This window comes from Patella vulgata, chromosome 1 (assembly GCF_932274485.2).
Source record: "Patella vulgata chromosome 1, xgPatVulg1.2, whole genome shotgun sequence".
Classification (NCBI taxonomy): Eukaryota; Metazoa; Mollusca; class Gastropoda; family Patellidae; genus Patella; species Patella vulgata.
In genome coordinates, this window is record NC_065879.2 from 84,851,788 (window position 1) to 84,923,876 (window position 72,089).

At 36.7% G+C, this 72,089-nt stretch overlaps 2 protein-coding genes across 2 annotated transcripts; one reads left to right on the plus strand and one right to left on the minus strand.

Annotated features, from left to right (window-relative positions):
- Positions 1 to 5,282: 5,282 nt before the first annotated feature.
- On the minus strand, positions 5,283 to 34,936 carry LOC126821080 (zinc finger protein 704). Its single transcript, XM_050549393.1, has 7 exons — positions 34,292 to 34,936; positions 27,680 to 27,825; positions 25,877 to 26,139; positions 10,962 to 11,062; positions 9,486 to 9,666; positions 7,958 to 8,125; positions 5,283 to 7,388 (listed from the first exon to the last, which is right to left on the minus strand). Exons 1-7 carry the CDS (start codon positions 34,783 to 34,785, stop codon positions 7,158 to 7,160), a joined length of 1,584 nt encoding a protein of 527 aa, XP_050405350.1. The 5' UTR covers positions 34,786 to 34,936; the 3' UTR covers positions 5,283 to 7,157.
- Positions 34,937 to 35,552: 616 nt separating this feature from the next.
- LOC126821154 (protein cereblon) lies at positions 35,553 to 44,611 on the plus strand. The gene is made up of 5 exons (XM_050549506.2): positions 35,553 to 35,725; positions 38,564 to 38,710; positions 39,778 to 39,913; positions 42,674 to 42,762; positions 44,463 to 44,611. The coding sequence occupies exons 1-5, from the start codon at positions 35,602 to 35,604 to the stop codon at positions 44,504 to 44,506; spliced, it is 540 nt and encodes a 179-aa protein (XP_050405463.1). The 5' UTR covers positions 35,553 to 35,601; the 3' UTR covers positions 44,507 to 44,611.
- The last annotated feature ends 27,478 nt before the right edge of the window (positions 44,612 to 72,089 follow it).

The following is a 72,089-nucleotide window of genomic DNA, read 5'->3' on the forward strand; positions in this document are numbered from 1 at the left end:
AAAAAAAAAACAAAACATTAATCAAAATGCAATGTAGGTAATGCTCAGAATATACAATGTATATCAAATCTTACGAAGAGATCGTAAATTACAATAAGCAAAGAAAAAAAGACAGGAATACAGAGTTAAGAAAAGAAGCCTAGTTAATGCTGAGAACTTGTATTAAATCTTAGAAAGAGATCGGAAAATACAATAAGGAAAGGAAAGAAAAGGGGACAGGAATAAGGAGTGATGGAAAGAAAGATTTGAAAGAAATGAAAGAAGAGGGTAAAGCAGGAGATTATATTTCATAATTAATCATATTGAGAATTAGCATTGATTATATATCTTTAAGGTGGCTGGATGTCAACATTACATCTCTCTGCTAAACAGGCTCTTAGAACTCAACTCGCTGATAACCATGCTCTTAGAACTCAACTCGTTGATAAACGAGCTCGTCCAACTCAACTAGCTGATAAACATGCTCTAAGAACTCATCTCATTTATAAACATGCTCTTCCAACTCAACTCACTGTTAAACAAGCTCTTCCAACTCAACTAGCTGATAAACATGCTCTTCCAACTCAACTCGTTGATAAACATGCTCTTCCAACTTAACTAGCTGATAAACATGCTCTTAGAACTCAACTCGCTGATAAACGAGCCCGTCCAACTTAACTAGCTGATAAACAGGCTCTTAGAACTCAACTTGTTGATAAACGAGCTCATCCAACTCAACTCGCTGATAAACATGCTCTTTGAACTCAACTCGTTGATAAACATGCTCTTCCAACTCAACTCGCTGATAAACGAGCTCTTCCAACTCAACTCGCTGATAAACATGCTCTTAGAACTCAACTCACTGATAACCATGCTCTTAGAACTCAACTCATTGATAAACGAGCTCTTCCAACTCAACTCGCTGATAAAAGAGCTCTTCCAACTCAACTCACTGATAAACATGTTTTTCCTACTCAACTCAAATTCTCTGATAACAAATGTCAACAAACATCCTCTTACAAATCAACTCAATAACTGTTTAAAGGGTGTGTGGCTCTATTCTTTGTGACCCCAAAATAGATGAAAACCTAAAACATTCTACTGATGTCGTCTTAAAGGGCGTACAGCTTTATTCTTTAGAACATTAATATAGACGATAATGTGTATGAAAGCACATATTAATGTAATATGAATTATTATTATGTTGTTTCTAAATCGGGCAGTACTTCCGATTGGTCTTGTAGGATATGTTTTTATTTCTTCATTACAAATGGCACCCGGGACCATAGAATACACGACAAATGTACTGATTATTAGGATCTAATATTTTCATGGCAAGATAATCAATATTGATTGAAATTGACCAATATTGAATTCTAATCCATGTATTTTAATTTCTAATATTATGGATAATATTGAATTAGAGGTTAAGCTCCTTTAAAACTGGCATCATGTTAAAGGTTATAGTGTGTCAGATCATAACCATTTGTTACATTGAGTTGTAAGGATGATAAACTGCCACCTTTAAACTTATTAAAATAATATATTTTATACATATCACAATACATAGATAGACATTAAAAATAACAATATAATATAGTCATTTGTAAAAGTTTAAAACCACCAAGCATTGGTTTTTGGCAGGGGGGGTGGGGGTGTCATACATTGTATTGCGTCAGTTAAGATCAAGCAACAGAAGTGATTGCATCAGACGAACAAGGTATTATGTATACGCTCATTCTACACAATGTACACTGACAACAATCTACTCTGCTTTGAGAATAGATCTCTGCTCTAAATGGCTGCCATATCCAACAATTATTATACTGTTTTGTAATGCGGTCCTACTCCGATTCACATCCGTTATACTAATTAAACCTTTTCAATTTTTTAAAGGAAAGCAGAATATATACTTCTCAAAATTCTCAAATTATACTTAAGAGTTTTTGACTAAAATCGCTGATATAGGACTTAAAATGTCGGTTATCTAGCTTAGTGTCTGTTCTCAAGCGGAGCTAATTGTAGACAAACAGCATACGTTTAGTATGAAGTGCGATTTCAGGCCCATAGTGTGTTTCACTTGCTAATTGTTTTTCCGTGAGCAAGACGATTTTTTCAAAATTTAAGCAATCAAAAAAATGAGCAAAAAACTTAGTCCCACAAAAAGAGCTCAAATTGTTACACTGGCTGATCAAGTCTGACGAAATAGGGGAAAAACCCCAATAAAAAACCTTGTTGGTGATATTAAACTTTCGCAAATGACTAAGTTAACATAATAAGATTTGAACATATATCACAAACTAATTATGACTATGTAATTAAAAATATATAGGTAAAATTACCATAGGCCAAACCAATCTAATATTTAGTTCTTTGAGGTCTTATTTAATTAATAACCCACTGGTTCTTGTCTATGAGGTTTTGTTAAAAACTTTTGAACAGCACAACAAAGTACTTTGGGTTTTTAAATTCATCTCCCCCCAACATACCCCATCCCACCCTCCTCCGAATAAAATGCAAAATTTTAACAGGTGCTCCCAAAGAACGGGAAATCAAATTGGTGGCCTTATATAACATTTTATATATATACATATGTACAATGATGTTATACCCTTCTCTATCCATTCTCAAAACATCCAACGTCACTCAAGTACTCTGAGTTCAATAACAACAAAATCATTTGTTTTTGGTAATTTGTTTGACAATCTATCAACTAGTCAAACTGATCTGCAGTTAATATTTGCTTACAGTTTGTCAATTCCTATGTCTTAGTTAAAGACATGTTTATCCAGACACTTGTTGATTGCTAGTCAAGATCAAGATGCATGTCTCCAACTCCACATGATAACCGGATGTTGGTATTCCCTTGAAAACATATCACAGTGGTTCAGATAGTTGCTTGGGAATAGTTTAAAGGCCTTTCACACAGAAATAAGCATTTAAAGTAATTCGGATCTGTCAAAAAGTTCTCGGAACTTTATCCACAATAAATGATTTTGTTGGCATTATCCCAGAGGTTGAATGTTTTTTTGATGATATTATATATCAACTACTTCAAACCTCTTGACTTTATCTTAGAACCATATCCACAATCACAACAAACTTCTTACCCCTTAACGAGCTAGGATTCATCCATCAAAAATTCAATCATTGCAATTATTCATCTTTTGACAGAAAGAATATTTCTAGCCCTTTCCTTAAAAGCTAACTTTAAATCAACGAAAGCAATCTTTTCATGTATTATTCTCCTCGATAAATTTCCGTCACATATTAAATAGCTTTGAATTAAGTGTAAAATTTTTTTAATAAATAAACCGTCTTCATTAGCCCGGTTGTCTTCATTAGCCCGGTTCGGAGCAGAACAGTAGGACGTTAAACCCCATTTCATTTCATTTCATTTCTTAATAAATAAACAAATGGATTGACGGCAAACTGAGCACAAATAATTTTATACCTAGATCAAAAATCCAGTTACTTTGATAGTTTTCTTCAAATAGCAATTTTATCATAAAGTCTGTCATTGAGTCGACTGGTGTGGTTTCGAATCCCCGGTTGTACGTGACAAGTCGTAGGGTCGCCTGTCCAACCTCGTGAGTTTTCTCCGGGTCCTCCGGTTTCCTCCCACTGCTAAAGATTCCCTATGCGCAAGCGAATTAGTGAAATAAAATTAAACCATATGTTAGTCCCGAAATGACCTAGTTTGTGTCGAGTGGAGTGGTCGTTAATCTCTCTCTCTCTCTCTCTCTCTCTCAAATAGCAATTTATCCCAATGCAGTTTTTTTTGGATTTCAGTTTTCATTTTAATTCAGAAGAAACATTCCTGGAATCAAAGTAAAACCTAATTGACCTTTCTATATATATAGACAGAGAAATGAGGTTTAACATCCACTCGACACAAACTAGGTCATTTCGGGACTAACATATGGTTCAATTTTATTTCAACAGCGGGATTAAACAGGAGGACCCAGAGAAAACCCACGAGGTTGGACAGGCGACTCTACTACTTGTCACGTACAACCGGGGAATCGAAACCACGCCAGTTGACTAAATGACAGACCTTATGATGCAGCTGCACATACTGACCATTCGGACATCCAACATACCCCCACCCCCCCTTCTTTCTATAGACACTTAATTCAAAGCTAACTCCAATTATCAGAGATCTCCATATTATATTTCGGAATATTTCTTGATCTATTCAGATCAAAAAATGCATTGAAATGGCTAAATAAGTATTATTGTTAATTGGTTATTTTTCTTCATTTCTTTAATATGAGCAAATTACGTTTTCTTTATTTACAAATTTACATGTGCACCCCTTTAATTCATAGCACTTTTTTCAAAAATTAATCTTAAGTTAATATTTCTACATTTTCATTGACAGTTAACTTAAAGATACATTATGTATGATTTAGATAAAGAGCTGGGGCCTGTTTCACGAAATTTTAACTAAGATAAAATCCAGATTTTAGTAATTTGATTGGATAATAGATTGATTTAAGTGCTTAGCCAATCAAAATTGAAGTATCTACTAAAATTTGGATTTTATCTTTAGTTAAAATTTCGTGAAACAGGGCCCTGGTCATTCTTGCTATAATGTACAGGTCACAATTCTATGGAATACAATTACTGCTTATTACTGGGCGACGTTTCGATTAGACTTCTCTAGTCATTAGTAATAATGACTAGAGAAGCCTAGTCGAAACTTCACCCAATGAAATTCTCTATATAAATATTATAAGGTCTGTCGTTTCAATTTCAGTATCTTTGTAAGGGAATTGAACCAATTTAGGACTAGGACCTATATTCCTATGATTCTTTGATAATGACTAGAGAGAGAGAGAGAAATGGGTTTAACGTCCACTCGACACAAACTAGGTCATTTCGGGACTAACACATGGTTCAATTTTATTCCAATAATTCGTTTGCGCGTTTGGGTCTTTAGCCGTGGGAGGAAACCGGAGGACCCTGAGAAAACCCACAAGGTTGGACAGGCGACCCTACTCCTTGTCACGTACAACCGGGGAATCGAAACCCCGCCAGTTGACTCAATGACAGACTGTATGATACAGCGCGCGGGTGCTAACCATTCGGCCATCCAACACCCCAATGACTCGAGAAGCCTAGTGGAAACGTTGATCAGTAATAAACAATAATTGTATTCCAGTTCAATTACTAAATGCCACTGAAACAATTTTGCTATAATAGTTCAAAAATAGATACCGGTAATGAAAAATGAATATATACCAGTATTAAAAATTCCATTCAAATTACTTTATTCTAGACAAAGTTATGAGTGCAGTTGTTTAAATCCATTTAAATCTCTGCCATCTGATAGTCTAGAGAATTGATTATGAGCTTGTCATGTGACTAAATGTCTAAATAATAATTTATATAACATTTGAAGCCATAAAAAAGACCTGTAGTAGGCTGATTTAGCTCTTACATAATGCATCTTTAAAATTAAAAGGGTGTATTTTCACAAACTATCTGTTATTGCCTTTTAAAACTGCCATTTGTCTTAAGAATAATGATGAAGGTGGTTTTATACAAATGATGGATTTGGATCATTAGCATCAGGACTTAAAATATCAATGATCTATCAATTTAAAGTGACAATTGCATTTTTTTATACATTTAAAATATGTTAAAATAAAACTTTAAAATACATGGAATCTATACAGTCCTACCTTATTAAAGAATGATCCTGTTAATTTTCCAGGGAAAAATCATACAATTTCCATGTAGGCCTACTGTGTGCGACTAGAAAATATTTCAAATTTTTATGTGAATGCTTTGTAAATGCTTGAATGATTCCTATGATTGTAAAGTAGAAATTTGACAATCTATTAAGTAATAAATATATAAATAATTATGTTTGGAGTTAGAAAACATGAAATTACCGCTTTAAGCTCTGGCTGGAATTAGGCTACGAATACGATACAAAAAAAAAAAAATATGCCTGATTAATTTTTAACACCTGAGATGGTTTTTGTCCTAATTAAAAGGACTAAGGCATTTAGTACAATCTGTTGTCTCTCAAAGATGGCATGTTTTTTTTAAAGGATGTTTTTTCTTATTTCAAACTCAAATCAACACTATGCAAACAGCTTAACCCTTCATGTATATTGAAAGGGAAGTTACTCTTAAATTTACCCATTCTGCTTTGCTTCCAAATTGGGTTTGCTTTATAAAACACTGTTTAACATTACTGTTAATAAAGATTTAATTAGGTTTAATTTCTCGAGCGGTCTGCTCCTAAGCCAAGCCTCCTAGGTGGAACTGTGTAATTCACCATATCCCTCTAGAGGGTAATTTGATTCCTGCAACACCTCTAGGAAGAAATGGTTTCCTGTCTTGACACAACACGCTGTGAGCTCAACCGAGAGCCAGTTCTTTCTTAACCAGCATAATTCTTTGTTTATCATATAAAATGTAATATAACATTTTAAAATAATACTAACTTAACATGTAAACCATATAAATCTAAGCAAACATAACTTGAGTATGACATAGGCCTATACACAAGCACAACTGGCGAATTCAAAGGCCTTTACTCCAGCACAACTGGAAAATGACATAGGCCTATACTCAAATACAACTGGAGCATGACGAAGACTCAAGCACAACTGAGCATAGCTCTATACTCCAGTACAAAGGGTGCATGACAAAGGCCTATGCTCAAGCACAACTTGAGGATAACATAGACCTATACTTAAGCACAACTTGAGCACAAAATAGGCCTATACTCAAATCACATCAAAATCTGTTTGTGTTGTTCAGATAAAAATAGTTCAAGGAAAATTCAGCTAACAGCTATGACATTAGGAGTGGATAACACAAGATGAATAAGATGTATCATATTGTACTAATGGACAGTTACCTTTTAAAAGGATAGTTTTTCAACACAGCTTAACCCTATATTAAAAGGGAGATAACTCTTAACGTGCCCTTAATAGAAAGACCTTCACATTTGGATCACAAAATTAATCTTAGAAATATACTGGCATATTATTCAAGTCAGGTCTAGGCCATAATAATGTTTTTGATGTTTAACATAAATGTAAAAAGTGATTAAATAAAATCAACTTTGAAGTCAGGTCTAGGTCTTAATAATGTCTTTTATGTTTTACTGAGATGCAAGAATTAATTAAATAAAATCTTCCTTATGATGTTATTCAATCTTGGAAACGACTGCAGGCTTTCTTCCATTTACATTGGGTACACCATTGATCCCTGTTTTCCATTCCGTAAATTTTCCGGCATTTTCTCACCTCGCTGCGAGGTTTGCGATGCATGGCGTTTGATTTTGGTGAGGAGGAGAAGAGATGAGATTTTGGTGATTGAGCTTGATGTTGTTGCAGACGCGCTTGAGGAGAAAGTCGATTACTGCGGATCGGGGAGGATATCTGAAAAAAAGAATTAAATATATAATGTACCAGTATATTTAGTCTCTGTTTTCCAGAACTACATTGTCTATGCTCTCTCAACAACTATTGTATATTTAGCCTCTGTTTTCCAGAATTATATTTTCTATGCTCTCTCAACAACTATTGTATCTGGCTACATCCCATCCTTGGTATCTGCCCTTAGATGCACTACATCCATCAATTGACTAAGACCACTATACCAGTACCAAGAATTGGGCATGACATAGGGTACTGGTGCACATGTGTACCAGTACCAAGAATTGGGCATGAGATGAGGTTTAACGTCCACTCGACACAAACTAGATTATTTTGGGACTAACATATGGTTCAATTTTATTTCAATAATTCACTTGCGCGTAGGGGTCTTCGGGACGAAACCGAAGGACACTGAGAAATCCCAAGAGGTTGGACAGTTGACCCTACTCCTTGTCACGTACAACTGGGGAATCGAAACCACGCCAGTTGACTCAATGACAGACCTTATGATACAACAGTCATTCCGCCATCCCCCCTCCCTCTCCTCACAATGCAGTATAAAATATACTTACCGAGAGAGCATTAGGTGATGAATTTTGTGAGTTCTGCCATGATAGAGATCTCTTGACGTTACCATCAATAACTTTAATTGGAATAGGTGTACTAGACATACCGGGATTCATGTGAAATCCAGGGGAGGGAACTGAAGAAGCCTGGCTACCACTATTATGGCGATGTTCCTGAAAAAAAGTTTGCGGGGATTAAGTATAATAATAATAATAATAATAATGTTCAATCCACTACAATCTGAATAAAACACAGATCTTCTTTCGTTTCATTTTTTATAGTTCAAAATTTCGATTTACTTGTCTTTACTACACTAGGATCTGAAAGAGTTGTTATATTACCAGGGTTCTGGTTGACGTGAGTGATTAGCCAATGAAATGGTCTTTTACAGAGAGTTCATGGCGTTTAATGCACGGAACTCTGGATAAATCACTAGAAACATCAACGCTGATTAATTAATCAATGTCTAACGTCATAGGGTCAAAAGCCGCTTGTATGACACCTTGACACAATCTACCAGTACAGCAGGTCAAATCTTCATGTAGTATAAAAAACGAAACGAAATATAGATCTGTATTTTAATCAGATTAAATCCACTAGGGAATTCTCTTGGCACCAGAAAATGTTCCCACTTTGGATTGTTAACGGCAGTGACTAAACAACCAAGTTTCCACTGACACATAATCGCAATGTCAGATATTTCCGGATTTGCATTCTTAAAGATACATGATGTAAGATTTAGATAAAGAGCTGACCGTTCTTGCTATAATAGCTCAAAAATAGATAATGAACAAGCGGTTCACATTTCACGAAATTGGAACTCAACCGTCATAATGGTTTAACGGTGATATATTCCGTATTTTTTAAATTGATTAAAAATTGTGACCCCTAGAGGGACCACTAGCTAAAAACGTGATTTTTAATACAATTGGGGGCCATAATCCAGGAGGTTACGGTCCAATACATGTCAATATCGAAAGGCGCTAAGATATTTGGGAGATAAACCTATATTTCAAGTTTCAGATAAAAATTGTGACCTGTAGACTGTCCACAAACAAATTGTGGACGGACGGACAGGGGCGACAACAATATACGTCCACATAAAAATGTGGGCGTATAAAAATGAATATATTGAAAATTTCAATAAAATGCCTTTATTCTCAGCCAAGTTATCATTGTTTGTAGTTTTTGCAAAAATATGTGCATTACCGTAGGTGTTTATTACGGTCTGAATATATAGAGAAGAATTTGGGGTTATTCTTCCAGGGTAGATTTTTTTCCATAAGAAAACATGATATAAGGTTTTTCTTACTGAAATTCTGGATAATCTCATTTTACCTACATGTAAACATAGACGGTTTATAAGCAAGATAAAGTCCTCAACTTTGGTTATGCTAGGGAAGAAAGACTTCAGAAAAAACCCTCAGGTTTTCTTTTTATCAGGTTATTTTCTTCAGTCTTTCTTTACCCAGCATAACCTCAGTCTGGTGCTTTATCCTATACATAATGTACCTTAAAATAAATTAATTTTACCTTTCTTTGGTAATCATGATCAAATACACCGAGGGATTTGGGATCAATTAATTGTAAGTTACTGGGAGGGGATGATGTCGTCATATACGAGAATTTCTCTGTCACATTATCAATATTAACTTCAACTTCCGTAAAATAAAATTCTTCTTCATTATCAGATAATTCGCTGTCACTGTCTCTCCTATAAAATATACAGATAATGATGAAATGGGGTTTAAGATTTTATAAAAGACAATAGATCAGTCATTTTATAAAAGACAATAGATCAGTCATTTTATAAAAGACAATAGATCAGTCATTTTATAAAAGACAATAGATTAGTCATTTTATAAAACACAATACATGTAGATCAGTCATTTTCTAAAACACAATACATGTAGATCAGTCATTTTATAAAACACAATTCATGTAGATCAGTCATTTTATAAAACTCAATACATGTAGATCAGTCATTTTATAAAACACAATACATGTAGATCAGTCATTTTATAAAACACAAAACATGTAGATCAGTCATTTTATAAAACACAATACATGTAGATCAGTCATTTTATAAAACACAATAGATCAGTCATTTTATAAAATACATTTTGTAAAATATGTAATTACATGTTACACAGTCTGTAATACAAAATTTTGAAGATGATGTGTTTGGCTTTCAGCTAAAATAAATATCAGACTGCAGTTATTTATTTATTTAGAATTTTGTAGTCAAATAATAAAGAAATACATTCAAATAAAGAATTGAAATGAAATTAAATGAAATGGGGTTTAACGTCCCACTGTACCGCTCCGACTGGGTTGATGAAGACGGGCATACGCCATACAGTGTGCTATGAGGGAATTTTTGTCCAGACAGCAGACTGTCCTACTATTGTTTCGTGTTACAACTGTCAAGGACTCTATTGTGTGCATGCCATTGTGTACACAGGACCTTGCTTTTTTGTCCCATCTAAATGACTAGACAGCTGTCCTTGTCAGGCCCTCCGTCCTGCACAACTGACAAGGGGAAACCACAGCGGAAAATCCTGATGAACTTTCTAGACCATTGTGTACACAGGACCTTGGCACTTCAGAGGAATAATCAATCTTTTGACTTTCTAACTTTTTTTTCAAAGATGACAATTTATAAAAGTGTACATACCCAAGATAATTTATAAAAGTGTACATACCCAAGATAGTTTATAAAAGTGTACGTACCATAATTTGTAAAAGTGTACGTACCCAAGATAATTTATAAAAGTGTATATACCCAAGATAATTTATAAAAGTGCACATACCCAAGATAATTTATAAAAGTGTAGACACCCAAGATAATTTATAAAAGTGCACATACCCAAGATAATTTATAAAAGTGTACATACTCAAAATAGTTTATAAAAGTGCACACACCCAAGATAATTTGTAAAAGTGTACATACCCAAGATAGTTTTTAAAAGTGTACGTACCCAAGATAATTTATAAAAGTGTACATACCCAAGATGAGCTGTACGAACATGTCTCTCTATCTCATTTACAGTGTTATAAATAGTTTTACATTTTGGCCATGTACACTGATATCGTATCTCTGTGTGAACCTGAAAAATACAAATCAAATATTTTTATTAACTATTGATTGCCGTTTAATATATAAGGGGGGGGGGGTATTCTGAGAAAGGGGGGGGGGGATGGCCGATTGGTTAGCACGTGTGTCTTGTATCATAAGGTCTGTCATTGAGTCAACTGCCGTGGTTTCGATTCCCCGGTTGTACATGACAAGGACTGAAATAGTAGAGTCTCCTGTCCAACCATGTAGGTTTTCTCCAGGTTCTCCGGATTCCCCCCACGACTAAAGACCCCTATGTGCAAGCGATTTATTGAAATAAAATTGAACCATATGTTAGTCCCGAAGTGATTTAGTTTGTGTTGAGTGGACGTTAAACCCCACTGACTCAATGACAGACCTTATGATACAGCCACACCAGCCCCCCCATTTTCTGGAAATAAGACAAAAATGGTTCTAAAATCACATAGTAATGTAATTTGAATGTTCGTAAAGTGGTTTAAATTTATTTTTTGGAACAAATATTGTAATTTCTAACCATTTATGTTTGGTGAACAGTTCAAATTGAGCGGCAGTCGTTTACGCCTGCTAAGTGCATTCTATACGTTTTTTAAATTATTATTTTGTTGTTTGTTATTCAGCCATTACTAATTACCTCCACATTGTATTGTAAGATATGTTTTTATTTGTTCATTACAAAATGGCACCCCTAAACCATAGGGTACACGACTCATGTACTGATTATTGTGTCTTAAATATTGGATATTAGGATCCTGTAGTTTCACGGCAAGATAACAACATCAATATTGATTGAAATTGATCAATATTGAATTCTAATTCATGTTTTTAATTTCAAATATCATGGAAAATATTGAGCTAAGACTTAGCTTCTTTGATGTGTTATTAAAGATAAGATTATGTAAGAGCTAAATTTCCCAATTACATAATGCATCTTCTTTATTATCCATTCAGTTTTGTCTTCATTGTTTAGATGAATTATAGAAACAAACTTATGAGGCATGTGTGTGTGTGTGTGGGGGGGGGGGGGAGGGGGTCCCCCGACCTAATGTGTACTGGTTCCCCCCGACCCCTAATGTGTACTGGTAGTTTTTTTAAGGATATTTGAAGGATGTATGATAGATATTTGAAGGATATTGAAATATATTTTGTGTTATTAATAGTTTTTAAAGAAGCTATATTGAAGGATATTTCACATATATTTTGAACGATATTTTAAGTATATTTTAAAGGATATTTGAAGTATATTTTGTGTTATTGAAAGATTTTCTTAAAAATTAAAAGCACACTTGAAGAAGTAAATTTTTCATGTATATTTTGAGGGCTATTTTGAGGTATATTTTGAGGGCTATTTGAAGGCTATTTTGGAAGATATTTGAAGGATATTTCAGGTGTGTTTTGTGTTTGAAGAATATTTGAAGGATATTTGAAATTCATTTTGTGTTATCAATAGTTTTTTTTTATTAAATTAAAAGGAAATTTGAAGTGTATTTTAAAGTATATTTTGAGGGCTATTGGAGGATATTTTAAGGATATTTTGAAGAGTATTTGAAATATATTTTGTGTTATCGATAGATTTTTTTTTAAATTAAAAGAGAATATGAATTAGATTTCAACGTATATTTTGAGGGCTATTTGAAGTATATTTTGAGGGCTATTTGAAGTATATTTTGAAGAATGTTTGAAGGATATTTTGAAGGATATTTTCAGGAATATTTGAAGGATATTGAGGCTATTTTAAGTATATTTTGTGTTAATCATAGTTACATGTATATTGATTTGCCCCCTGTTGTTATACAGCATCTGGTGTCACTATCAACTGAAGGTATTAACATTGTGATAAATTAAAACTTGTTATTATTGATTTAAATAATCACCTGTTACCAGTAACTCTTATATTTCAAATATTTATCTTACATGTCTATTGAGGGGAGTTGATGGTGGCCAGAGAATAAGGGGATCCTTCATTCTCAGTCCAGCATGTCCAGAATTGGCAGAATTTCAATCGAATGATGCGGAATTCAGTCCTGTCGCAGTTCTGTCAGTCCCGACCACAGTAGTGGTGTGAGTAGAATCGTGTCGTAATTAAACACAACAAATATGTTTCAGCTGTTATGGATGTTTGAGATGTTTTCTTATTCAGTTGACACATGCGTTTTAGCTCGAAATACCCCTTTTCACTCGATTGTCAGAATTTTGGGGATTGAGAGAATTCAATTCCGGAATGTTTAATCGAGTACCCCCTAAGTAATTACACAAAGATAGCCATTGATCTTACATGTCTATCAAGGAAAGTATCATAAGGTCTGTCATTGAGTCAATGGGGTTTAACGTCCACTCAACACAAACTAGGTTATTTTGGAACTAACATATGGTTCAATTTTATTTCAATAATTCACATGCACATAGGGGTCTTTAGCTGTGAGAGGAAATAATTGGAGAATCTGGAGAATACCCACAAGGTTGGACAGGCGACCATACTCCTTGTTACATACAAGCAGGGAATCGAAAAACCATGCCACTTGACTCAATGACAGACCTTTCGATTTAAGATAACGAGAATGCACATAATGATGATGATAATAAGCTAACTGTTGAGTTAAAGCTTGCATATATTGTATATACATATGTCACAGATTAATTTCATATGCATGTATCACATGTCCTGGTGTATATATTATATATAATAAATTGATGGACTATATATATATATGTACAGGCACAATAAACGATAGGTCACTCCATGTCAATATATGCTGATAAGGCTATATTTAATTAGCTTTGTCATTTCATTAAAGATACATTATGGAAGATTAGATAAAGAGCTGGCAGTTCTCACTATAATAGTTAAAAACTTGAAAATGTAAAGGGAATATGCTGATATTGCTCCACTCTGAACCGAGATATTAGCGATTGAATTTTAGACCTAGCCTTGATCATCATTACTAAAGTCAGTACGATAAAAAACATAGTCACAATTATCTATTTTTGGATTTAATCATCAATGAGCGATGTGCTGCAGATCAGATTCAAACCCAGTGAAAATCCGACACATAAGATGGCATCGAGAGTTGATTAAGGTCTTTTAATGTTAATAAATGTTAATAATTGTCTAATTAATAGTTTATAATAACAATTCAAGCCTAATGAAAGATCTGCAATAGGCAGATTTAGCTCTTGCATAATGTATGTTTAATTTGATTCTTGATAAAATAAATATTCAAGATGTTCGATCCCTGCATTGGCTGAGAAAGTTCATTAGGATTTTCCGGTGTGGTTCCTCCTTGTCAGTGGTGCTGGACTGATGGCCTGGCAAGGGACAACAAATAGTTGTTTGGATGGGACAAAAAAGCATAGTCTAGTGTACACATGTAAATGATCCCTTGGCAGTAGGCTGTAGTTCCGCTGTCGTGGCAAAATGTCCCTCATAGCCCAGTCAGAGCAGAACAGTAGGACGTTAAACCGCATTTCATTTCATTTCATTTAGCTACTCAAATGACAAGCTATCAGATTGTTAAATGACTTTTGACATAGCTCGGTAATAAATATTGTTTATTATTTTTATTTTTAGTTATTTGTGAAAGCCAAGTGCATATTAATATACATATCAATTCTATTTTTGTCACCAAATCTAAGTATAGTAACTGGTTTTATGTACAGCCTAAGGCTACAAACTTGTCAAATCTGAACTATTTAGAAATGAATAAAATTGTTATGAATATAGGGCCTAAAGCCAGTTTTATTCACAGACAATATGACCGGATACTTTAAGTCCAACATTTGGAATTTTATGATGCTAACAATATCTGGGGACCAAGAAAGTGCACTAGTGGCAGATTTAACCAAAGTGAAAGGGAGAAATGGGGTTTAATGTCCACTTAACAAAAATTATGTCATTTTGGGACTAACATGTGCTTCAAATTTATTTCAATAATTTGCTCATACATGAAAGAGAATTATTGAAATATAATTGAACCATATGTTAGTGAAAAAATGGATGGGGGGGGGGATGGCCGAATGGTTAGCGCTGTTTCATAAGGTCTGTCATTGAGTCAACTAGTTATATGTGACAAGGAGAAGGAAAAACTCAATTATTCTGACTGACTGCTGTAAATAATTCATTTTCTAATCTCTCCTGGGTCTAAATTATCCCAACAGAACAGTAGGAGGTTAAAACCCATCTCATTTCTTTACTCTCTCTCTCTCTCCCTTATATATATATATATATATATATTAACTTATATATTACATAGTGTTTGTGGGTTTTCTTCGGGTCCTCCAGTTTCTTCCCATTGCAAAAGACCCCTATGAGCAAGCGAATTATTGAAATAAAATTAAACCATATGGTCATCCTGAAATGACCTAGTTTGTGTCAGGTGGATGTTAAACTCTCTCTCTCTCTCTCTCTTAACTTATATATTGCATAGTGTTTGTCTCCCCTCTCTCTCTCTCTCTCTCTCTCTCTTTCTCTCTATTAACTTATATATTGCATAGTGTTTGTCTTCCCCTCTCTCTCTCTCTCTCTCTCTATTGTATATATATTAACTTATATATTACATAGTATTTATACACCTATTACTAATATATCATTGTTTATATAGGTTAATATAACCTACCTATCAAAGCTGCAGTGAATTTGTAATATATATATTTTTTTACCATTATATAAGTAAGTAAAATATATCCAAATTCATAAACCAGTCAATCCTTATTATTGTTAGGTTTATTTTTACATAATATAGGCCAAACCAATTTGATTTTCTGTTCTTCGTGGTCTTGATGAAAATGAAATGAAATGGGGTTTAACGTCCTACTGTTCTGCTCCGACTGGGCTAATGAAGACGGGCATACGCCATACAGTGTGCTATGAAAGAAATTTTGCTCGGACAGCGGCACTACGGCCTACTCTTATATCGAATTCCAACTGTCAAGGGATCTTTTACGTGCACGCCAATGTGTACACGGGACCTCAGGTTTTCGTCCCATCCGAATGACTAGACAGCTGTACTTGTCAGGCCCTCCGTCCTGCATCACTGACAAGGGGGAACCACGCCGGAAAATCTGGATGAACTTTCTTGGCCAATACAGGGATCGAACACCCAACCTCCAGGCTACCAAGCCAGCGTCTTACCAACTTACCCACTGTGACCCCCTCAAGGTCTTGATAAATAAATAGCCACATGAATCATGTGCATAGGTGTACGAGCTGGGCCCCCCCCCCCATTTTGGGCACCAAATGCTGGGAAAATTTGGGCACACAATTGTACTTTGTAAAAGTTGTATAAAAAAATATTGTGTTCTTGAATGTGTCCAATTTAACAGCAAATTTAAATTCAGAGTGTCTATAGTTAGGCAATTAAATAGAAATCTTAACATACTAAGAACCTAACTACATTTTTTGGGCACCAACCAACACCACCCCCCCCCCCCCAGTCAAAAATTTCCCTGTACGCCTATGATCATGTGAAAGATGTTTTGTTTAAATTAGTTTTTTTTTTCTGGAAGAAAGAAGAAGAACATTTTTTTTTTAACTGGAAATCAACTTGGTATGGCTTAATTTTGTCAGTTCTTATTATGAGAATTTTCTTATTTGGTAAGCTCCCTGGCTGTTACTGGATTTGACTGAAATTGCCCACTGCATTTTGTACTTTGTATTTTGACAACTGCTTGACTTATTATTCTTTCATACTCCTGGCAGTGTTTCCTTGGCTAAATCTATTTGTTAAGGCCAGCTCAATTTTTTCAAGGTCGCCTAGATGTAAATAAGGTTAGGGTACGTGATTGTTGGCGAGATTGTAGGTTAGAGTAAGCATTGGGGTTAGGTCCTGGGTAAGGGTTAGGGTTGGGAATAGCGCTAGCGCTGTTTACATCTCGTGACCTATGATGAAAAATTGAGCTGGCCTTATCATTTAGCACTAACCGTGTTTGATTTGATTAGACCTGTAATAGTCTTGATTATCCATTTTTGGATTTAATCATCAGTAAGCGTTGAGCAGCAGATCGGATTCAAATCCAGTGAAAATCCGACACATAAGATGACATTGATAGTTGATTATGGTCTTGTCATGTTTATGAATGTCTAATTAATAGTCTATATAACAATTCAAGCCTAAAGAAAGGCCTGCAATAGGCAGATTCAACTCTTGCATAATATATGTTTAATTTGATTGCTTATAAAGTAAATATCCAAGAATCAACAACCTTATATTTCTTTGGGGGTTTTTTATTTGGTAAATACCCTAGCTGTTACTCGATTTGTACTTTTATTTTTAATTTAATTCCTCATTAACTAAATACAGTAGAATCTGTACAGCGATATCTCCTTGTAAGTGGTCATGATAAATCCCTCCCCCCTTAGAAATTCTATTGTTTCATCTTTTTAATCAACGGTCACTCCTCTAACGTGGCCAGCGGTCACTAAAATAAATGATTTCTTTGTTGTTTAATGTGGTTTGCTTGTTGTGGGCTGTATTGTTACATGTCCCTGTATATAAATAGATTGTTTGTTTTCAATAAACCACATGACACAGTTGTCTTTTCTTTGTCTTATTATATAAGAGGTCACTCCTATTAAGAGGACAGTCATGGCATTTCCCTTGAGTGGCTGCTGAATACAGATTCCATTGTATTTAACTTTTAAAAACACACTCAACCTTTGGGTTTTCCACATTACATGTACGACGTATATTTTCATTTTAGTTGTGTCAGTTTCTATAACCAGAAATTTCTCATTTGGTAAGCCCCCTGGCTGTTACTGCATTTGACTGAATTTGCCAATGGGACATTGTACTTTGAAAACAGATTGACATTTATTTTTTAAACTTCCTACTCAAGATTTTCCATAATATTCAAAATTAAAAACACAAATTAAAATTCAATATTGGTCCATTTCAATCAATATTGATGTTGTTATCTTCCCATGAAAATACAAGATCCTAATATCAGATATTTAAGACAGAATTAACATTTTAAAATCAGTAGAGAGAAAAGGGGTTTAATGTCCACTCGACACAAACTAGGTCCTTTCGGGACTATCATATGGTTCAATTTTATTTCAATAATTCGCTTGCGCCACAGGGGATCTTAGCAGTGGGAGGAAACCGAGAAAACCCACAAGGTTGGAATTTAAAATCAGTACATGAGTCGTGAAAGCCAAGTGCACATTAATATACATATCAATTCTATTTTTGTCACCAAATCTAAGTACAGAAACTAATTTTATGTACATCCTAAGGCTACAAACTTGTCAAATCTGAACTACTAGGTATTTAGAAATTAATAAAATTTGTATCTATATCCATGGTGGCTAGGTGGTTAAGACGCTGGCTCGCTAACCTGGAGGTCGGGTGTTCGATCCCTGCATTGGCCGAGAAAGTTCATCAGGATTTTCCGACATGGTTTCCCCGTGTCAGTGGTGCAGGACAGAGGGCCTAACAAAGACAGCTGTCTCGTCATTCGGATCAGATGAAAAACCAAGGCCCTGTGTATACGTTGGCATGCACATAAAACATCCCTTGGCAGTTGGAATTCGATATACAAGTAGGCCATAGTGCTGCTGCCTAGGCAAAATTTCCCTCATAGCACACTGTATGGTGTATGCCTGTCTTCATTAGCCCTGTCAGAGCAGAACAGTAGAACATTAACCCCATTTCATTTATTTAATCAAATGTTACAGTTTTAAATTATAATTAATGTACACACATGTTCTGACTATTATTTTGTTATTTGTATGACTAACAATCATTTTTTTCTGCATTACTTAAGAGTCAACATGACAGATGGCTGACAATTTTTCAATATTTAAATTAAAGGCAATAAACACCTAACTCAACATTTTCCACAATGAGGAAGAGTGAGAAATGAGGTTAACCATCCAATCAACACAAACTAGGTCATTTTGGGACTAACATCTGGTTCAATTTTGTTTCAATTATTCCCTTGTGTGTAGGGGTCTTTAGTAGTGGGAGGAAACCGGAGGACCCGGAGAAAACCCACGAGGTGGGTTGGATAGGCAACCCTACTGCTTGTCACGTACAAACAGAATAGAAACCATGCCACTTGACTCAATGAGAGACCTTATGATTTCACATTGTCATAGTGCCGCTGTCTGGGCAAAATTCCCCTCATAGCATAATGTATGGTGTTTGCATGTGTTTATTAGCCCAGTAGAGAGAGAGAAAGAAATGAGGTTTAACGTCCACTCGACACAAACTAGGTCATTTTGGGACTAACATATGGTTAATTTTATTTCAATAATTCGCATGCGCGTAGGGGTCTTTAGCAGTGGGAGGAAACCGGAGGACACGGAGAAAACCCACGAGGTTGGACAGGCGACCCTACTCATTGTCACGTACAACCGGGGATTCGAAACCACGCCAGTTGACTCAATGACAGGCCTTATGATACAGCACGCGCACGCTAACCTAGCCCAGTAGAACAGTAGGATGTCAAACCCTATTTCATTTGATTTTCGACGTGCTTTAGATCATAAGGTCTGTCATTTAGTCAAGTGGTGTAGTTACTATCCCAAGCTTGTATGTGATAAGGAGTAGGGTCGCCTGTCCAACCTTCTGGGTTTTCTCCTGGTCATCTGGTTTCCTCCCACTGCTAAAGACCCCTAGGTGCAAGCGAATTAATTAAATAAAATTGAACCATAATGTTAGTCTGCCGGTTTCCTCCCACTGTTAGAGACTCCTACATACAAGCAGGTTAATGAACCATATATTTGTCCCAAAATGACCTAGTTTGTGTCAAGTGAACATTAAACCCCATTTCTCTCTCTCATTTCATTTTCCTTTAGATTACATAATATGTATATTTGACTTCTATTTAAAGTTATGTGTGTCAGCAATTAAAACCTTGTGACTATATATAGACAATAACAATGTCACATTGTAATCACACGTTTCACTTGTTGCCTCATACTAAACTTAGGCTGTCTGTCTACAGCTAGCTTTCGCTTGACAACAGACACTAAGCTAGTTGACTGACATTTAAAGTCCTAAATCTACGATTTTAGTCGAAAATACTAAGTTTACTTCAAGAATTTTGTTGAGTATTTATTCTGGTTCCATTTAATAAAATTGATAAAGTTTATTTAGTCTTTGTGTGTATGACAGATGTGAAACGGAGTAGAAACGCGTTACAAAACAGTAAACTAATTTTTGGATATGGCGGCCATTCCGGACAGAGATCTATTCTCAAAGTTAGAAGTAGATGGACATCTGTGTGCAGAATGTTGTTGCCTTTTAGTATTTCACTCAATCTGATTAAAACACAGATCCTATTTACTACAATAAGATCTGGAAGAGTTGTTATATAACCCATATTATAGATGATGTGAGGGATTAGCCAATGAAACAGTCTGTTATAGCGAGTCGTCATAAGGCCAAAAGCAGCTTCCACTACAACTGGTCAGATCTTCATGTAGTGTAGGCCATCGGAAGTACATGTATAAAAAAAAGAGCGAAATATAGATCTGTATTTTAATCAGAGAGAGAGAGAAATGGGGTTTAACATCCACGCGACACAAACTAGATCATTTCGGGACTAACATATGGTTCATTTTCATTTCCATAATTCACTTGCGCGTAGGGGTCTTTATTAGCAGTGGGAGGAAACCGGAGGACCTGGAGAAAACCCACGAGGTTGGACAGGCGACCCTACTCCTTGTCACGTACAACCGGGGATTCAAAACCACGCCAGTTGACTCAATGACAGACTTTATGATACAGCACGCGCAAGCTTACCATTCAGCCATCCAACCCCCCGTATTTTAATCAGTTTGTTTTTCAATGTATTTTACAGATATGAATATTCATTTAATATGAAATTTCCGTGAAAAAAAATAAACATCGAATTAAACATGTGGTATTGAAAAAGGTAGGTGCATGTCCAGAGATGGGGGTCCTAGGGGTCCGGACTCCAGACGTTCCCCTGATATTATTTTTTTTTCTCCTACATTCATGGAAATAATGTTGCTGTCATTTTGGTCTCTCTAATTCTATACTCTGATTTTAGAAAATTCTTGGTTAATCCCCCGGAGACCCCATTGACACAGGCTAATAATCTTCAAAATGCCTAGAATTTTTTACTAATCACCATGGACAATTTTAAGTGTACTGCAATTGCAGGACAAACTTGACTGAATAAATTGTTTCATTTTATGACTCGTGGTCTGTTTATTTTAAGGGGGGTTGGATGACCGAATGGTTAGCACGTGCGTGCTGTATCATAAGGCCTGTCATTGAGTCAACTGGCGTGGTTTCGAATCCCCGGTTGTACGTGGCAAGGAGTAGGGTCGCCTGTCCAACCTCGTGGGATTTCCCGGGTCCTCCGGTTTCCTCCCACTGCCAAAGACCCCTATGCGCAAGCGAATTATTGAAATAAAATTAAACCATATGTTAGTCCCGAAATGACCTAGTTTGTGTCGAGTGGACGTTAAACCCCATTTCTTTCTCTCTCTGTTTATTTTAATTTTATCTAGATCACATTCTTCAAACCGAAATGAGTTGAACTACTAACCGTATATATTATAAATACACATATTTACAAAGAAAGCAAAGACCAACTGGGGAATTAGAAACTTCGAATGATAAACGCAAATCCAGGAAATTAACGTAAATTGGCATTGTTTCGCTTACTTGATCATTTCACCGTTAAAACCCCTCGCAAATTCACCTCATTTATTCGAGATGGAAATCAATTAATTACGTAGTATCCGTGACTTATATTTTTAGGACAATGTCATATACATGTCGGCTTACAACAGGATAACACCGTCACGAAACACCGCCAACGAGTCCATATCGATTGGCTTTTACACTATGGCTGCTCGCTTGCGGCATGACAGCAAATGTACTACAGCACTATTAATAGCTATGACCCAATTTTAAAACAGCTGACAAAACTGGGTCGAATATTATTATTAAGAGGTCAACCCACCGCTAACGGAGACCCGTTCAACCAGCCATTACACAAAGGCTGTGTATTGAAATTGCGAGACTTGATATTCTAAGCTATTCAGCTTTGCAGAACTACAACACATTCACACCTCGCGCATATAGCAGCCATTAAAGAGACCCGGTATTTCGTTAACAACTCACGGCTAAATATAGTTCAACATTATCTTGTGTAGACATTTTATCAATTCATTTAGGTTATGGCCACAGCCACAGACCTACACGCGTGAAATAACACTTTAAACACGGGTTGGTGATATGTACACAAAAATTGCAACGTTTTGTGGTTAGCATGTCAAAAGAAACGGGGCTTAACGTTCTATGTTTAAAGAAATGGGATGTAACGTTCTATATGTCGAATGAGAGGGAGGGAGAGAGAGAGAGAGAGAGAGAGAGAGATGGGGTTTAACGTCCACTCGACACAAACTAGGTCATTTCGGGACTAACATATCCGCTTGCGCGTAGGGGTTCTTTAAGCAGTGGAAGGAAACCGGAGGACCCGGAGAAAACCCACGCGGTTGGACAGGCGACCCTACTCCTTGTCACGTACAACCGGGGAATCGAAACCATACCAGTTGACTCAATGACAGACTCTATGATACAGCGCGCACGCTAACCATCATTCAGCCCCCCCCCCACACACACACACACATGTTGAATGAAATGGGGTTTAACGTTCTATGTCAAAAGAAATGGGGTTTGACGTTCCGTGTCAACAGAAATGGAGTTTGACGTTCTATTTGTAAGCAACGACGACCTGGTTAATCAAGACGGACAGTGTTCTAACTGTCAAGTATTCTTTTACACGCACACCAACGTTTACACGGGACTTCAGCATTTCGTTCTATCCGAAGGAATACCAGGCCCTTCTTCCTGCACCACTGGTCAGGGAAGATCACGTTGGAAAATCCCGTTGAACTTTCTCGGCCAACGCCGGGATCGAACCGGTACCTTCCGGTTATAAATCCAGTATCTTACTAACTGAACCACCACGGTTCCCATGAAATTATAACAAAGAATAAAATATAAAATACTTTTCCGGACTAAAAGGAACATAAGTAAATTTCAACATATAAAAATAACTAATGATATATTTGGATTCTGTACATTCCGTGTTTTTTTTTTAAACACAATAACCCCGTGATGACTGCGTTTGGTAATGCCAATATCCTGGTATCGCGAAATAAATTTATTACCATTAATAAATTCTTCAAATATTTGTCCCGTCTCTGTTTATCGACATACCAATAAAGCCAAGTTAATTGGTATAGCACCGATCTATGACGTAATGGGAATAAATACTGCTGACGTAACCTATTTTTACACGTGGCTGTTATAATGACCACCACGTAAGACTTATTTATAGAAACTGGCCCCCATTATGATCGACGCCGGGAATTCCTTCGCGGTTATATATTTCATAACGATCAGTCAATAGCTGTTTCTCAAGATCAGGCCAACAGGATAAATTATAACAATACATAAATAATCCTGAAACACCCCGTCACGATTCAACGTGACTTTAAAAAAAAGACGTCAACTTTTTAAAATTAATCCGCCGGCTAACCTATATTATTAGTAAGTGCAGACGAACCGCACTACACACAAAACAAAATGAAATGAAATGAAATGGGGTTTAACGTCCTACTGTTCTGCTCGTATACCGGGCTAATGAAGACGGTCATACGCCATACAGTGTGCTATGAGGGAAATTTTGCCCGGGCAGCGGCACTATCGCCTACTCTTATATTGAATTCCAACTGCCAAGGGATCTTTTACGTGCATTCCAATGTATACACGGGACCTCGGTTTTTCGTCTCATCCGAAGGACTAGAAAGCTGTCCTTGTCAGGCCCTCCGTTCTGCATCACTGACAAGGGGAAACCACGTCGGAAAATCCCGATGAACTCTCTCGGCCAATGTAGGGATCCACAAAACAAAACAAGCCTGAACAGACAAACCTACGGACAATATAAACTATAAAGACATTGCAAGAAACAGCAAATATCAAATCAAGTGAATGGTTCGTGGTTTGGGGGGGGGGGGTCATTTGGCGGTCGTAAGCCTCCACTGCGCTGTAAAGTCCCACGCAATCTGTCGCCTCTCAGGTTTATTGTACTTTAATATGCGAACCTCCAAGTTTTTTCCTCATTCGGTTTTCCTTTTGAAATATATCGGAGAAATTAATTAAGGTTTGCTGAATGGATGGGAAAAAAATGGTACTGTGTTTGAGCTGGCTTAGGCTAGTGCAGGTGACTGTAAAAGAATGGCGTGGACTCCATGCTGATGGATAAACCCTACACAGGTTTTAAATACATGTTTGTTCGCAGTTGTTTCTTCTAAATACTCTGTAATCTGGTAGCTTATCAACCCACACAAACTCATTTCTTTCTGTTGAATCTAAGGAGTCTTATATAATATCGCCAACGAAGGTCAATCTTAAAGGCTCAAAAATATGTCCCAATCTTTATTCTGGTCAACAAATGGTACTATTTTAACAATATTCCAATTAATTGATGATACAAATTTCATCTTAACACACCTAATTTAAAAAAATTGGAAAAATTCAACTAAATGATTTGAAAAGCCTAACGTAAAGCTTTTCAAATGTGACTTGAATTTAAAAATATTTTCGAACCCTCTGGACAAGTAAAATAGGATTTAATGGATAATTTACACAACAGGTAGGATATTTAAACATCTAATACTTAGAATAAGGCTATTATTTATTTTCTGGAGCTGTCAAGCCAGCAAGAGTGTTATTGTCACTTTAAACAAATGTGTAGGATATTTCCACCACCGACGTTTTGGCCGAAAGATCGTTGGCCGGCCAGATCCAAGGTGAGAGGGTGCGTTACATCATCTCCGGCCCCATGAAGCAAAAATGGCGACGAAGAAATTGAATGAAATGAAATGGGGTTTAACGTCCTACCGTTCTGCTCCGACTGGGCTAATAAAGACTGGCATACGCCACTGCACAGTGTGCTATGAGGGAAATTTTGCCCGGCAGCGGCACTATGGCCTACTCTTATATCGAATTCCAACTCCCAAGGGATCTTTTACGTGCACGCCAATGCATACAAGGGACCATATGTTTTTATATGGTTTGGGATTTATAGTATGGCTGTGGGTAGAATTTTGTGGTATGGGTGTTGGGATTTGTATGCAGTGTGTTGGGTTTTGTATGCTTGTGAGTCGGTAAAATCTGAATATGTGCTGGGGCTTTGTATGGTTGGGTTTTGTATACTTCTTGGGTATTTTTTTATATGGTTTGGATTTTGTAGCATGGCTGTGGGTAGGGTTTTGTAGTAGGGGTGTATGTTTTTATATGGTTTGGGTTTTGTAGTGTAGCTGTGAGTAGGGTTTTGTAGTATCGCTGTGTGTAGGGTTTTGTAGTGTAGCTGTGAGTAGGGTTTTGTAGTATCGCTGTGTGTAGGGTTTTGTAGTGTAGCTGTGGGTAGGGTTTTATAGTATCGCTGTGTGTAGGGTTTTGTAGTGTAGCCGTGGGTAGGGTTTTGTAGTATGGCTGTGAGTAGTGTTTTGTAGTATCGCTGTGGGTAGGGTTTTTTTAGCATGGGTGTTGGGTAGGGTTTTGTGGTATGAATTTGGGTAAGACTTTGTAGTATGACTTTGGGTAGGGTTTTGTAGTATGGGTATTGGCTTTGTATGCTGTGTGTTGGGTTTGTAGTATGGCTCTGGGTAAGGTTTTGTAGCATGGGTGTTGGTTTTGTATGCTGTGTGTTGGGTTTTGTAATATGGCTTTGGGTAGGACTTTGTAGTATGGCTACAAATAGGTTTTTGGTGCTTTGGGTTAGGTTTGTGGTTTTGAAAATCTGTATTTGAAATTTGAGGATTTGTAATTCAACCTACCTGAGATCGTTGTTTCTTCCTTAGGGGCGTCGAATCGTCGTCATAATAATAGTGTTTGACGTCTTCTTCCAGGTCCAGGCCGTCATCGGTGGGCGAAGCTTCAAAGTTTAGTAAGCGATCGGGGGCGCTTTCACTCAGGTGGGTGTTCATGGGTGGGGAGCGATCATTACCCTCGGACACACCACTGTAGAAGCCACTACTGGCTACGGAGCTGGATAAATGGCCACAATTGTCTCTGTAAGAATGTGACCCCATGAGAAGATCTGAAGTGTAAATTTTGCAAGAAAGGTTTTAATGGATTTTCTGACAAGCGAACTATTTGTTGCTGTGAGAAATCGGTTATAGATTTTCCCTGTTGTTCGTTGGTGATATTAAAGAAAAGTAGTCTAAGTAATTTCAGGCATGCGTAGGTGTCTTTCCCGGGGTACCCGGAGTAAACCCACCTCCATCTCCAAGTCACATGCACGTACATGTACAGGGGGCTTGTCCAGGAATTTGAACAGCAGGGGGTCCAAGGTGGTGACAACATCAAGTTTGGCGTTAGGTCGGGGGGGGGGGGTACCCGCGAATTTGATAAAATCAGAAGCTTTGAGAGACAATATTTCTGCTCAATTAGGTGCATAGATGTATAGGATTACAGTTGGGTGAGCTAAAACGGCGTTATTACAATGAATTATCCCCCCCACCCTTTTAGACCCGCGCCTGCCGTCCGCTCACGTCTGGGATCAAAACATAGAGGTGAACTACCAGATAAAGCGACACTCTAGACCTCTAGGTCATCCCGACCCCCACGTGTTCCTGAAGCAACAACGGTGAACAACAACGTGTTTTGCTAGATGTGGGTCTACGCAATTAAAGCGAGGTCGAGCCTTCTATTGAAGATGAACCCCTTGTGGCTCTCTCGTGTCATATTGGCTTACTGTTTCGAACGCGCGCGCGCGCGAGAGAGAGAGAGAGAGAGAGAGAGGAGGGGGTAACACAAACTAGGTCATTTCGGTCCAATCTTATTTCAATAATTCACTTGCGCGTAGGAGTCTTTGGGAGGAAACCGGAACACCAGGCGACCCTACTCGCCTTGTCACGTTCAACCGGTGAATCGAAACCATGCCAGTTGACTCAATGACACCTCATGATACAACGCGCGCGCGTCGCCCGCCCCACACACACCATTACGAACGCGAGAAACAGGGTATTTTTTCTGACTAAAGTCAACATACACTTACCAGAGACAGGGCGAAAGAGCTTGAACGAACACATGTACTCGTACTGAATGGCACAATCTCGGGGCAATGGCAATAACCTTTTCAAAATACCACACTCCCGAGGCAATGGGGTCAAAAGTTAGTTTGCCCTTATAAATATGTTTAAAAAAATGTTTTGCCAATGAGGTAAGGAAGGATCTCTTCTCATTTTAATTGCGTTTCGTTTTATTTCTTATTTTTATAATGTCCGCGTACATATCACGTGAATCTATTGGTATACTGTGAATTATTATGGGAAACCTAAACGGGTGGATGCGGGTAATTTTGGGATGAAACAGCCAGTATAAAGAACTCGGCATGGCAGAATATCATGATTATAAAATATAATGTAACAATCAGAAAAAAATAAATCAAAAGAAATTATAATCTAATTCAATTAGATTGTCTACGAATAAATCTGTATAATCACAAAGTAACTGGTTTCAATTCCAATGCTGTCAAACTACTATAGTCTAAAAGAGGCTAGAGGTAATAATACATGTATGTGCAATTTAACACATTTTCGAAGATTTCGGTGATTTAAACAAAATAGTATGCTTACCTCTGTCTGGAAAAGATGTTGCTAGTAATGGAGAAGCTGGGCTACAAGACAGGTTGGTTAGCGCCATGGCAGCGACAGACTCATCGACCATCTCCACGTCATCGAGTTCATCGAGGTCGTTTGTATTCTGTCTTTCACGGTGGTGACTGTAACCAAAAATATTACGTACTAATAACTACTTATGTTTTTTGAAGGGGGGTCACGGTGGGTAAGATGCTGCCTCGCTAGTCTGGAGGTCGGGTGTTCGATCCCTGGATTGGCCGAGAAAGTTCATCCAGATTTTCCGGCGTTTCTCACTTGTCAATCATGCAGGACGGAGGGCCTGACAAGGACAGCTGTCCAGTCGTTCGGATGGGACGAAAAAACGAGATCCCGTGTACACATTGGCTTGCACGTAAACGGTCCCTTGACAGATGGAATTGGATATAAGAGTAGGCCGTAGTGCCGCTGTCTGGGCAAAAATTCTCTCATAGCACACTGTATGGTGTATGCCCGTCTTCATTAGCCCAGTTAGGAGCAGAACAGAAGGGCGTTAAGCCCCATTTCATTTCGGGTCTGCTGAAACCCAAAACAATCGGAACTGTTCGACACTTCGGTTGATTTCGTAAACGTTCGGTTACTTTGCGATGAAGAAATTGAAGGAATGAAATGAAATGGGGTTTAACGTCCTACTGTTCTGCGCCGACTGGCTAATGAAGACGGCAAAGCGCCATACTCTTATTTCGAATTCCAGCTGTCACGGTTTTGTTTAACGTGAACGCCATGGGACGATGAAGAAAACGATGACAGAAAGATTTCATTATAATAATTTTTGAAAGGTATAAAGAAATACATGTACAGTACAGATTAGAAAATATATTGATGTCGATGTTAGCTGATACAAAGGTACAAAGAAATACATGTACAGTACAGATTTGAAAATCCCTCGACGTCGATGTTAGCTGATACAAATCAAAACATCACGAACGCATAAGAGAGAGAGAGAGAGAAATGGGGTTTAACGTCCACTCGACATAAACTAGGTCATTTCGGAACTAACATATGCTTCAATTTTATTTCATTAATTCGCTTGTGCGTAGCGGTCTTTAGCAGTGGGAGGAAACTGGAGGACCCCAGGGTAAAGCCATGAGGTTGGCCTCGCGATCATACTCCTTGTCACGTACAAGCGTGGAGTCGAATCCACGCCACTTGACTCAATAACAATAACCCAAACCCCAAGATATGGATAAACACAACTTATATAATCATCTATGCCCGTCGTCGTTAGCCCAGTCAGTGTAGCAATGTAGGCCGTTAAACCCCATTTAATTTATACGCATTTGAACGTATCAATCTTATACATAGATTAAACTAGTCAACTTTATTACAAAACAACACAGAATATCATACAGCGTGTCTTCGTATAGATCTATATATGTATAAAAGATCGTACCAAACTCAATTATTTTTCTTTTCGATTTCTTTGTTGTATTTGTGCACAGTTCATTATGACGTAGAGAGCGATCGATATACGACAATCAAAAGTTCAACAAGGGTCATTTCAAGTGCGTATGTATTCACGATCGAAATATAAAAAACAGGTACTTTTTTGGGATGTCAAAAATAAAGCAATTTGTTTCCTTAATGACTGACCTTTCGTTGTCTCTATATTTTTATACGTTAGTAAATGTATTATTACTGTTTGGTATCTCAGCACGTGACCCTATAAACCCTATCTATGGTCACGCATCGTATGATCCACCGTGGTATAATAGATTGTATTTACCGGTTATTTGAAATAACTTTAATGCTATTCATTTCCCTTTACGAAATTATAGACATTGAACATTGAAGGGCCATGATAATATACCTCGTAAACTTTTAAATTGAAATAAAATGAAAAGAAATGGGGTTTAACGTCCTACTGTTCTGCTCCGGTTACATTTAGGGGGCCCACGGTGGCTAATGGGGTAAGACGTACGCTGTCTCGCTAGTCTGTAGGTCACGGATTCGCTCCCGGTGTTGGCCGAGAAAGTTCATCAGGATCTGCCGACGTGTTTTCCCCTTGTCAGTGGTACGGGGCGGGGGGCCTGACAAGGACAGCTGTCTAGTAGTAAGGATGGGACGAAAATCCGAGGTCCCGTAAAAGATCCCTTTAAACATGCATTATGCAAGAGCTAATTCTGTCTATTGCAGGTCTTTCTTTAGGCCTGAAATAAATTCTAAAGTATTAATCAGACATTAATTAACTGATCCAGGCCTTAATCAACTCTCGGTGGCATCAGATTTCTCCGATATATAATAGATTAGAATGGTTCAGCGATACTTTGATTTAATCAAATATGGAGGACCGAGACTTAGCTTCGATCAACCAGTACGGTGGTTGAAATTATTGCACACGTCTGTCAAACCTTCAAAGGCTAATATCTTCGCTTGCAATAGAGTAATTTGAATGAAATTTTCAAATTATTCATTTTACATCATTTACTTTCGAACTATTATAACAAGAATGGCTAGTTCTTTATCTAAATCTTACAAAATGTACATTTAATATAAGAGTAGGCCGTAGCGTCGCTGTCCTGGCCAAATTTCCCCCATAGCACACTGTAAGACACATACCCGTCTTCATTAGCCTAATCGGAGCAGAACAGTACCACGTTAAACCCCATGTCATTTTACGTCCGTACATGGTACCTCGGTTTTTCGTGCGGATGTGACGAAAAGTACTAATTCAAAAACAAAAAAGTACTTGGTTTCACTCGAGTCTCGTGCACAAGGAACCTAACCAAGTGAAACCAAGGTACCGAGTGAAACCGCGACACCGGTTTTATTATTTTATAATAAACATATTATATTATTGTGTTATACAATGACCCCTTTTGACCTCTTCGTGTTATTATCGACGATTGGTATACACGTAATTCTTTAGATATGATATAATACAACTTAACCTATCTACAACAATTCGTTCATTTGTTAATTTGTTGGTGGAGTTTAACGTCCGCTTACACAGAGGGTGATGTCGTAGACATGTTCCATAAATATCATTGGTAGAAGTTTTAAAGGGGGGGGGGGGAGAAGAGAGAGAGATAGAAGGAGGGTTTAGGGAGAGAAAGAGAAATGGGGTTTAACGTCAACTCGACACAAACTAGGTCATTTCGGGACTAACACGTGATTGAATTTTATTTCATTAATTCGCTTGTGCGTAGGGGTCTTTAGCAGTGGATGACCCGGAGAAAACCCACGAGGTTAGACAGGCGACCGGGGAATCGAAACCACGCCAGTTGACTCAATGACAAACCTTATGATACAGCGCGCACGTGCTAACCATTCGGCCATCCAACTCCCCTTGGGGGTTTAGGCGTGCACTTGACATTTCGTGACTAACGTGTATATGGTTCAATTTTATTTCCATAATTCGCATAATTAGATTTAACCCACCAAACCTCACTAAGTTGTTATCTGATTATAATACACTAGAAGAATGCCCATCTTCGCTCGGGGTCATAACCCCGAAACCAGAAGTGGTAGACTATCGCCACCTGGCCTATGTTACTCCCCGGTCTGAGCTACCCCTATACCCCAAATTTCAGACTCGGGGCAGACCTAGTGTAGCCGCCAACCCCAAACAGACAGACAAACGACAGTCACTAATATTAGTATAGAAGATAGATAGATGTACAATGTATTTAAGATCAGTTTTCTAGCCGTATTATTATTTATAAGTGACATTTATAATTGAGCCTATGTCTAGAAGCTGAAGGTTTCGGTGTAAATATCGGTGAATTAACCCTATTGAGTTGACCGAGAAATATGCCCTTGTAGTTCAAACATCGTAATTAGAATTTTAAGATCAATAACATTCAAGAGAAATGAAATGAAATGGGGTTTAACTTCCTACTGGTCAGCTCCTACTAGGCTAATGAAGACGGTCATACGCCATACAGTGTGCTATGAAGGAAATTTTGCCCGGACAGCGGCACTGCGGCCTACTCTTACATTGAATATCGAATTCTAGTAATCCATCATGTACCAAAACAACTTTCTTAATATACTCTAACAAGGTATGTCTATGTAGCTGAGCAGTGGTGTAGGGGTCACCCCCGCCCTCTGGGTCCGCCCCTGATGTCTAGGGTACAAGTTCGATACACCAATAACATCGTTTTTATTTTATTTTTTCAATTGTCAAGAAATTATTTTATCTAATTGGTGTTCGTAATTGTTATCTAACTTGTTCAAATTAAGAGTTTGGTCTGCTATACAATCACGTACATGTATAACTACAGTGAACAAAGGACTGTCTGTTTCTCAAGGAAATTGCTTTCTGAAAGCAAACTTTATCTGGCTCACTGTACGAATATAAACAATATAGACAGGCTTTGTTTCGTAACACCCCCCAGAGGAAAAAATGAGCAAGCGCATAAATGTATCCTTTATAAGCTGTGGGATTGTGATTTGCACATAGTTTAATGTTGGGTTTTATAAGATGACAAGGATGCGAGGTGGAAACAGTTTCAACTAGCAACAGGAGAATATGAGAATAGCCATAGATGAATTTCTTAAATCTGTGGGGCTGTGATTCCGCGTACTTAATGTTAGGTTTTATAAGGCGGCAAGGTGGAGACAGCAGTATATAACTTGCAGGTTGAGATTGGGGAAGATGGTTTCATCCCTGTACAGAAGTGGATGGGAGAGAGAGGGAGAGAGGGAGACAGCATGTAAAACTTTTCAACCTTCAATGCTATGTGTATTGGGCCAATGTTTTAAAAAAAAACTTATCCATGGCTTTGATTAAACCTATGTACATGTATATATTTGAATAATACAAAACCCATTTAAACCGGTTTTTTTTTTAAAATCACAACAACGATACAGCACCCAAAACAAAACAAACAGTTATTAACGTGTCATTTTCGAACCTTGCAATTTGTGACATATTGATGAGCGTAGTGTCCCTTTAATTGATACATATATATATAATTCTCGCTGATTATAAAGGTGTTGCATGCTAACAATACGCTTAAATCAACCGTGTCGATTTCTATTAGGACATAATTTGTAATAGATAATTAACAAACCGGTGTTACACATAATTGACCTTTGACTGTTACCTGTATTATCCGCGATTACCGGTATAGATAAGGTAACGGCCTGTCCGTGCCCGTAACCGTATAATTAGCACTACATGTAATCTCTATTCAAGCGATATATGGATTCAATGAACCGTAAAAGACCGGTAATATAATTTAAGCGGTACCACGTGTGCCTTTATTTTAGATTTTGTGTGAATTGGCGATATTTTGACCTCCGGCAAAATGTACCGATATAATTATTAGCACAGTGTGTAACAAATTTATTGATAGAAAATCGAGTTATTGAAATATATCGGGATTTGCAAAAATGTCAAAAAGTCGATTTCCCGCCATTTAAAATTTCGATTGTGGGTCTACGAAATTTAAGTGGTCAATACTATCTTGAAATTGACACCAGGCCCTCTAGTCCAAATCAACACCAGGAGATTTCAGAAGCCGGGGATATTTGGTTTCAAACCTAGGGATCAAAGGTCATCCGGGGCCACGGTGGCTCTGTGGTGCTGGCTCACTGGGTTTGATACCGGTGTGTGTGTGTGGGGGGGGGGGGGTAGGTGGTCGAATGGTTAACGCGTGGGCGCTACATCATAAGATCTTTCATTGAGTCAGGTGGCGTGATTTCTATTCCCCGCTTGAACATGGCAAGGAGTAGGGTCGCCTGTCCAACCTCGTGGGTTTCCTCCCACTGCTAAAGACCCCTCTACGCAAGCGAATTATTGTAATAGAATTAAAACCATATGTTAGACCTGAAATGACCTAGTTTGTGTCGAGTGGGCGTTAAACCTCAGTTCTCTCGATCCCGGTGTTTGTCGAGAAAGTGGCTTCCGACTGTCGGTGATGTAGGGCAAAGGGCCCTTAAAGGACAAAAAAAGCACTTAGTTATACACAATGTCGTGCACGTAAAAGATCCCTTGCTAGTTGGAATTCTATGAAGAGTAATCAGATAAAATGTCCCACATAACACCCCAGCTGGTTCAGAAATACATGTATAGGACGTTAAACCCCATTTCATTCCATATCAGGTCACCCGCGGAGTGGTTAAAATTCCTAAAATGAAAAGTGATATATAAGGGGATCTAGAAAGTTTCAGCATACCCGGCTTGTGCCCGACACCTATAACCTTTCTGGATCTGATATACCACTTCTCTTTGAGAAGCAGGGTTGATGTATCTTACACACATTCGCTTCGCTTTTCTATTTAACGAAGTTTGTGAACATGACGTAATACCATAACAGAATTGCTCCCAGAGTAGAAAAATTGCGTCATATTTAATTTAAACTGTTTTCCATTCATACCGGATTTCGGCTGACTTCATCTCGCTCAGTCGATGTCTCTCGTCACGCGTGCACGTTGTTGAACGCTTGACATTGAGTAAACATAAAAAAAAGAATTCATGCATAATAAAACTACAAACGTCATTCCGTTATAAAAGCTTCGTGCTTGCACAACAGAGCGGCAAGTTTACAGAAGATAAATGTGTACTATTAAGTCAGCTGTATTTTTAGCGAATCTTCGCTATCTAGGACTAAAAATAGAACTTACGGGTTTTTGGCTGGAACGTCGATAAAGTGGGACACGGTTCTCCTTTTCGGCTCGGTGACGTCAGCCAGCTTGGAATAGTCGGTATCTTGGTCGGATAATCTGGCCGATTTTCTGCTTTCCATAAGTCGAATTTCGTCGATTTTTCGAATCACTTGTTTCATATCGTCAATATTTATCATAACTTCGTCCGATATTTTATCATGAACGGCGACCGTTCCACGAACTTCACGTCCATTCATCGTGATAAACACTCTCTGTCCAATTTTCAAAGTTTTTGCCATAATGGTATCGAATCCGGGTCCTATAATATTGTTCGATGTGACGGATTTTTCAATACCATCTTCAAATCTGACCGAATAAAGACCGGTTGAATTGTTGCCTTCCTCGGCTATCTGGGACAGAATTACACCCGTATAATAACGGCCATCTTGATATAATGCTGACACTTTCGTGCCCACAATAGAACGCTTAGCTAATCGCCTCGTTCCAAACATTTTCACAATCTTGAGTTACATCGAGAACCACTGATTTCTAAACAGTTTATCAAAATTTTCAGAATCCAAAAATTCCCAGGAATAGTCTCAGTATGGTCACTTTTGTAACAGCTTTCAGCGATGCCGGTGAAGTGCGCCGGTTTGTTATGGTATCAAAATAGGCGGAGCTTAGAGCAAAATATCAACAAAACCAGATGATCGGCTCCTTCGCAGGTGATTGGCTGGAGCTTCGACGCCTCTAAGTAATTCTGCAAGCTGATTGGCTGAAAAGGAGGACTTGTCAATCATTAGCAAGGTCACATCGCCGGCACGGGGTCAACATATTCAGTGGCATATTGCGCAGATGTTAAGTTTATTTACAAAATGATATAAGAGCCAATATCGAACGATTTTCACCATTTTTTGGAGGTTATCGAGACGCTTTATCAAAATGTATCATAAATTATCAAAAAATTAAAGTAATAGAGCTGTTTTAAGCCCAATATTTGACAATGGCAACGTGGTGTGAATTATAGGTCACCGTTGTATTTATGACGGTGCTGACTTATATAAACACCCCCTAGTTTAAAACTATCATGAGCATTGATTCTACGTTTCCGCAAATAAATGCGACATTTTAAAAACATTTTGATAACGTGCGATTCCAAACATCCTATACTAGCGATACCATTATGAAGTTATGTCATGAATTGACTTTGACCTATATTCCTCACGTGATCTAATTTGACAGGTACTTGTGAGCGCGATTACCGGAATAGCCGCACTAAATTGACAACGTAAACAGAAACATATCCCATAAGTCCTAGCAGAAACAAAATGGCAGCGCCCATGAAGCAGAATAGAAAACAGACGTTGACTGCTTTTGTGGAAGTTTTTGGCGTAGTATTCATTATTCACACTCTAACAGTTCTCTTGGGCGTAGTTGCCGATGAATATGAAGGTTGAATATTTGTATTTATTTCGAGAAATAGCTCTATACAAAACAAGAAAACATATTTGATAACTTTTTGAGAAATGTTCCCGTAGAAATGGAAGGGACATAACTCTTCCATCAACATCGTTTTCACAGTTTTTACATTTAATTGGAACCACAAGCTTATTCACACAACCTACCTAGAATTAACAAATCAACATGCGATGCTTAACGCCCCGAAACTAATAGTAATTGCCTAATTTACTCAAAATTCCATAAGAATATAAATTTGGGATAAAATTGTGTTTGCTGAGCTGAGGTTTTTGACTTAAGAAAAGTTTTCCTCCTCAATTATCTCAAAGCAGAGATATGTTGAGTTACACATGTGTTAAAATATCTGAACATCATTTGAGTGATTTCTTTTATCCCTTCCAACTACAGTACCGGTTTTGTGAAAGTTAAATTACTAACAGAAAAATCAATACAGAAATGGTTCAATTCCATTCAGTATTTATGTAAGGCACAATCTTCACCCCTCGCGCTGATTGCAATCTGCGCTGTCATCCTGCACAGATTGCACTCTGCGTGCGCATATTGGACCCCGCGCGCGCAGATATCTGCGCTTATGAAGCTGGCGCGCAGATCGCCAACTTTGCACTGATTACCCCACAATGTTTTTAGAGATATTGTAGTGTGTCAGACGCAACTATATATTCTATTATATATGACCTGCCTCCTGTGGTCTTTGTAGTGAAATAATTTTCAAAATCACTGCATAATTATCGTGTGTGCTTAGAAAATAAGATTTTTAATTCTAGTCAGCAGTATCTCATAATTGGTGCTGACCACGTGACTGAATGTCAAAAATATTTGCTGTAGTGTAATAATAGTTTGACCGATCGTAGTTACTTTAGTAACAAAGTCTTAGAGACCCGTATGTAGGTTCACAAAGTATGTCATGTAGACCTCTCGACGGAAATTTCTGGTAGTCAAATGTGGTGATACTTTTCTTTCCGTATCGATTTGCTCCGATTTGCTCGACCAGTAAACAGACGGTTACAAAATTCATTAAAATGTAATCATTAAAATTACTAATACTAACGCACTGATAGTGAATACCGAGTAAGATTAGGCGGATTATCATCGCGGTAATCCATATTAGTCCGGACAAAGTTCACTTCGCGCGCGCAGATTACTCATCGGAAATTAGACAGAGATTCGCTCATGTGCGGGAGTAATCTGTCCGAGGAGGGTAATCTGCGCTCAACATTTACAAGATCACACAAACTGCTACTCTTCATGCCCAGGGGCCTGTTACATGAAATTTTAACTAAGATAAAATCCAAATTTTACTAATTTGATTGGATAATATTAGATTGATTTTAGAGCTTAGCCAATCAAAATTGAAGTATCTACTAAAATTTGGATTTTATCTTTAGTTAAGATTTTGAGAAACAGGGCCCTGGAGTCTGGAAATATTGTTGTTAGTGAATAAACAGTTAGAAAGTAAATGTGCAGGAAGTTGGAGTGGTATATCTTTCTGTTTTTTTTATTAACAGTGATCTCCTGGGAAAGTTTATCTTATGGCATTACATATGATGCGACATGTTAATTTAATCATGATTTAATAAATAAAAGCAAAATCATTTGTTCTTTGGGCTGTGCATAGATGAACCTTTCTCAGGGTTTCTCCTAGCTATGTTTTTTTTTACACATGCATTATGCAAGAGTTAAATCAGTCTATTGTAGATCTTACTTTAGGCCTGAAATGTTATATAATAAAATAAAACCAAGTACGAACAATCCAAACCATTAGACAAAATTCGAAGTCCTAAAAAAAAAACCGGTATAGGCAAAATAGTGTAATCAGCAAATGGACTGTTCACTGTGTACAAAATACATGACAAACAGTGGTAACAGGTGTCCGGAAGAGTAAGCTTACCCTGCCTGGCGCCACACCCGCCATAGCTGCATCCTATTAATTAGACCATTTATTAGCATAAAAAGACCATAATCAACTCACGATGCTATCTTGTCTCTCTGATTTTCATTGGATTTGAATACCATTTGCTGTTCAATGTCTGTTGATGCTTAAATGCAAAAATGGATAATTAAGACTTCGTTAATTATCGCAACAGCGCCAGGTAACAGTGAAATTTGAGGCTACAGATATTTTAAAATAAGGTTTTCTCGGCTAAGTATGAAGCAATTTGACTGAAATTTTCAGAATAATCCATTTACATCATCTAGTTTTTAACTAGTATAGTGAGATGAGAAGTTTTCACTGAGAACTGCCAGCTCTCTATCTAATCTTCCATAATGTATCTTTAACATGTTCACCCATGGGCCTAGAAAAAAGCTAGAAACAAACTAAAACCTCCTGACCCCTCCCTGGCCAGGATAGTTGCAAAAAGCTATAAGATTCAGAGGCTCTGTACATGACAGATTTTTCAAACTAGAGTTTGGGATATTCATTTTTGAGTCTTCCATTTATATGTAGGGGGTTGGATGGACGAATGGTTAGCACGTGGGTGCTGTATCGTAAGGTCCTCCGGTTTCCTCCCACTGCTAAAAGACCCCTACGCACAAGCGAATTATTGAAATAAAATTAAACCATGTGTTAGTCCCGAAATGACCAAGTTTGTGTGGAGTGGAGTTAAACCCTCTCTCTCTCTCTCTCTCTCTCTCTCTCTCTCTCTCTCTCTCTCTCCATTTATGTAAGACATAATTTAACTTATTTATCATATTTATGTTATGTATTTGTATTTAAAATATTATTGTAGGTTGACTGCTCGGACGACTTAGCTGCTGTGGGCATATGTTTCGTTGCCTGGCAACCTATTTTTATTTAAAATATTATTGTAGGTTACTTGTTATGTCGAGCTTGTGGTAATGAAGTAACACAGACATCAGAGTTAATGACGGTTGCCAGTAAACTAGCACATCGACAAAGAAATGATACATTATCAGGCTCTGATCCTGTGTTGATACAACTTTTTAAAAATCCACAAGGTAGGCAACTCGAACAGCAATCTGAGACATAAAGCAGTCATTCACTTTTACGAAATGGTGCAGGAGCCATAAAAAAACTTCTGACAATTTGAAAAATGAGAAAAAAGCTCCTGTAAAAAAACTCTTCTTAATTATATTGCAAGAGTAATTCTACAATTTCTTGAAATAAGGGAAGCCAAGAAGTTTTGTCATTTTGATCAATCTATGTGCATGCTTAGCGCACAATTTGCACCAAACCAATTGTTGTCCGCCTCCGCATTAATTTGCCCTCTAGTATTCCATTTTAAAATGTCATACCGACAATAAATGCAATGACACAAGCTGTACATAAAAACAAGCTAAACATGTTAGACATGTCGTTCTAACATAGATCGTATTTAATACAATAACTCAGGGTGGGGGAATCATACGGTATGTCACTGAGTCGATGGGCGTGACTTCGATTCTCTGGTTGTACATGATTGTACATGATAAGGAGTAGGGTCGCCGGTCCAACCTCAAGGCTTTCCTCCCACTGCTAAAGATCCCTACGTGCAAGCAAATTATTGAAATAAAATTGAACCGTATGTTAGTCCCGAAATGACCTAGTTTGTGTTGAGTGGACGTTAAATGCCATTTCTCTCTCTCTCTCTAATACAGTAGCTATAATTCCTTTGGGCATTCTCCATCAGCATCCAGTGACATTAGTCTGTCAAGTAACGCCATATACTGTTGGCTGATTTCAGACTTCTATCCAATTAAAACAACGGCCCTTTCATTATCATTCCATAGCAAAATGATGTGGTAAATATGGTTGTCCTAAAATTGCCATTTAAACGCTCATTCATCGCACGCCAAGAAGTCGTTGTACATAACAGATGGTTTGATTGGCTAATCCCTCATGACATCCAGAATGCAGGTTAGAGATCCTAGTGTAGTACTGACAAATAAAATGAAATTTTGAAATATAAAAAAACAAAACAAAAGTTAGGCCTACCATAATATTTACAATTATATTAGTTTGTGATGTATGTTATTTTTGACCCAAGAAAGCAATAATTGTTTGACGAAATGTATTTTAACAACAGGCCAGTTTTTTGAAGTTATAACAACAAAATCAGCAGAAGTACAAAAAGTTGATAAAAGTCATGAAAAAGACAGTTGGTTTCCTGGATTTGATTGGACGATAGTGGTCTGTCCACGCTGTGGGTCACATCTTGGATGGTTAGTATTCCATTAACTACTGCGTCTTGACCATCAAATCTTTTCTCGGCAATATTAGTAGTCTTGCTCAGTCAAGCCTAAATTGTCTATAACAAATATGGACCACATAGCGAGACTTTTCAATATGGTTACTTGCTGTCTGAACATTTGCAAGGACAAAGGGAAATATTGTCTAAATCCTCCACTTAATTTTGCATTTCTATACGCACACATTTTCATGTGGATGTATTATGCCGTCGCCCCTGTCTGTACGTCCATCTGTACTCCACAATTTTTTGTGAACCCCAAAAGCTATCATCCGATTGTTTTAAAATTGATATATGTTGTTTATATTAGAGAGATGAAGACGCCTATGTAATTCAAATAATTTCCGATAATTACTACTAGAGTTATGTCCCTTGTTTCACTTTGTTGCACCTTGTGAACGCTCTAACATCAAAAGTTATCATTCGATCTTTGTAAAATTTATATGTATTATTTGAAGAAGCCTTTCTGTTAAATACTTCTAGAGTTATGTCCCTTGTTTCACTTTTTTACTTCTTGTAAACACTCTAACATCAAAAGTTATCTGTCGATCTGTATGAAATTTATATGTGTCATTTAGATTAGAAAAAGAAGAATCCTATTGAATTTCAGCAATTTCCGTTTATTACTACTAGATTTATGGCCCCTGGTTCACTGTGTTGAACCTTGTGAACTTTCTAACACCAAAATTTATCATCCAATCTTTGTGAAATTTGTATGCATTATTTAAATTAGTGCAACGAAGAAGACTGTTGAATTTCAGCAATTTCCGTTCAGTACTTTGTTGAACATTGTGAACGCTCTATCGCGAAAAGTTATCATTCGATCTGTATGAAATTTATATCCATCATTCAGATTAGTGAAACGACAAATCCTATTGAATTTCAACAATTTCCGTTCATTACACTTAGAGTTATGGCCGTTGTTTCACTTTGTTCAACCTTAAAATTGTCAATACTCGACCGAAAAATGTTATCATTCGATCTGTATGAAATTTATGTGCATCATTTAGATTAGTGAAACAAAGAAGTCTGTTTAATTTCAGCAATTTCTGTCCATCACTTCTAGATTTATGGCTCTTGTTTTTCTTTGTGAACCTTCTGAACGTTCAAATGACAGAAGTTATCATAAGATCTGTATGAAATTTATATGCATTATTTGAATTAGTAAAACGAAAAAGCCTCACAAATTTCAACAATTTCTGTTAATTACTTCCAAAGTTAAGGCCCTTGTTTTAGTTCGTAGAATCTTGTGAACCCACAAACAACGAAAATTATGATCTGATCTGTACGATATTGTCTTGTAAATGCCCCCAATTACCTACAAATGAATAAATATGCACCAACCCTTTTCGACCGCTCGGACGATTTAGCTGCTGTGGGCATATGCAGGGCTCACACTGTCAGTTGCCAAAGTCGCAATTTGCGATAAACATATGAAAGTGGCGATTAAAATCTGATTTTGGCGATAATGTTTTGCGGTAATGGCAATATTTTTTTAGAACTGGCGGAAAGAAATCTTAAAATTCTAATCGTATTGATCCTGGATTAACCATTATTGAGTGGGATACTATAAATTAATCAACTGGCTGATAATCCGAATCGCGTCAATGAGTAATACTAATAAGTTGTCTTGGATTAATGATTGATAATTGCCAATGATGTGTATATACATAAAGCCTATCTCAAGTCATTATTTACTCCTAATGATTGATCCAAGCGTTGATTATTTGATGTTTACGTTTCGTCTTTAAAAAAAAATTGTAATACATGTAATCAAAATGGCCGACAGTTCCTTTCGAAGAGAATTAAATATTTTGATAGCTAAATTCCGTTTACAGTGGCTTCATGTACGGCATGTAAAATATACAAGCATGCCTATCATATATCATTATTTTAAAATTATATTATCACCATTGGTCGATAATAGTGACGATTCTTGTGTGAGAAAACAGTTCGCCATTTGTATCGTATTACCGTCGCCAAAATGCTCTAAAAGTTAACGGCGGTATAATTGTAAGCATCTCTTACAAATAGAATTGCAATTTATATCATTCTATCAGGGATTCAGATTCTGATACTTTTACGGTACCTTAAAGCGAGAATTTCATATTTTCAAAGAAAGTCAAAACATAATTATTTCTATGTCTTTTGCTCAATAGGTTGTCAACTCACTATTGTCAACTACACAATTACCTCCCTTGTTTTTCTATTTCCCCCCCCCATGGAATAGCTATCTTCAAACGTTTGAATTTGAAGTTGAAAATGATATTTTTGCCAATTTCTCAACTGGCAATAGCTAATTATAGGATTAATAGGATTATTCCTTAACAAGGTAGGACTGTTTATAGATACAATATATTTTAAGGCTTTATTTTAATACATTTTAAAAATATAACTTAAAAATATGAAATTATCGCTTTAAAATAACAATAGGCCCATTGTACACATAAATTTATAGAAAATTGGCAATCCTTGGATTTATAAAGTTGTTGTATATTGTATTGTATATATCGGTAATTGTTTTATAATAAACTTAGCTGAGATATAAAATTGTTAGATGTTGTTTTTTTCATCACACATTTTTGGCAGATAAAATATTCCAGTTGGTGGAAAAAAAATATGAACGTTTTTTTATATAAAAATTATCATCCATTTTGGCGGAAAAGCCGGTGTGAGCCCTGGGCGTATGTATCGTTGTCTGCCAACCTATTTTTTTTGTGCTCTTTTATTTCAGGTTATTCCAAGCAGTTCATAAACATTCTCATAATTCACCTGTATCTTCATTTTATGGTCTAGTTTTAAATAATTTATTACACGAAAAAGGTAATTAAATAATTCTTTTCTTTTAAATTATATTTAATCGGTCATTTTGTGTTGATGACTTTGAATTTAAGTGGCTTTTAGTATTATTATTAACCATGTATTTTCATCCTTAGTAGCCCGAGTGGTCTCATTCCGTTCTACTCCACAATACACTGGGTTCACCCATGCAGTATTCACATATTCACATGATGATACGTGACTCTTCAGGCTCGTAGCTAGCTGCGGGGCAGCTGCACCTTCTGGGAAAAAATTGGCACCCTTCCCATTACGAAGCCAACGACAAACCCCTATAAAGCCGAGTGACATTGGTTGGACGCCCCCTCCATCCCCCCCCCACCTCCCCAGCTATGGGCCTGCTCATGAGCTGACAACAGGAGTGAATGCTGTATAGCAAGACTTGTGATGGAGGATAGCCTATTTTAGTGCTGATGTTCTATTTGCATTTTACGCTAAAATATAAGATATTGCATGACTTCAGCTGTGCTAATATGTACTCAGATTGAGTACGTAAATACGTAAAACAAAAGAAAAATACCAGTGATAGATAATGTCCTGCTGGTTTGGATTAAAATTTTCTGAGACAACAAAATGGTGGCAGCATTATTACACAGCGGAGAGCCTAAGTCAATGAAATTTCAATTCCACATATCTTTGTAAATACTGAACAGAGTTGAACCTATTTGGATTGATATGCCTATTACAGGGTTCCCGCGGTCCTTGAAAATCCTTGAATATCCTGAAATTTAAAATTTCATTTTCAAGGTCTTGAATATCCTTGAATTTCGCGGAAATAGGAAAATATCCTTGAATTTCAGTTGAGATCCTTAATTTTGTTTCAAATGTCTTCAATTCCTTTTAAATATGAGATTATAACGATAGTTGGTAATGTTTTGGTTATTTTTAAGATGAAAAATTGTAACTTTAGGCTAAAAAATGTCCTTGAAACTCCTTGAATTTGACGTATATTTATCCTTGAATATCCTTGAAAAAATGTTTGACGAAGCCGCGGGAACCCTGTATTAGTGATAGGGCGAGTTGGGTGGCGGAATAATTAACGCGTACATGTTGCATCATAAGGTCTGTCATTGGGTCAAGTGATTTGGTTTAGATTCCCAGGCTGTACGGTTGCCTGTTCAACCTCGTAGGTTTTCTCCGTGTCCTCTGATTTTTCACACTGCTTAAAGACCCCTACGCACAAGTGAATTATTGAAATATAAAGTTGAACCATATTATGTTAGTCCAGAAATGACCTAGTTTATGTGAAGTGGACTTTAAACCCCATCTCTCTCTCTCTCTCTCTCTCTCTCTCTTTCTCTCTCTCTGTTAGTGATTCCAGTTTAACAATATTGTATTTTGCAAGTGATTCTATAGCATTGAAATGACACATCAGGATTTAACTTATATATACCAAATGTTGATTAGGTGGTAAATTAACAATTTGCTTCTCAAGATTTGTGGGGTTTGGTTGGCCGAATGGTTAACGTGTGCACGTTGTATCCTAAGGTCTGTCATTGAGTCAACTGCCGTAGTTTCCCTGACAAGGAGTAGGGTCGCCTGTCCAACCTCGTGGGTTTTCTCTGGGTCCCCCATTTCCCTCCCACTGCTAAAGCCCCCTACGTGCAAACAAAATATATATTAGTTCTCTCTCCCTAAGATTTGTAAATTACTTTATAGGGTAATAATTGTTGTTTTATTTTCAGAAGCAGATACTATAATAGCAGTACCAAAAGTCTATCAGAGCTGACATGAGTAGTTTCCCCTTAGTTACATTTTTAACTTAAATTTTTGTTCACATGTTTTTTTTGTTTCAAGATTAACGAGGGTGAATAATTACTTGGCTTGTGCCTTATGTTCAGTTTTTGTTCGTTGATTTTAACACAAGTTTAATATTCTTGGTTAAACGAGCTAAGTCTCTAACTCAATATCATCCAAAATCTTCAACATTTAAAACACAAATTATTTGTCAATTTAAAACAACATTGATGCTGTGATCTTACCGGAAAAGGGTGGGCTTCTGATATCCAATATTTAAGACAAAATAAATATTTTACCATTGGTACACGAATCGTGTACCATAATGCGTTTCAGCTCCAGTTCTAGCAAGAGACTAGAGGAACGAGGCTAGACATATTGCACCAAACCAAACGGCTTATGTAGACTGGAATAACCAGACGCTAGGAATTTGCACTCGATTGAGACTGCTGGCTTATTTCACGGAACATAACTGATTTGAAATTAGAGTAAAAACGGAAACGATTGAATGTAAATCAGTTTATATACATTCATATTACGGTATTATATGAGTTGCGACCCAGTTGTGTCAATTTCTAGGTCCCAAATATTAGCGATTTAGCTCCTTTAAAGAGGTATTATGGGAGATTAGATAAAGAGTTGACTATTCTCGCTATAATAGTTAAAACATAGATAACTTAAATGGAATATGCTGGAAAAATTTTAGTCAAATTGTTCCCCTCTGAACCAAGATATTAGCTTTTGATCATCATTACTAAAGTCAGTACAATAAAAAACAAAGTCTTGCTTATCCATTTTGACGTTAAATCATCCATCACAAAATGTATTCAAATCCAGTAAAATCGAAGGCTAGCGATGGCATCAAGAGTTGATTATGGTCTGGATAAGTTAATTAATGTCTAATTATTAATTTAGATAACATTATAGGCCTAAAGAAAGACTTGCAATAGGCAGAATCAGCTCTTGCATAATGTATGTTTAAAAGCTGTCATGAGTTATATTTTCTATTTTTCAAAAAGTAGAGGCACATTCTAGTTCCTCTACAACAGTGGTACGGTACTCAACCTTTTTTTGCCAACGGCACACCCAGGAACACTTGAAAAAATAGCGGCACACCTGACTAAATAATTTTGCAAAATATAAAAATGGTAAGTCATAGACATATATAATGACTCAAACTAAATAAAGAAAAACACAGCTATGAACTTATCAGTAGACACCAATAAATACTCAATTGTCTTTTCACATTTTCTTAGTGTGCCATTCAAAATTTCGTGGCACAATTAGGAAGATCTCGCGGCACACTGGTTGAGAATCACTGCTCTACAATATATAGTAATGGTACAAGATATTCATTAGGCCAGAAGGGTGGCCGAGTGGCATCATAAGGTCCGTCATTGGTTCAAGTGGCATAATTTTGATAAACTGCTTGTACATGATAAGGAACAGGGTTGCCTATAAAACCTTGTGGGTTTTCTCCTGGTCCTCTGTTTTCTACTCATTGCTATATATATATATATGGTAGTTCCGATATTTCCTAATTTTTGTCAATTGATGTTAAACCCCAATTCTCTCTCTATCTCATTACGTCACGCAGAGGTGAATTTTTGTTCTTTATTAAATGAAAGCAGAATAAATACTCAACAAAATTTTTGACTAAAATCATTGATTTAGTACTAAAATGTCAGTCAACTAGCTTAGTGTCTGTTCTCAGACGGAGCTAACTGTAGACAGACAGCCTAAGTTTAGTATGAAGATTAGAGGAACTATCGATATTAATTTATCAAGATCATTAAAACTTTAATTGTTTACTTTGAACAGAGAGAGCGAGAGAGAAATGTGGTTTAACATCCACTTGACACAAACTAGGTCATTTCGGGACTAACATATGGTTTAATTTTATTTCAATAATTCGCTTGCGTGTGGGGGTCTTTAGCAGTGGGAGGACCCAGAGAAAACCCATCAGGTTGGACAGGCGACCCTACTCCTTGTCACATACAACCGGGGATTCGAAACGACGCCAGTCGACTCAATGACAGACTTTATGAAACAGCGCGCGCACGCTAACCATTCAGCCATCCAACCCCCCTGACTTTGAACATGTCTACTGCGATATCAGATGGAAGCTTATAGTCATCTATTGTTACAAATGTATTATTTCATATATGTGACCCGTGCTGACAAAATGAATCGGATGAAGATAAAAGAAGACTAAACCTGATTACCCAATCAACAATCTTAAAGATGGGTTCCCAGAAAAGTATTTATCGGGTGGTTATTTCCAATAAAAGTATGGTAATTTTGGTATATATGGAAAGTAGAGATATCCAATCTGACTAGAAAAATACTGGATTCCCCGAAAAACACTCATGGAGTGTATACAGGACAAAAATGTAAGGGTTCCCCTAATCGACAGCCCGACGATTAGGAATTTCTGCACGCGTGATGTCAAAGGTCACACGCGAACATTGAGCGCTTGATGTACAAGTTGATAAACTTTATGAATAGTTAGACATACAACACTTTCTGAGATAAAAATGACGGAAAAAGAAGCGGGTAGTGGATAATCCGAGAATTTAATTAGGATTCGATATTTGTAATAAATAGTAAGCGATTAAAGACAACATTGTCTTATGTATGCAATGAATTCTCCTCTGACTTCCAAGAGAGGTAAGTCCCGTGACGTAAACATGACCTGGTTTGATCGAATTTTTATAGCAGGACATTCCTTTCGCAATTACAATGTTTGAGAAGGATTTGAAGCAAAATTATGACAAATTAATTAGTTTGAATATGTTTTTAGTCCATATATACCATTAAATCGACCAGTTTGTACGGGGGAACCAATCTTTAATCTCCTGAGCACTAACACTAAGGTGCTAATTAATGGATGAGCTTAACAGAAGTTATTCCCATGAAAGTTATAATATACAATACCTAGATTACTAATGTATGGATTATTCTCCTTTGTTTTAAATTGTAACGGAGGGTTGGATGGCCGAATGGTTAGCACGTGCGTGCTGTATCATAAAGTCTGTCATTGAGTCAACTGGCGTGGTTTCGAATCCCCGGTTGTACGTGACAAGGAGTAGGGTCGCCTGTCCAACCTCGTGGGTTTTCTCTGGGTCCTCCGGTTTCCTCCCACGCGCAAGAGAATTATTGAAATAAAATTGAACCATGTGTTAGTCCCGAAATGACCAAGTTTGTGTTGAGTGGACGTTAAACCCCATTTCTCTCTCTCTCTTTAAATTGTAACACTGAAAGAAATAAAATAACAAATATTATGAGGTGGTTGCTATGTAATTTTGTTTTAGAACATACCAACATCTTTAACTTGCTTTTTCTCAAAACTACCTTTTCTAACTCATGCAACTTCAAACGGATGTAGCTCAGTCAATTTTTGCACGATTCACACCAAACATATATCATTTTGAAGGTATGGAGGCGGGGAATGTGAAAATAACAATAACCCCCTCAATTGTGAAAATTTCCTCATTGCGACTCAATTTGCAAGCACAGGTGACATATATTATATTTTGAGATTATTTCCTTTTTTTTGCTTTTTTGTTGTAGTTTTTTTAAAATTAAATTCAAATTATGGGTTTATATTTACGTTTTTGTTATGTATATGTTGAAGTTGATGTCTTAAAGCGTGAATAAGTGAGTAAGACGCTGGCTTGCTAACCAGGAGGTCGGGTATTCGATCCCTGTATTGGCCAAGAAAGTTCATCAGGATTTTCAGACGTGGTTTCCTCTTGTCAGCAGTGCAGGACGGACGGCCTGACAAGGACCGCCGTCTAGTCGTTCGGATGGGACGAAAAACCATTGGCATGCACGTAAAAGGTCCCTTGGCAGATGGAATTCAATATAAGAGTAGGTCCTGTGTATATATTGGAATGCACGTAAAAGATCCCCTGGCAGTTGGAATTTGATATAAGAGTAGGCGATAGTGCCGCTGCCCGGGCAAAATTTCCCTCATAGCACACTGTATGGTGTATACCCGTCTTCATTATCCCAGTCAGAGCAGAACTGTAGGAGGTTAAACCTATTTCATTTCATTTCGTGTCTTAAAGCTTGATAGTGTGCAAGAAAACCAAGTTTCATTGGATAATTTGATAATGATATTATACTATTCAAAAAAAGTAGGGGATATTTGATTTTGGGGGCATAATACTAAAGTATGCAAATGACTACGAAAAAAGTCACTATAGAACCTAACAGAAGAAACATTTCCAGTTACATGTGACGCCCAAACGCACCAATAGCTACCGCATGGAATGCAGGTGATGCTTGGGATCATCATGGGGGTCCAACCCAAGATTTGCACGACTCTGACTTTGAATGTTACAGTCATTGTGGCATTGAATTCCAGGGTGGAAACATCAGTTTAATTGTTTTAGTGACCAGAAAACAAATTTTGATATGCGTCGGCTTACCCAAAATGAAAGGTTACGTGCCCTTGGCATGCTACAGATCGGCACAACACAGGCGGTTGTGGCGCGGACGATGAATGTTTCTCAGTCTGTCATAAGCAGGCTATGGTCCAGATACCGTGATACACAATCTGTACAGGACAGACCACGCTCAGGTCGACCAAGGGCGACAACTCAAGCCCAGGATCGATTTATCCGTACCTTGGCCTTGAGAAATCGTGTCATCACAGCAAATCAGATCAGCGCTCGTCTTCAAACAGACACTGGTGTGAGAGTGAGTGGCCAGACGATTCGGAATCGACTGCATAGGAGTCACCTTCGCGCCCGACGTCCTCGCGTGATCCCTTGTTTGAGAGATCATCACATTCAGGCAAGACGTCGTTGGTGTAGGGATCGTCAACACTGGGATAATCGACGCTGGAGCAATGTGATGTTTTCAGATGAGTCAAAGTTCACTGTTGATTTTTTGGACAGACGTAGGAGGGTGTGGCGTCGTCAAAACGAGCGCTTCCAAGACGTTAACGTCATCAGATATGATCGATTTGGGGGTGGTTCTGTTATGGTGTGGGGAGGCATCACTGTTGCTGGAAGAACGGCTTTACATGTTGTTGCAGGGCGTGTTACAGGCCAGTACTACCGGGACAACATCTTGGCAGTCCATGTTGTGCCGTTCGCACGACGTCATGGCCGCCGTTTCATCTTCCAGGATGACAACGCAAGATGTCACAGGGCCAGGATCGTTACAGGTTACCTCCAACAACAGAACATCACCACATTACCTTGGCCAGCACTGAGTCCCGACCTCTCCCCCATCGAGCATGTCTGGGACATGCTTGGACAGAGGTTACGTCAACGTCAACAACGTCCTGCCAATGTCCAAGAACTTGCTGCTGCGTTGCAACAGGAATGGGACAATCTGGACCAAAATGACCGTAGACGTCTCATTAGGAGTATGCCACGTCGGATCAATGCTTGTTTGGCAAACAGAGGAGGATTTACCCGTTACTGACATGGTTGTGATGCTGTGTTAACTTTGCTGTTTGACCCCGGGTATCATTTTACCCTTATAATGGTCAGTCTGTGCCTTACTTAGTCTAACGATCATTTGGAATAAATCGATGAATGTGAACTTCATTTCATTTTGTCATTTGTTTCTTCGTCAGTTTCATTAGGTGACTTTAATAACACTTAAAAATCAAATATCCCCTACTTTTTTTGAATAGTATAGTTATGCGTATCTAAGTTATAGTTTTCCACGTTGAGTTATTTTAAAATGCATGTTGTCGAGCAGTGCCTCCCCTTAAAGATACATTATGTAAGATTTAGATAAAGAACTACCCATTCTTACTATAATAGTTCGAAAGTAGATGATGTAAAATGAATAATTTGAAAATTTCATTCAAATTACTCTTTTGCAAGCAAAGATATTAGCCTTTGAAGGTTTGACAGACGTGTGCAATAATTTCAACCACCGTACTGGTTGATCGAAACTAAGTCTCGGTCCTCCATATTTGATTAAATCAAAGTATCGCTGAACCATTCTAATCTATTTAATATCGGAGAAATCTGATGCCAGATTAATTAATGTCTAATTAATACTTTAGAAAACATTTCAGGCCTAAAGAAAGACCTGCAATAGGCAGATTTAGCTCTTGCATAATGTATGTTTAAGAGATATTTGCAATATTGAGCATTGTTGCTTTCCTTACTAGCAGGGTCACTCAATTTCAATTCATCCAACAAACCTGACCCACTCTGATTAAAACACAGATCCTATTTTGTTTCGTTTTTTATAGTTCAAAATTCGTTTTACTTGTCTTTACTACACAAGGATCTGGAACAGTTGTTATATAACCTGCGTTCTGGATGATGTGACAGATTAGCCAATGAAACGGTCTTTTACGGTGAGTTTTTGGGGTGAGGTGCACGGAACTTTGGGTAAACTACTAGATACATCAACGCTGATTGATTAATCAATGTCTGACGACATAAGATCAAAAGATGCTTGTATGACACCTGACGCGACCTTCCACTACTTCTGGTCAGATCTTCATGTAGTGTAGGCCATCGAAAGTATAAAAAACAAAACGAAATATAGATCTGGGGCCTGTTTCACAAAATTTTAACTAAGATAAAATCCAAATTTTAGTAATTTGATTGGATAATATTAGATTGATTTTAGTGCTTAGCCAATCAAAATTGAAGTATCTACTTAAATTTGGATTTTATCTTTAGTTAAAATTTTGTGAAACAGGCCCCTTTATTTTAATCAGATTGAACCTGACTATCCCAGATTTCAGATGAAGCTTGACTTGAAAATGACAAATTTTAAAGATTCAAAGGGTGGTCATCGAAAATATGCGAAAAGAACAGATGCCTATGTCTCAGAAATGGGGTGTCAATCACAACAACACTACATATCAAGTTTCATCAAAATCTGGGATGTTCCAGATTCAATGACAAGAAATCAAATAAAGTGGAGTTGTTTCCCTTTGTTCATTCCCCAAATATTGAATGGCTAAATCGATTTTGGGAAGAAACATTGCCAAGGGCAAGAAGAAGGCAGGTAGAAAATGGAGAGTACTTTTGAAAGAAATATCTTAAGGTATGTATATATCATTTTTATACGTTCACATTTCATTTTGGAGTATATCAATTTATTAGACCACTATTTTCTAGACCATTTTTGGGCGTAGATTCCGAATCTGGGTTGTGTCCATCTCTAAATAAGGATTGGGGAGAGGCATTATATAGGCTTTGCCTGTTTCCTAATTGTTTAGAAAAAAAAAATAAGCGTATATGATGCCCCCTCAAACGCCTGATCACAATCCAGATATATTTGTATATATATTGAGAATAAATATGAAATCAAGTTATATAAAACATTTTAAATTTTCTATAAAGATTTGTCTCTTTTAAGAATTTAGAACTTTACTAAATAGATTCGATTGGGCATTACAAGGAGAGAGAGAGAGAGAGTGAGAGAGAGAGAGAGTGTGAGTGAGTGGGTGGGTGAGTGAGTGAGTGAGTGAGTGAGAGAGAGAGTGTGAGTGAGTGAGTGAGTGAGTGAGTGAGAGAGAGAGAGAGAGACTAGAGAGACTAGAGAGAGAGAGAGAGTGAGTGAGTGAGTGAGTGAGTGAGAGTAAGAGAGACGAGAGAGAGAGAGAGAGAGAGAGAGACTAGAGAGAGTGAGAGAGACTAGAGAGAGAGACTAGAGAGAGAGAGAGAGACTAGAGTGAGAGAGACTAGAGAGAGAGAGACTAGAGTGAGAGAGAGTGAGAGAGAGAGAGAGTGAGAGAGAGCTGGCCCAGAGTTCACAAAACATCCTCAGACTTAAACATGCATTATGTAAGAGCAAAATCTGCTTATTACAAGTCTTTCTTTAGGCCTGAAATGTTATCTAAATTAAGTTAAAGATACATTATGGGAGATAAGATGACGAGATGGCAGTTCTCGCTATAATAGTTAAAAACTAGATAGTGTAAAGGTAATTTGCTGAAAATTTCAGTCAAATTGATCCACTAGGAGCCGAGAAAGAAGCGGGTGAAATTTTGGCATAGTCTCGGTCATCATTACTAAAACCATTATTATAAACAGCTTAGTCTCGATTATCCACTTTTATTGCTTTAATTATCAACGGCCGTTAGCAGCGTATAGGAATCTAATCGAGCCAACATCAAAGGCTAGCCTTGACATCGAGAGTTTATTATGGTCTGGATAAGTTAATTAATGTCTAATTGATAATTTAGATAACATTTCAGGCCTAAAGAAAGACCTGCAATAGGCAGGTTTAGCGCTTGCATAATGCATCTTTAAGAATTTACTAAAAATTGTTCGCCTTATTGTAACTAAATTATAGCCCTTTATAAAACTTTTGTTTTTTTTAATATATCAAATACATCAATAAGAAACTATGTGCAAAGTTTTCCATTTCTGGATCAAAGATATTTCTCATAAACAGTGTCTGAAAGTTGAGTAAATTCTTAAGTCTGGGAATGCTTTGTCAACTCGGGGCCTGATCTAGCTAACTCATGGCTCTTATTAATTTTACAATACCACAAAATCTAAGTGCATATTAGAGTCAATTACACAGTCACTTTAAATACAGCCATGTTGACTAAGAGATGCTTTTAAAATAGGAAACTAGTTTGACTTATCTCGGTCATATGGAGTCGTAGCAAAAAATATAGGGGATTGTTATTTATATAGGGAGCCACGGTGACTAAGTGGGTAAGATGCTGGCTCGCTAGCCTGGAAGTCGCGTGTTCGATCCCTGCATTGGCCAAGAAAGTTCATCAGGACGGAGGGCCTGACAAGGACAGCTGTCTAGTCATTCAGATGAGTTGAAAAACCGTGGTCCCGTGTATACATTGGCATGCATGTAAAAGATCCCTTGGCAGTTGGAATTGGATGTAAGAGTAGGACATAGTGCCGCTGCCTGGGCAAAATTTCCCACATAGCACACCGTATGGCGTAGGCCCATCTTCATTAGCCCAGTCAGAACAGAACAGTAGGACATTAAACCCCATTTCATTTCTTTTTTATTTTGTTATTATATATGTCACCTTTTACAAAATTAACGTATGTATCATCATGTCCGTTAATCATCCATGTACATGTATTAACATATATTCTAATTGGTTAATCCCAAAAATAACAAAGTCACAGGTCATTATGACAAATTTATGCTGATCATGTCTCAAGAACTTTGAGAGTATGTATAGGTTATATGAGTACAGAGTTGGGTTTTTTTTATTGTAAAAATATCTATTGGGCTTGACAATTACACTGTCGATCACTTTTTCACCAATTGTGGTAAGAATATAATTTTGGCGATAAAATATTAAATCTGGAGAGATTTTTGGCAATAACTTTTTCCTGTATGGCGATTCTTTTTTCTTGCCACAAAGCTTTGATCTCCATGGCATGCATTCGTTACATGGACTATTAGTCTGGACTCTGAATAGTTCGATTCCCCGGTTGTACGTGACAAGGAGTAGGGTCACCTGTCCAACCTCATGGGTTTTCTCTGGATCCTCCGATTTCCTCCCACTGCTAAAGACCCCTACATACAAGCAAATTATTGAAATAAAATTGAACCATGTGTTAGTCCCGAAATGACCTAGTTTGTGTCGAGTGGATGTTAAACCCCATTTCTCTCTCTATATATATATATGCAGGTCACGGTTCTATAAGATTTAGAGCAAAACATTACGAGATGTTGTTCTGTTTATGGTGGAAAGTGTTTATCACTTATGAAAATTTGAACACCGGAAAAAAGACATGAATTAATGTAAATGGGGGAATGTTTAGTGGTCTGCATCCGTTTATAAAACAGTTATCTCCCCTCATAGTTTTCTGTGCAATATTGACACGACTGATTGGTTCAGTATCCTATTTGAAATATACCCAACAAATTTTAAACCTCGTCCCCCAAAATTATCTATGTACAAATTATAAATAAGAATAATGATTTAATCATGTTGCTTATAATAACCTACTTTTAAACTGTTTTTTCAGATAGGTGGGTTGGGTGGCCGAATGGTTCAACATGTGCACTTTGGAGAGAGAGAGAGAAAGAGAGAAATGGGGTTTAAGGGTCCACTCGACACAAACTAGGTCATATGGTTCAGTTGTGTTTCCATAATTCGATTGCGCATAGGGGTCTTTAGCAGTGGGAGGTAAACAGAGAACCCGAAGAAAACCCACGAGGTTGGACAGGCGACCCTACTCCTTGTCATGTACAACCGGGGAATCGAAACCACGCCAGTTGACTCAAAGACAGACTTAATGATACAGCGTACACATGCTAACCATTCAGTCATCCATTTGCACTTTAGATCTGAAGGTCTGTTATAGAGTCAAGTGCAGGTTTTTGATTCTCACACATTTACGCGACAGGGAGTATGGTCGCCTGTCCAACCTCATGGCTTTTCTCCCTCCGGGTCCTCCAGTTTCCTCCCACTGCTTAAGACCTCCTACACGCCAACGAATTATTGAAATTAAATTGAACCATGTTGGTTCCGAAATGACCCAGTTTGTGTCAAGTGGATGGTAAACCCTATTTCCCGCTTGTAAGTGACAAGGAGTGGGAAGTCCTGTCCAACTTCGTGGGTTTTCTCCTAGTGCTCTGGTTTCCTCCCACTGCTAAAGAGAGAGAGAGAGAGAGAAATGGGGTTTAACGTCCACTCGACACAAACTAGGTCATTTCGGGACTAACATATGGTTTATTTTATTTCAATAATTCGCTTGCGCGTAGGGGTCTTTAGATGTGGGAGGAAACCAGAGGACCCGGAGAAAACCCACGAGGTTGGACAGGCGACCCTACTCCTTGTCACATACAATCAGGGATTCGAAACCACGCCAGTTGATACAGCACGCTCGTGCTAACCATTCGGCCATCCAACCCCCCTCACTGCTAAAGACCCTAACAATGTGAATTTCAATTAAATAAATATTGAACCATGTGTTAGTCCTGAATTGACCTAGTTTGTTTGGAGTGAACAATAAACTCTCTCTAGCTCTCATTTCTGGGGGGTTGGATGGCTGAATGGTTAGCGTGCGCGCGCTGTATCATAAAGTCTGTCATTGAGTCGACTGGCGTGGTTTCGAATCCCCGGTTGTACGTGACAAGGAGTAGGGTCACCTGTCCAGCCTCGTGGGTTTTCTCCGGGTCCTCCGGTTTCCTCCCACTGCTAAAGACCCCTACGCGCAAGTGAATTATTGAAATAAAAATTAAAACCATATGTTAGTCCCAAAATGACCTAGTTTGTGTCGAGTGGACTTAAACCCCATTTCTCTCTCTCTCTCTCTCTCTCTCTCCTTCTCATTTCTCTCATTTTCAGATTTTCAAACCCTGAGTTGTCTCCCTTGAATATAGTCCATGCATTGTCTGCCAAGCCGACATTAATTTACATGATATATGACATTGTATATCATCTTAAAGCATAAGTGATTCAACAAGAGTCACACAAGTGTCCCCACAAAAACATTTTTAAATATATTGTTTGATTTTTTAACATCTAAGAATGTCTTTCATTGGCTTCTTCTAAGTGTAAAAATAAAACCCATTGGATGAAACTTCTGAAAAGGAATCATTCCAGATGATTTTCTTACTGTTGGTCTTTTAATGTTTTCTTGGATATTGAATATCTTGTTCTGTTTTAAGATCGTCTGGGGTATTTTTTTAGAAAAGAAAAAATATTTATTGAATATCTTGTTCCATTTTAAAGTAAAATAAAAACACTATAGTCGTCGCTCGCAACAAGTTTACAAAATTCTTAAAACAACAGAGGGCCTGTGAGTTCCAGTGAAAAAGAGAAATTATTGAATGTTCTATTTAAAATACCAGCAAAATGTTTTAAAGTGAATTGAAAGGATTCTTGTTTAGTTAAACAATGTTTTTGATTGAGTATCATGGGAAGTGTTGGACTTAAATTGTGTCACAAGGACAAAATAAGTACATGTAAACTTTCTAGATACCAGTATGAGGATGAAACTCCTTTTAATATTATACAGTTTCTACTTATGTCTGTAACATAATTACACAAAACAAATCTACGGACAACACACAATAGGCAGAAATCACAAACATATGTACAGATTAAGTGAATGTTGATTAAGTTTTATATGGCTTAAATATATGCCTCGACAGTTTTATATCATATGGTTTCAACTTGTGCTTCTACAGTCGTAATATATGGATTAAGTTTTATATGGCTTTAACGTATGCCTCTACAGTTTCAACTTGTGTCTCTACAGTCATAATATATGGAATAAGTATTATATGGCTTAAATGTATGCCTCTACAGTTTTATATTATAGGGTTTCATATAATAGAATATTTAAGGTTTAATTTGGCTTAAATGTGTGCGTCTACAGTTTTATATGGCTTAAATGTGTGCGTCAACAGTTTTATAATATATGGTTTCAACTTGTGCCTCTACAGTCGTAATATATGGATTATGGCTGAAATGTATGCCTCTACACTTTTATATTATATGGTTTCATATAATATAATATTTAAGTTTTATATGACTTAAATGTGTGCATCTATAGTTTTATATTATATGGTTTTAACTTGCACCTCTATAATGGTAATATCTTTGGATGAAGTTTTATATGGCTTAAATGTATGCCTCTACAGTGGTTATATATGGATTAAATTTTATATGGGTATTTAATTTATTAATTGTTGACCTCAGATGTATCAATTTTGGAAAATAAGTCAATGTTGATTGAACTATATTTAATTGAATTTTCAGCAACGAATGAGAAATATGGAGTAAATTTTATATGCGGATGACGTTTGTTTGTGTTCAACTTTGATGTATAAATTTAGGAAGAGAGAGAGAGAGAGAAATGGGGTTTAACGTTCACTCAACACAAACTAGGTCATTTCGGGACTAACATATGGTTTAATTTTATTTCAATAATTCGCTTGCGAGTAGGGATCTTTAGCAGTGGGAGGAAACCAGAGGACCCGGAGAAAACCCACGAAGTTGGATTGGGAAAAGAAGTTGATACAAAACTGTTGATTGAAACTAAAATGGATTGGGTTATTCAGCAATAAATGAATCCGATGTGCATCATGACTTTAGATCGCCATAATAAAATTAATCAACTCCAATGTACAAATAAAGGAAGAGTAGTTTTAAAAATGTTGTCGACCTTGGGTCGATCAAATTGATGTCAGTCATGTGGATAAGATTTTTTTTTAGTTTTGGGAACCCTTATACAACTGTAAAACAAAAATAAAAATGGTTGGAGTGCCCAAGTTTAGATTTGTCATTGATTCCATAAAGTAGTTCGGTTTTTAAACGTTAACTACTGTGTAATTCAACATGGCGCCCGAGGGGCTTAATATATTTAGGTACAAATTAGTACCAAATAGATTATTTATATGAGAGTCAAGGTTTGGACTGTGCCTTGGAAATCGGAAGTTGGAGGCGACTTTGTGTTTCTCTTTTGTGGACCGAGGTGAGATTGTCTGTTGTATTAACTGGACTGGTAGACCTGTCATCCTTAGGTTATGTGTCTTTGTTGAATGAACACCTGATATGACTGATCAACTTAAATGTTTAAAAAAGAAGGCATGCAATATATTGAATGCTAGGATTGATTTAATTTTCATTTTATGGTCATATACCGGTGCAAGTCTTTTGTTGAGGATCGCCCTAATGAAACCGATCAAAAAGTACAAATTTGAAATAGAACGACTTAGAAAATATTGAATCTTTGCATGGAATTAGTTTTAATTTTATGGTGATATACTGGTGCAAGTGTTTTGTTGAGGATCGCCCTAATGAAACCGATCAACTTTAAAGTACAAATTTTGAAATAGAACAAGTTAGCAAATATTGAACCCCTGCATTGAATTAATTTTGATTTTATATGGATTATGTGATATACCTGTACGAGTTTTGGGTTGAGGATCGCCATGAGACATTTTATCAACTTTATTGAACAAAAGAAGGCATAAAGAATATGGAATGCTAGATATATGATATACAAAGTTTTTGTTTATCTATACCTCAAGACAGTTGATCAACTTCATTAAACAAATTATGGAAAGAAGGTTCTAAAATAAAATGCTGAACTCTTGGATCAAATAGATTTTATTATTGTGTGGATGCGGTTTCAGGTCTGAGAGCAGTTAACGTATAAATAAGATTAACGCGTTAACAGAAATGAATTAATGCGTTAACACTCTGTGACGTCATATATGCATATTCTGCTGGAAAATCATTATATAGGCCCATGAAAGGGCCTAATTTGTGCAAAACATCATCCAGAGACCACATTGCCACTGTCACTTTAGTTACGTCCGCCGGATCGCAAGTCTCCTGTCGAAATAATTTGATCTCCAGTCACAGTTGAATCAAGGGTCAAGGTTGAAAGCACCAAATTCAATTTGTTTTTAAACGTTTTTTCGTCAAAATGCCACCTAAATCCCGAATATAGAGTCCAGAATAAAAATAATGATCAAGAATAAATTTTGTTTACTCTCTGAAATAGGTTGGGTACGAAAATGACCATGTTTTAGGAGCTTCAATAATTAATTCATAATAATTCGTTAACGTGTTAACCAGTTAAAGAAAATTTGAGCTGGCTCGGAACTCAGATGTGTTTAATTTGATTATGCTCCTATTACTCAATGCCATTCAAAGAAAAGAATAAAAGTGATTGTTATGCATATTCATCAAGTTTTCCATTTAACAACATTTATAGAAATGATTTCAACTTCAATGTTTAAATTTTGGAAATGGATTAAATTCATTTTCTATAGCTTACCGCTTACATCTTCTCTGGAATGATTTCAACTTCAATGTTTGAATTTTGGAAATGGATTAAATTCATTTTCTATAGCTTACGGCTTACATCTTCTCTGGATGGAGTACGGGTGTACCTGAAGAACATCTCAAATAATGGACAAACTGTAAGTGTTTTTAAATTTTAATGTTTAAATTTGTAGATATAGAACAGATACCTTGAGAGAGAGAGAAATGGGGTTTAACGTCCACTAGGTCATTTCGGGACTAACATTTTTCAATTTTATTTCAATAATTTGCTTGTGCCTAGGGGTCTTTAGCAGTGGGAGGAAATCGGGGGACCCAGAGGAAACACACGAGGTTGGACAGACGACCAACAATGCCAGTTGACTTAATGACAGACCTTATGATACAGCACGCATGTTTTAACCATACGGCCATCCACCACCACCCCCAACCCCCTCAGAGAGAAAGAAATGAGGTTTATTGTCCGCGCGACACAAACTAGGTCATTTTGGAACAAACATTAGCAGTGGGAGGAAACCAGAATGCTCAGAGAAAACCCCTGCAGTTGGACAGGCGACCCTATACTGCTTGTCTCGTACAAGCTGGGAATTGAAATGTCTAGTCAAATGGATGAGACGAAAAACAAGTCTCATTACCCTGTCAGATGAAAAAAACAAAGAGTAGGTTGCTGTCCAAGCAAAATTTCCCTTTCTATACGCCCACGTGGAAATCCGTTGCCCACAATTTCTTGTGAATGCCCAAAGTTACCATCCGTTCTTTGTGAAATTTATATGCATTGTTTAAATTAGTGAAATGAAGAAGCCTATTTAATTTCAATAGTTTCTGTGAATTCTGTAATAAAGTTATTACATCTAGAGTTATGGCCCTTGTTTCACTTTGGTGAACCTTGTGACTTCTCGAATGACAAAAGTTATCATCCAATCCGTATGAAATTTATAGGCATTATTTGAATTAGTAAAACGAAAAAGTCCGTCAAATTTCAACAATTTCTGTAAATTACTTCCAGAGTTAAGGTCCTTGTTTCAGTTTGGAGAACCTTGTGAACCATCAAACGACGAAAATTATAATCTGATCTATATGAAATTGTATTGTAAATACCCCCAATTACTTACAAAAGAATAAATATGACACAACCCTTGTCGACCACTCTAGACGATTTAGCTGCTTTAGGCATATGTTCCTTTGCCTGGCGGTTGGTTGGATGGCTGAATGGTTAGCGCGCGCTGTATCATAAAGTCTGTCATTGAGTCGACTGGCGTGGTTTCGAATACCCGGTTGTACGAGACAAAGAGTAGGGTCTCCTGTCCAACCTCGTGGGTTTTCTCCGGGTCCTCCGGTTTCCTCCCACTGCTAAAGACCCCTACGTGCAAGCGAATTATTGAAATAAAATTAAACCATATGTTAGTCCCGAAATGACCTAGTTTGTGTCGAGTGAACGTTAAACCCCATTTCTCTCTCTCTCTCTCTCCTTTGCCTGGCAACCTATCTTTTTTACAGCCGCCATGTTATATCCTAACTATTTCCTAATTTGTGCTTGGGCCAACTCTTGTGGGTTCACTAATGTTTTTTACTCTGCATTTTAAGAAATAGGGTATGACTCTCTCTCTCTCCTTGAAATAAAGGAGTAGTATTGGGTAGTATTGAGGGTTTGACTGTTTATCTTAACACTGATTAAAGTTTGAATGTTCTTAAATCGTTATCTCTATTTTATCTCAAAGGGTTTGTTTTCATCAAAACATCGTGATTAAAACTAGTTAATAATGATGCCTCATTGATAAAAAAAAATAAACTGGTCTACAAAAATAAGCCCACCTACTTTTTTTTTTTCACAAATATCTTCAACTTCACTCATGATTTCTTTGACAGATAGCAATTTTCATGCGAAGATATTAAAATTTCACTTATGATTTGCATTGATTAAGATAAACACTCAGACAGAGATATAGATTCTTCTCTAGAATTTTGACAGCTGCGCGAATTGTTATTGTTTTTAAAAGTTTATCTCTTTCATCTCTTTGGCTAAAGTTCCAAACTGGACACAAGTAAAAATTAGATGATGTTTGGTGATTTTAAATGATTTTTACAAATTTTCAAACAAGGATTTGATATTATATGAATGTGAAAGAAATATAAGCTAAATACACAAGATTATAACAGGAAGCAAAATTTGAATAGGTGATCCTGAGAAACAAAATTTTAAATTATCGTGGCCTAATTCTGGTTCCTTGACATAATATATTAAGAGCAATGCACTATATATTGAAAGCACCTCGACAATGTCAAGATATTATGACATACATTATACTTTGTTCCACACAAGGTCATTCCTTGGAAGTGATCATAAATAAAAAGTACCATTATTCCCAGAGGGTTTTCAAATTTGAGAACACGCATTATTTCTGATGGATCACTGAATCCAGTATGAGAGATGTGTTCACAAAATTGCATTCTTCTATATTTCCAAAGAGAGAGAGAGAGAGAGAATTTAACACGACTGGATACAAACTGGGATGTTTCCGGACTTACATATGGTTCAATTTTTTTCAATAATTCTCTTGTGCTTAGGGGTTTTTAGCAGTGGGAGGAAACCGGAGTACCCATAGAAAACCCACAAGGTTGGACAGGCGACCCTACTCCTTGTCACGTACAAGCAGGGAATTGAAACCATGTGACTTGACTCAATGAGGGAACTAATTATCCAAAGCTCACACATTAACCACTCGACCAGCCAATCCCACTAAGATTAATGAGGACAGGTTCAGATATATTTGCTGATTACACTATTTTGCTGATACCGTTTTTGTAGGATTTCGAATTTTGTCTAATGGTTTGGATTGTTCATACTTGTTTTTATTTTATCTAACACAAGACTTTGAACAAGCAATAAGAAATGTATGATTAACCAAATATATTAAATAAACAAATATTATCAAATTATTTCACTTAAATCAAATAAATATATTAACGTTTTTAAAGGTTTTTATGTTTTGTGAATTTGATAGCATGGTTATTACCCTTTTTTTATTTCATTTTTAAAAATAATAATAACCCAAACTTTATCTGAAAAAGTGTTTTTAAAAAAAATAATACAACTTTAATTAATTTGAAAAAGCATTTTGGAAAAATAATACAAATTTTCATCGGAAAAAGTGTTTTAGAAAAATAATAATACAACATTCATTCCTAAAAGTGTTTTTTAAAAAATACATAATGATGCAAATTTCATCTGAGAAAGGGTTTTATAGAAGAAATAATGAACAACTTTCATCTGAAAAAGTGTTTAATAATAATAATAATAATAATACAGCTTTATTCCTAAAAGTGTTTTTAAAAAATACAAAATGATACAATTTTCATCTTAAAAAGTGTTTAGAATAAAATATTTATACAACTTTTATCTGTGGAGTGATGTGAACCTTCTCTCTCTCTCTTTCTCTCTCTCTCTCTCTCTCCTTCGGATCATCTATTCAAATTTAAAATCACCAAACATCATCTAATTTCTACTTGTGTCCAGTTTAAAGCTGACCATTCACTTTTGATAATGAGTGTCCAATTTACAAGGGTTTAATTTCTCGATCACTGTTAGAAGTAAACAACCTAATTGATTATTGATGTATAATGATTAATTTTTTAACAGTGTTCAGAAAATTAAATGCTTGTAAATTGAAAACGACATTATCAAAATTAATCAGTCAACTTCATCTGCCCAATTTGTATGATTTTTTTCTTTTTTTTTCAAAATAAAAAGTGTTTGGTTGCTCTTTTCAAAACCTTTTAATTCCAAAATGTTCAGTTCTGAAATATAAAACAAAAGGTAGCAAGATCCATAGGATAGAAAAATAACATTTGTCTGGCTATATTACACTGTATCTATTCTGTAAGTGTAATTGCACCAGCCCCAATTTTTTCATATTTTTATATGAGTTTTTATTTAATCTACTTCATGCAACAGTCCTTGATTTCACATGGGAATTAGATCAAAGTTGATAACTGATTTTATTAGCTTTTTTTATATGCCTAGGTTTAAATATTGTCATCCATGTCTGTCCGGGGGCGCTGAATCGTATAACCATGCATGTTAGATCATAAGGTCTGTCGTTGAGTCATGTAGCATGGTTTCAAATTCCCGCTTGTAGGAGTAGGGTCGGGGTCGCCCTCCCCCTCCAATCTCGTGGGTTTTCTCCAGGTCCTCAGGTTTCATTCCAGAACTATAGACCCTACACTCAAGTGAATTATTGAAATAAAATTGAACCGTATGTTAACCCTAAAATGACCTAGTTTGCAAGGAGTTCCTGTTAAAACCTTTTCTCTCTCTCTCTCTCTCCAATGTCTGTTAATTGGTCAGGTGAGTGCCGACCACAATTCTTTTGAACAATCCAGAAGGAAAAGTAATAACACCTGCAGATTTTCACTGATTTCTGATAATTACCTTCAGAGTTATGGCCCTTTGAATCCTTTGTGAAAAATGTTTTAGATTTTATAGCAGCACAACATTTTAATATGCCCACATTTAAATGTTGTCACCCATGTCTGTCTATCGGTCTGTCGACCATAATTCTTGTGAACATTCTAGAGGAAAAGTTATCCAATATATTTATTTTCGATAATTACATTTAGAGTTATGGCCCTTGATCCCTTTGTGACAAATGTTTTGGATTTTGTAGCAGCGTATACGTCCACATATAAATGTTGTCACCGATGTCTGTCCATTGGTCTGTCGACCACAATTCTTGTGAACATTCTGGAAGGAAAAGTTATTATCTGATTTTCACTGATTTCCATTAATTACCTTCAGAGTTATTGCCCTTTCATTCCTATGTGAGTAAAGTTTTGGATGTTGAATTTTTTATTCGCCCACATGTAAATGTTGTCACCCATATGTCTGTCCATCAGTCTGTCAACCAAAATTTCTGTGAGTATTTAGAAAGAACAATTATCAGATATTGATTCCAATAATTACCTTCAGAGTTATTGCCCTTGAATCCTTTGTGAAAAAGGTTTTTGATTTTGTAGCAGCTTAATTTTTTTATACGCCCACATTTAAACATTGTCACCCATGTATGTCCATTGGTCTGTCAACCACAATTCTTATGAACAATCTAGAAGGAAAAGTCATATTCCGATATTGAATTTTACTAATTGTGACCCTCTGATTCCTTCGTGAAACATGTTTTGGATGTTGAAGTATCTTAAATGTTTTATTCAAACAACATCTAAATGTTGTCTGCCATATCTGTTCATCTAGATCTGGCACTGGTTTAACCTCATTTCATTTCATTTATTTAACAACACATGTAATTTATTTTGTGTTTTAACAAATTTTATTGTTTTGTGTGTTAGTATTATATCTTGTCATAGCTTTGTCCGACAATAATTCAAATTACATATAATCAAATTGGACGGTGGTCAAAACAAGTCATCAGATACACAAGTCAATAGATCAAGGTTTACATTTTAAGCCAGATTCAAATCTAAAGAGTTTGTCAAATATTGGGTTTGAAATGAAAACTGATCTGACATTAAACCCCAAACTTAAAGAAGCTATATTGGAAATTAGATAAAGAATTGACAGTTTTCGCTATAATAGTTAAAAAATAGATAATGTAAATAGAATATGCTGAAAATTTCAGTCAAATTGCTCCACTATGAACCGAGATATTAGCTTTTGAATTATAGGCTAGCCTCAATCATCATTACTTAAATTGGTACGATAAAACACAATTCAAATTACATATAATCTTTTAGAGGCATATAATAACTGGATTGAGCTATAAACTATAACACATGGAAGAACAATTACTGATTTATTTAGGCGACGTTTTAAAGAGTATTCTCTCAACGTTTTCAAGCAAGTACAGTAACAAATGTGTAGGGCAATTATATATAGATCATGAGAAACTGTCAGAAGAGCTTGTAGTAATTGAGATAATCAATAACGGATAGACTGAAAACTTCACCGGATTGAACCCAAAGTAAAATTGGGTTGATTTATAGAAAGAATTTGACAGGACCAACGGGGGATCACGTGGCTAAGTGGGTCAGACGCTGGCTCGCTAGCCTGGAGGTCGGGTGTTCGATCCCTGCATTGGCCGAGAAAGTTCATCCAGATTTTCCGGCGTGGTCCCCCCTTGTCAGTGATGCAGGACGGAGGGCCTGACAAGGACAGCTGTCTAGTCCTTCGGAAGATACGAAAAACCGAGGTCCCGTGTATACATAGGAATGCACGTAAAAGATCCCTTGGCAGTTGGAATTCGATATAAGAGTAGGCGATAGTGCCGCTGCCCGGGCAAAATTTCCCTAAAAGCATACTATATGGCGTATGCCCGTCTTCATTAGCCCAGCATAGGAGTAGGACGTTAAACCCCATTTCATTTCATTTCGACAGGACCAACACATATCTTCGAAATATACCTCGAGTTAACAAGATTTCACTGTATATGGTTAAATGCAGCTTAATTATATTTTAGTCTACAAGTGCAATGTCAACAAACATGTTGGGGTACCTGTGGATTATTTGACAGTTTCGAGTCTAATCTTTCACTTTGAGGGGTCAATTATTGGTCAAACTGGACGCTGGTCAAAACATGTCATCAGATATACAAGTCAATAGATCAAGGTTTACATTTGAAGCCAGATTCGAGTCTAAAGAGTTTGTCAAATATTGGGTTTTGAAATGAAGACTGATCTGACATTAAACCCCAAACTTAAAGAAGCTGTATTGGAAATTAGATAAAGAGTTGACAGTTCTCGCTATAATAGTTAAAAAATAGATAACGTAAATAGAATATGCTGAAAATCATCACTACTAAAATTGGTACGATAAAACACAGAGTCTCGATTCTCCATTTAATTATTTTTTTTTAAAAAGTATTCCAATCCGCTAAATATCGCTGGCTAGTGATTGCAACGAGAGTTGATTGTGGTCTGGATAAGTTAATTATGTCTAATTAATTAATAATTTAGATAACATTTCAGGCCTAATGAAAGACCTGCAATAGGCAGATTTTGCTCTTGAATAAGGTATGTTTAAACTATAATGTCTCTTAACGTCATTTGAGACATTGTTCAAGGGTGTATAGCTCTACTCTATGGAACATTAAATGGTTTTAAAATCGACAAAAATGGGTCTAAAAGCACACATTAAAGATACATTATGTAAGATTTAGATAAAGAGCTAGCCATTCTTGCTATAATAGTTTGAAAATTAATAATGTAAAATGAATAATTTAAAAAATTTCATTTAAATTACTCTATTGCGAGCGAAGATATTAGCCTTTGAAGGTTTGACAAGACGTGTGCAATAATTTCAACCACCCTAATATGGTTTCACTGTTCTAATCTATTTAATATCGGAGAAATCCGATGCCATCGAGAGTTGATTATGGTCTGGATAAGTTAACTAATGTCTAATTAATAATTTAGAAAACATTTTAGGCCTAAAGAAAGACCTGCAATAGGCAAATTTAGCTCTTGCATAATGCATGTTTAATGTTATATGAATGTATACATAAAGAAATCTGATTAAAACACAGATCCTATTTTGTTTCGTTTTTTATAGTTCAAAATTTTGTTTTACTTGTCTTTACTACCCTAGGATCAATCTGTTTCACAGAGATTTTTTAATATCTCTGTTACAGATGACTGTTTCGACACGTGACGTCACATCACGCGGCGTCCATCATTGGCTCAATAGCGCGTGCATTGTTTTCATAAGACGTCACGGATTCGGGCTAAATGGTGAATTTTACTTATTTTAATACCCATTTACACTAAATAGGAAATGATTTTTACCTACAAACAATTCAAACGACTTTATTTATTTTTCTAATAAATGAAAAAAATGTTTCAGAATTTAATTTGTCGAAAGAAAAAAGTTAATATTTTGTAGTCATTAAGTCGCATCGATGTCATCCTTATCAGTGATTGTAGCGGCCAAGCGTATATTCACTGCGGATCAGTGTGCCCTAGGATCTGGAAGAATTGTTATATAACCTGCATTCTGGATGATGTGAGGGATTAGCCAATGAAATGGTCTGTTACCTCATCCCCCCTTAAAGGACATTATTAGTGTCATTCATTATCACAAAGAAAAAGTCTGTGCATTACCATGTTTTTATTAAGTATAGAATGAATAAAAACAAAATAATCGGACTATTTCTAATTTTGTCATTTTCTATCCTCTCACAGTCTCACATAACAACTTTTAAATCTTCATTATGCATCTATTGTAGCAATGATCTCTGTGTTAAAATTATATTTGGAACGTATTAAACCAGTTCTATCACATATGTGATAATGACACCAATAGTGTCCTTTAAAATAACATAAGTAAAGCAAACTATTTGAAACCTCCAGAGACAAGAGTACAATGTGATCAGTGTTATATTTATCATCAGGCTTCAGTATGTTAATTATAATAATACAATGTCATCTGTTTTAATTTTCATAAAATTAACATGTTGTTTATCACGAACGGGGGTTGGTTGGCCGAATGGTTAGCATGTGCGCGCTGTATCATAATTCTGTCATTGAATGCGTGATTCCCCGGTTGTAGATGACAAGGAGTAGTGTCGCCTGTCCAACCTTGTGGGTTTTCTTTGGGTCCTCCAGTTTCCTCCGGTTTCCTCCTACTGCTAAAGCGAATTAGTGAAATGAAATTGAACCATGTTAGTTCTGAAATGACTTAGTTTGTGTCGAGTGGACTTTAACCCCTCTCTCTCTCTCTCTCTCTCTCTCTCTTTCTCTCTCTGACATAAAGAGACATTACTGTAGTTTGTGTCGCGTGGAAGTTAAACCTCATTTCTCTCTCTTTCTCCACTGTCCAAATATATTTACGGGTAATCGGTAATAAGGTAATCTTTTGCTGTGGATAGAAGTCAAGTTATGGCCATATCTATTTAATAGAAAGGTGATAAATTATTGAACAAAGAGATTAGCTGTACTCTAAGTAAATATAACAGTCATTAACATAGACAATAATATACTCTTATATACACACGCAGACATATTCTATTGTATAGATAACACTCCAAAAGCTTTTACTTAATGTCTCACATGTCATAGACCTTCAATACACTAATCGTATCACTGCCCTGATCTCTATCTTCCCTTCTAATCTGTTCAAGAAAAACTGTTCAGGTCGAAAGCTTTTAAAAATCCCTTTTAAGATAAAAGCAAAAAGAGAGAGAGAGAGAGAGAAATGGGGTTTAACGTCCACTAGACACAAACTAGGTCATTTCGGGACTAACACATGGTTCAATTTAATTCAATAATTCGCTAGCAGTGGGAGAAAACCAGAAGACCCTACTCCTTGTCATGTATAACCGGGGATTCGAAACCACGCCAGTTGACTCGATGACAGACCTTATGATACAGTGTGCACGTGCTAACCATTCGGCCATCCAACCAGCACCCCCCCCCCCCGGGATAAAAGCAACATTTGCTCATATTGGATGTTCAAATGATCCACTACCAATATCTTCTTGTTTTTTTTTATTGGGCCAGAGGCTGCAAATGGAGCGAGAGAGAGTGACACAGAGAGAGTTTAAGGTCCACTCGACACAAATCAGGTCATTTCGAGACTAACATATGGTTCAATTTAATTTCCATAATTTGCTTGCACGTAGGGGTCTTTAGCAGAGGGAGGAAACCGGAGGGCCTTGAGAATACCCACAAGGTTGGTGATCCTACTCCTTGTCACGTACAACCGGGGAATCAAAACAACACCAGCTGACCCAATAACAGACCTAACCATTCGTGAACAGCAGAAAAAACAGTGTTGACACCATTTCAATTCAACAATACCCAAACAAGATCTGCTGAATGGACAATAATATGAACTGGAACTATCTTTAATTCAAATCCTGTTCCAATTTGAACGATTAAGAGGTCAGTGTTGATGTTTATGACTGACTAACACATAGATTTTAGAAAAACAATTCTTATGAATGGTGTGAATTAATTCGAGATTGTTACTACACTGATGGTCCACACCTCACCTGATTCACACTCTTCATGTTTACGCATATTAATTCAACAAATTAAAGGGCATTTACCTTTTCAAATTAGAGGAAAAAAAGTTTATAAATTATAAATGAAAGGGGGTTGAATGTTCAACTGTTCTGCCCTGGCTAGTAAAATTAATGGCATACATATGCAATTTGATATTCAATAGACCGAAATTAAAAGGCATTTACATTTTCAAAATAGAGGAAAGAAAGTTGATAAATTATAAATGAAATGAAATAAATTGGTGTTTAATGTCCTACTGTTTTGCTCCAAACTGGGCTAATGAAGATGGACATACACCAAACAGTGTGCTATGAAGAAAATTTTGCCTGGACAGCGGCACTACGGCCTACTCTTATATCGAATTCCAACTGTCAAGGGATCTTTTACGTGCACACCAATGTGTACACGGGACCTCGGTTTTTCTTCCTATCTGAATGACTAGACAGCTGTCCTTGTCAATCCCTCCGTCCTGCACCACTGACAAGGGGGAACCACGCGTAGGGGTTTTCAACTGTGTGAGGAAACTAGAGGACCCTTAGAAACCCATGATGTTTCGACAAGTGACCCTACTCTATGTCACATACAAGCGGGGAATCGAAATCACGCCACTTGACATACCCTTATGATCTTATGTGCACATTTTAAACCATTCGACCACCTAAACCCCCCGGTAAACACAAACAGGGTTAATAGGGTAGTAATCCATAATATACCCTAACAACTTCTGTCTAGTAATCCATAATATGCCCTAACAACTTCTGTCTAGTAATCCATAATATACCCTAACTTCTGTCTAGTAATCCATAATATACCCTAACAACTTATGTCTAGTAATCCATAATATACCCTAACTTCTGTCTAGTAATCCATAATATACCCTAACAACTTCTGTCTAGTAATCCATAATATACCCTAACAACTTATGTGTAGTAAACCATAATATACCACAGTAAACCGTAATATACTTTAACAACTTCACTAATATACTCCAATAAGGTATGTCTAGTAATCCATAATATACCCTAACAAATTATGTCTAGTACCGGTAATTCATAATATACCACAGTAATCCATACTATGCCTATATGCCTTAACAAATTATGTCTAGTAATTCATAATATACCCTAACAAATATAACAAATTCTGTCTAGTAATCCATAATATAATCTAACAACTTCTGTCTTGTAATCCATAATATTCCCTAACAACTTCTGTCTAGTAATCCATAATACATCTTAACAAAATGAAATGAAAATGAAATGAAAATGAAATGAAAATGAAATGAAAATGAAATGAAATGGGGTTTAACGTCCTACTGTTCTGCTCCAGTAGTGGGCTAATGAAGACGGGCATATGCCATAAAGTGTTCTATGAGGGAAATTTTGCCCGGGCAGCGACACTATCGCCTACTCTTATATCGAATTCTAACTGCCAGGGGATCTTTTACGTGCATTCCAATATATACACGGGACCTCGGTTTTTCGTCTCACCCTAACAACTTGTGTCTAACTGAAGCTATACTATTTCTTATGAACAAGAATAATAATATAATAGGTTAGAAATGTAGAATTACCATATTAAATCCAATTTTCTCTCATTTCTCTTAACTAGAAATGTGACACAGTCCCTTTAATGCCAAAATTTTGGGAAGGTAATAATTAGCATTTGTCTTGGCCTATTAAATAAAGAAAATGGGCAATCTGTGTCACATTTAATTATATAAGGAATGATTCTACCTATTTTACCTTCCATAAGATATAGATATTCAAGGGTAACAGTCAAACATTGATTTGTATGCAAAGGTAGGCTCAACACTCTCCTTTTGTGACTTAGAATAATTTGATGAAAAAATACTTGAATGAGTATTTTACTTGAAAACTGAATAAATAATTTCATTATCTAACAAAGTGATTTGTCTGTACTAATTCTTAAATTTTGTGATTTATATTTGTAATAACTGTGGGGGTGGGGGAGGAGGAGGGGACTGAATTGTTAATGCATGTTTATTAGATCATAAGGTCTGTCATTGAGTCAACTGGCATGGTTTCGATTCCCGGTTTGTACATGACCAGGAGTAGGGTTGTCTGTCTAACCTCAAGGGTTTTCACCAGGTCCTCCGGTCTCCTCCCACAGCTAAAGACCCCTAAATGCAAGCAAATTATTGAGAAATGTTTTTAATCATTTTTTAGTTCCAAAATGACCTAGTTTGTGTCAAATGGATGTTAACCCCATGTCTGTTATATGCAATCCTGTTGATTAAAAATAATTAAGAATATTTGTCACATTTATAATTTTTAAGAAAAGATTTAAGAAAAAGATTTAAGGAGTATTTATCAATTAAGCACATCCCTACGTAAAAAATATAAAAAACTCACACAAAATAGACCTTTTTTTTTACAAACTTATGTTAGAATTTGATCAATATAAATACAAATTCTCACTAATTGATCAATATGAATACAAATTCTCACAAATTCTCAATTGTAAGATAATTTATACGCAAGTCTGTTGATTAAATATTATTAAGAAAATTTGGTAGATTGGAGAAGAAAAATAGGATGGTTAGCCCATTTTCATTTTATTTATTGCCTGATGAGAACTACAGATTTTTCTCAAATTTGGTAGCCAAATCAGAATATTTAATGAAAAAATAATTATCATAAGCCTTACTAATATTCCATTTTTAAGTCCAATATATATATTTTTGTGTACCCTATGCTGACAAAGTGGTATAGACACGTGAATTCACAATACCGTACCATGAATAAAAAAACATAAAATATGAATTTACTTTGAAAAGTTTTCCTGCGTTATCAAAAATGACCGGCAGTGA

Excerpts from the sequence above, each read along its gene's own strand:
- LOC126821154 (XM_050549506.2), top strand. The coding sequence starts at position 35,602 with ATGGCAGCGCCCATGAAGCAGAATAGAAAACAGACGTTGACTGCTTTT. Across the intron at positions 35,726-38,563 it reads AGTTGCCGATGAATATGAAG|GTTACTTGTTATGTCGAGCT; the intron begins GTTGAATATTTG and ends ATATTATTGTAG. Across the intron at positions 38,711-39,777 it reads ACTTTTTAAAAATCCACAAG|GCCAGTTTTTTGAAGTTATA; the intron begins GTAGGCAACTCG and ends TTTTAACAACAG.
- LOC126821080 (XM_050549393.1), bottom strand. The coding sequence starts at position 34,785 with ATGTTTGGAACGAGGCGATTAGCTAAGCGTTCTATTGTGGGCACGAAA. Across the intron at positions 27,826-34,291 it reads GACGTTCCAGCCAAAAACCC|TCACCACCGTGAAAGACAGA; the intron begins GTAAGTTCTATT and ends TTTTGGTTACAG. Across the intron at positions 7,389-7,957 it reads CATCACCTAATGCTCTCTCG|ATATCCTCCCCGATCCGCAG; the intron begins GTAAGTATATTT and ends TCTTTTTTTCAG.